This window comes from Eulemur rufifrons, chromosome 16, assembly GCF_041146395.1.
Source record: "Eulemur rufifrons isolate Redbay chromosome 16, OSU_ERuf_1, whole genome shotgun sequence".
Lineage (NCBI taxonomy): Eukaryota > Metazoa > Chordata > Mammalia > Primates > Lemuridae > Eulemur > Eulemur rufifrons.
Window position 1 is genome coordinate 87,093,212 of NC_090998.1, and position 64,495 is coordinate 87,157,706.

A 64,495-nucleotide genomic window follows, 5' to 3' on the forward strand; every position below is an offset into this window, starting at 1 on the left:
TGGCCTCTCTGAGCCTCTCCCTTGTAATAGCTACTGTGGAAGGTCGTGGTCCCGTCACCAGACTCAGCAATGAACAAGGCAGTCAGGGTCCCTGCCCTCATGGAGCTTAATGTCCTGGGGGACATGGTGTCCCTTATGACAAGGTCATGGCAGACACAAAAGACACAGAGCTTGACACGGGAGGGAGGGTGCCGGTGGGGCAGGGGTAGAAGTTCATTTAGACCCGTGGTGCAGTAGGCCCCGAGCAGGGGCAGCCTTTCACTTATGTGGGGAAGGTGGCAGGCGTGACCTGCATTCATGGGCATGGAAGGACTTTGTGAGCTCTCAAGGGCCGTGTACCTGGAGGGAGGAGCTGCTATTATTAGCTCACCCTGTCAAGTCGGGAGGAGCCAGGATGTGGCCCCGAGCTGCCCTGCATCCCTTTCCCGCCACTTCCCCCCAGAGGATGCCAGGCTAACCGGCTGGCCAACACGTGCGGGCCCTTGACCTACAAAGGCTGTTCACTCTGGCCCAACTTGTTTTTGCCTTTGATCCTCCCAAGAGCTGTGAGGTACGGCAGCCGGCAGGGCTTATTATCATATATACCCATTTGATGGACGGGGAAACTGAGGTGTGGGGGGCAGGCTAGGCGGTGGCTCACTGAGCTCACTGCACTGATTAATGGGAAAGCTGAGCCGCGCAACCAAGTAGCCAAGTTCCCAGACTGATCCATTCACCCCGAGGTGGCCCCTTGGGTACCCAGCCTTGACCTCCCAAAAAACACTTCCTGCCTCACCCCAGCCCCTCTCCCAGCACACACAAGCCAGATGAGCTCCTCTCCAGCACACAGACTCCACCAGAGGTGCCAGCCACCCCTCAGGCTCCAGCAGGAGAAAGAAGAATGTGGCCTGACCCTCCCCGTGGGAGCCGTGGCCCGCAGGCCTTGGCAGAAGAAAGGCCGGCTGAGTCAACAAGAGGCTGGCAGGGGCTCAAGCTGCCCACCGTCGGGGAGTCAGAGACCTAGAGGGGCCTGCCCCCTCCCCAACCCCACTCTCCAGGAGACCCTCCCTCCTGCTTGTCTGGGCACCAGCCCGCCCAGTTAACCCCTGCAGGCCCAATCCAGGGAAAGGCCTGGTGAAAATCAAATCGTTTATCCCCCTGCAGAAAGGAGCTGTCAGACCTCAGGTAAGTCGCTTCACCCCTCTGGGCCTGTTTCCGCCTCTGGGAGAGTCCCTGCTTCTCAATGAGGATATCACTGGGGTCTTTATGAATTAATAAAGGTTACTCTGCACATAAAACTGTGCAAACCATTGCATCCTGTCTCTGCAAACTGGGGGCGAGAATTTCTGCCTTCAAAGGCAATGGCTGTGCCCTGTTGCCAGGTGGTGAGCTGGAGCCTAGCGAGTGTTTGCTGTGATGTGCCAGTTGAGTCCATGAAACAAAGGAGAAAAATACAAGAAGCCTGAGCCTCTGCGGTAATTATGACACACCCCAACCTATGTCTGTAAAGCTCCTCTCCCTCTCTTTGATCGCAGGCATTACTAGTCCCATTTTACAGATGAGAAAACTGAGGCCCAGGGAGGCTAAGGAACTTGCCCAAGATCCACAGCTGGGCCTAGTTGGAGCCAGCTCTTCTGCTGACGTTGGCAAGAAGGAGCATCTGGGAGCACCTCTGTGACCCGGGAGGTGGAAGGAGGAGCTGGAGCAGAGGGAGGTTATGGGGAGTTGATTTCTGCTCCATTTCAGGGGGGAAAAATCTTGGCTGGCAGAAGGGTCCTCTTGGGGAAGTCGTGAGCTCCCGATCACCAAAGGGATGTAAGTAGAGGCAACACCCGTCAGTCGGGGATATTTCTGAGCAGTTCCTGTCCCCGGAGGATGTGTGTACAGCCCGTGACTTTCCTTCCCGCACGTGGGGAAGGCCAGGGGAGAGCAGCATCCCTCAAGGCAGCAGGCCACGGTGGATGCCACAGACAGACCTGGACTCCAACCCAGCGTGGTCCCTTCGAGGCCGTCAGAGGCTGAGGAAGTTACTGTACCTCCTTGGCCTCGGTTTCCTCATCTGCACAACGGCGTTGCTAGGGTCAGAGCAAATGCAAATGAGACACAGGGCTCCCGCGTCTGGCACTCAGGAGGGCTCACTTAGTTCTCCCCCCACTTGTGATGATCTTCCTCCTATCGTGAGTCCAGGAAAAGGAGGAGGACATCGGGAGCTAAGGCCGGTGTGGCGAGGAGGGGCGGGGGTGTCACCAGCTGAACACAGGACTCGCACCAGGAGCACGAGGTCCGCTTCGCAGCTCCATGGTGAGCAGGCATGGGCACGGTACTGTCCCCTCTCCGTCTCTGTCTCCCCCACACAAAGGACGTGATGGTCACGGAAGCGCTTCACTGGCGGAAGGAGACGACTTTAGTTAGAAGGAAACAGACAGAGCCATGTGTCAGGAATGAGCACGTGGTCGCAGGGGTGCAGGGGTGAGGAAGGAGCCCCGCAGCCCACCCGGGCAGGGCCACGTGAAGCCCCAGGGCTGGCTGCTGCCCACCGGCCTATCTCTCAGGCCAGGCTGGACCACGGAGAATAGGCCATTGTTTCTGCTCCTCAAACGTTTTTCCTGTCCCCCCAGCCCCTCCTCTCTCCACGCCACCCCCCTCACGTTGAGAACAAAGGTCTCCTGGAGGACCCCTCCCCACCACCGTCCATCCAGGCCCCAAACCGCCTGGCCCAGTGCAGGAGAGCCCAGTCCCATGAGCCAGGGGACCACGGGGTCACCCAGCCCTGCCCCCTCCTGCCACCCCTCTGTCCATTCCTCTGTCTGTCCTCCTCAGGGTGGGGCCGGAGGAACTGACCCACGTCCTTCCTCAGCCCCCGTCCAGCTTCTTGTTCTCCAGGAGAAAGGGAGCTGGCGGGGTGGGGGCCCTTCCCCGCCCCGTTTCCCTGCGGACCAGTGGACAAGAAACCAGAGCTGGGTCGGCCTGGAAGACTCCGCCACAGGCCCGCCCTTTTCCCAGAGCCTGGAATTCCAGAGGCGTTTTCCGGCCCTGACAGCTGTCTCCCAGAGACAGTCTCCCTGTGGGCCTCGTGGCTACACCCTCCAAAATACCCCTGGGATTAACTCCCACCCTGACCCTACTGCTCCCAAGAACCCATTCACACCCAGACACCACCTTGAGGAAACAACTGGGCGAGACTGACAGGGACTCATCTGCCATCACCCGGCCCCCAGGCCACCCCCTAGTCCCAGGCCAGGCCCTGACTCCTGCCATCTCAGCCATCGCTCTGGCTGACACCCAGCGGCCCCACGCATCTGTACCAGGCACACACAAGTAGTGCGCCCAGCCTGGCTCTCACGCACTCTGGCTTGCACACAGCCTCTCACAGCTGCACAGAGCCTCACTCGTCCCACCTCCTCCGGGCAGCCTTCCTGGAAGCCCTGCCAAGTTGGTGCTGAGCCTTAACTGTCTGCGAGCCCGTTTTGTCCTGTTAGGCTGGGGGCTGGCACACAGTAGGCATGCAGCAGGTGCTCACCCATACTGAAAGCAGCCCCGGACTCCACAGCAGCCTCGCTGTGCAACCCTGGCACGTCCTGTCCTCTCTGGACCTCAGTGTCCCCAGGAGCCTTCTGAGGATCCTGAAACCCCCCACCAACTGTAGACGCTTGGGGATCTGGTCCAGGAGGAAGGAACCAAAGGGCTGAAGGTTCCTTCCAGGAGGATCTCCATCTCTTGGCTCCCTCAGAACGTGCTCCTGTCCTCAAGGTCCACAAGGGAAAAACAAAAACAAAACATGGGGCATGGCTGCTGCCCTAACCAGGAAACCCCATGGAGGATCCTGAGCCACCTCAGGGGCTGTGATCCCTGAGGGCAGCTATCGCTGGGGCGGGGCAGTGGCCCAGCCTAGCATCTGCCACAGAGGGTCCTCCCACTCCCCTCCCTCCCTAAGCACGGCATTCAATGCCTCTGTCCCACCTACAGCTCCACAGTAGACCCTTCCCAACTAATCTCCCATAGAGCCTTCTGGCACCAGGTCAGGAACTAGCCTCAGGTGTGCCACTTCCCACCTCCACCTCTTTGCCAAGGCCTGTTCTGTCCCCAGCTCCACCTATGGGCAATCTTACCCCACACACAAGGCCCATCCCGAATGCCACCTTCTCCAAGAAGCCTCCCTGGACCTTCTCAGTCAGTCCTCTGCCTCCCTGGCCCCTTATACCACTATTTTGGCCCTTTGTGCCCACCAACCTCTGGCCCTGTTTGGCCCGTTGCCAGTCTCCCCTAGGTGTGAGGGCACCTGAGGAACTAGAGCACAACACAAGCCTCTCGAAGAGCCCAAAGCTGCCCCCTTCCCCCACGGTGCCCAGGTGTGTCTGAGCCCGGGCAGGAGTCTAGCCCATGAGTGTCCCTGGAGTGGCCCCAGGAGGAGGGTCCTGCCCTCAATGGACATCACTGTCTCACTGGAGATCTCACCAGGCAATAGACGCCAGTATGGAGGATGGACCAGGTGCGGGAGGCTCACTTTGAAGGAGTTCGTCCAGGAGGAGGTGACATTTCAAAGCAGGCTTCAAGGATGTTTTGCTTTCGGGTAACCCACTGATGAGGTGAGGGAGCTGTGTGAGTGCGCGTGTGTGTGTATGTGTGTGTGTGTGTGTGTGTGTGTGTAAGATAAGGACATGCTCAGAGACCTGTGCTGGTCAGCAGAGGCCAGGTGTGAGTCAATGGGAGGGCACCAGAGGATGGAAAGGGAAAGGGGCGGACGGATGGACAGGTGGGAGGGTAGATGGCTACAGGTGTGGCCGGTGGATCAAGGGATGCTGAATGGATGGGGGCGGTGTATCAGTGGGTCAATGAATGGAGCAGATGGATGGGTGGCTGGCTGGATGCATGGGAAGGTAGGCAGGTGGAGTGGGTGGGTGGATGGATGGATGCACGGCAGGTAGGCAGTGGGTCAGTGGAGGGGCTGGTAAGTGGTTGGGTGACTGGGTAGCAGATCAAGAGATGGACAGGAAGCAGGTGGGTAAATGGCTGGGTGGAGGGTGGGCAGACGGATGGACGGGGAGTGGGCAGAGGGCAGAAGGGCAAATTGGCAACTGCACTGGTAGGTGGATGAGCCAGTGGACACTCAAGAGATAGAGGACGACCAATGACTGGGTCAACAAGCAGATGCATAAACTGACCAAAAGCCCAGCCAGACTCTGGGGTGCAAAGGGTACATGCTCCCTAGAGAGGGTCTGGGAGGGGCAGATAGATGTGGCCAAGCCAACTCAGCTTCAGGCTCCCACTCCCAACCTGGCTGGAATCTGGTAGGCAGCCACTGGCATCCCTGGGTCCCCGAGGGGGAAGTAATTCTCTCTGGCTATGCCTTCAGGATAGGGGAGGAGGTACTGAACTCCAGGCAGGCTGTCCCACCTAGCAGCTCCCAGACCCCAGCTGGGAGGCATTTGTTCTGCATTCTGCATGGTGATTACAGCTCTGCCAGGGTTAACCCCTGCACTCCTGGGCACCACCTCTTGAGAGGAAGGAAGTAGACTGCAGGAAAGTGGGGGAGGAGAACGGCAGAGAAAGGAGGACTGCCCCAACCCTGCAGTTTCCTCAGGGATACGGAGACCCCTCCCTTTCTCCCATTTTCCAGAGGGAAAAACTTGAGTTGGATCCTTAAATCAGAAGTGGAGCCAGAATCAGGGATGCAGCCTGCTGGAGACAGATTTCTATCTGGAGACAGTCTGCAAATGAGGGAGAGGGCTTCTCTCAGCCTCAGTTTACCCCTCTGTAAAATGGGGCAAGAATCCTTGACTCAGAGGTTGCCTCACAATGAGCTGGAGGAGACAAAGTGCCTGGCACATAGTAGGAAGATTCTCAACCACTGGTTGTTTCCTGCCTGCCCTCCCAGCCCGGGGGAAAAGAGGACGCAGTGTGTGTGCTGCAGGTTGTAACCACTTCCATTGGGACTGCTTTCTCTGCCATCTCTCTAGAGCTTGCAACACCCCTGTAAGTAGTAAATACCTTCACTGGTATTATGCCCATTTTATAGATAAGAAACCTGAGGCTCAGAGGGGCCAAGTGCTTTGCCCACGGTCACCCATTGGGCCAGCATTTGAGCTCAGGGCCTTTGACATTGCACCAAACTGCTTCCTTTGCCAGCTGTTACAAGGATCCTCTGACTAGAGTGACATGTAATTTATTGTCTAACCAGGTCACCTCTGAGAATGAAAGGAAGTACTATTAATAATTACGCTGGGACAGTAGGTGTAATCTGGGACTGTCCTGGGCAAACTGGAAAATGTGGCCGTCCTGCCAAAGTAGGGGCTTTGCACAAGTTACTTCACTTCTCTGCAACATGGACACCACAATAGCAGTATTGTCCCTATGGGGCCCCCACGGAGATTTAATGTGATAATGCGTGTAAGTGTTATAGGGCCTAGTATGCATTAGGTGCTCAATAAGTGCTGCACCTACACCACACAGGCTGTGTCAGGGACTTCTCTGTGCCATGACAGCACCCAGGTCTTTCTGCCCGTCCTCAGGAAGCTCATAGTCAGAGGGGAGTAGTCAGAGGAGGGCACAACAATATGAGGCAGGGGTCAGAGATCTCTCTCCTGTCCTTGAGGATGGCACAGGGTCCTGGGCATGGTTGACTCCCTGCTCCCCATGTGGGGAGGACTCAGTAAAGGTTTCTGAAGTGTGACCTTATTTACCTGCTCTGCAAACCTCCTAGGTGATAGAACAGAGACCGCTTAAGTAAAACATCTGACACCTGCTATTATTATCCCATTTTCCAGAAGGGGAAACTGAGGCACAGAAAGGTGACCGGTGATGGAGGCAGGAAAGGAACCCAGGCTGCCGGGCTCCAGGGTCCCCTCCCTTGACTACCACACTACACCACTCTACAAGTGGCCTGCCATGACCTGTGCCCCAGTGTGGCTAAATCTGTCCTACTGGCACCCTCAAGGCCTGTATTGGGTGGAAAGGAATGGAGGGGTTGGGAGAAAGGGCGTGGGCATTCCACGCCTGTAAAACTCAAGGTCTAAAGGCCCAGGCATTCAAGGCCTCTGAGAACGGGTTTCCTGGGTCCCCAAACTCCCCGCAGCGAGTGGCTGGAAGGCCCAGGAGCAATAGCTTATCGGTCCCAGACGCCCCAAGGCCACGCGGGGAGCTAGTGGGGGAAGGGTTGGGGAGGTCGAAGACTGGAGTCACCTCCCCCTGGCAGCCCGCACAGTCCCCTGCTCGGATCGCCCTGCCCCGGGCGGACGGAGGGCAGAGGGCTGGCCCGGCACCCCCGCCGTGCGCCCGCTGGCTCTGGCGGCCGCTCGGCGCGGCGAGGACGGTGTCGGGGAGGGGGCCGGGCCCCGCCCGCGGGCGGGAGGAGCGAGGCGGGAGGAGGGAGCGCGCCCACACCCCGCCCCCGCCCCGGAGCCAGCCCGCGGAGCCCGCGGCCAGGGCGGCGCAGACCGGCCCAGCGACTCCCCGGCTGCGAGCCGGGACGCGGGACGCGCGGCCGCCGACGAGTCTGCCCTTCCACCCGCGCCCCCGGGGCTCTCCAAGAGAAGGTAACAGCAGCGGGCGCGCGGGTCCTCCAGGCCGGGGGGCGTGACGCTGGCCCGGGACCGCGTTGCCCCCGGGGCCTCTGCACCCTCCTAGGCTCCCGGGGGCCGGCGTGGGGGAGGAGGCCCGGCCTAGGAAGTCGCGCTCGGTGCCAACGGCAAGGCCGGGCGCTGCCGCCGACCCGCGCCAGGACGCTCCAAGTTTTCGGGTTGTTTTGTCACGTTCCCGGCGGGCGGAGGGGACTGAGAATTGGAGGGGGCGAGCGGTAAAGCGTACTGCGGGGAGAGGGGCGAGCCGAGGGCCGTCTACGCCGCTTCCTGCGCCGGGGAAGGGAGGGAAGGAACGGGGCGGCGGGGGAGGGCGATGTGTCGGAATGTCTGGGCCCTCCGAGGAGGCCGCCGCGGAGAGCGGGAAGTTGGGGGGCTGGGGAGGTGGACCAGGCACCCTGCCCCCTCCCCGACCGCCACATTCCAGGCTGGAGCAGCGGATGAGGTCATCCCGTCCGGTTCTCCTCTGGGCTGGCCAAGACAGCCGGCTGTCCCCTTCCCCCGCGGAGCGACATCCACGTCCCCCCTCCCCGGAATGTTTCATGGCTGATGTCTTTCCCGGTCTTCCAGTCCCCGCTGCCCTCGGGATTGTTCTGTCCGCGCCCCACCAGCAAGACCAGCGAAATTTGAAGCCCCTTGTCTAGACCGGGAAACTGAGGCTCAGAGAGACGAAACGACTAGCTGGGAGGGAGACCACAGTGACACCAAACGTGGCGTGGGAACCCGAGACCCGGCTCGCACCGCCGCCTCTCCTAGTCGAGGGCTGGTGCGGCTCTAACTCGGGGTGGCCGGGCAAGGAGCGAGTCTCCCGTCTCATCTCCCGTCTGTCTCCCCTGCCCTTTCCCCCTGTCGCTCCCTAATGGCCCACGGTGCTCCCCTCGGAGGAGAACCGGGCCCCGCAGCGTGACTGAAGACAGCTAGTACCCCTTTGTGGCCTCAGTTTCCCCGTCCCTCCCTCTTGAAGCTACCTGACTTTCAGGGGCACGGGAAGCCAGTCGCCAGGACGTTACTCCTTATCCTAGGGCCAGGGCAAGTTTGGGGAAGCACCCTAACCAAGCCGGGGACCGCTGTCCAGCAGCGGGGGTGATGTTAGCCCGCTGGACGCCGGCAGGGAGAGCGTTGTGCACCCGAGCAGTGGCCTCCAGGATGAGACGTGGCGCCGCTTGTGCTGCCGGTACGCACAGCGACCTGCGACCAGGTGAACGCCAGGGTGCAGCCGCCCCGCCTCCGCCCTGCCCACCCGCACACCGACCCTGGCCTCCCCCAGACCATATGTGCCTCCACAGCGGCCCCTGTTGGCCTCTCCTATTGCGTGGTCCCTGTCCCGGGCCCCAAAGGTTGTCCAGGCATCCTTCCCACCATGAGTGAGCCAGTGCCATGTCCCCAGGCCCTGATTGTCCTCTACGGGGTAAATACAAGGACTCCATGGACACTGAGGCTTCACGGCCACCGTCTGGCCCAGGTCGCAGGCGCTGAGTCTGCAGAGCTGCGTCTCCTGCCTCCCCGCCCTGCCCTCTCCTGAGCTCAGCGCTGGGCGTCCAACTCCAACCACTCTTCCCCTCTTCCCCAGTCCCGGCTTCACCCAGCCCTGGGGCGTTTACTACTGATGTTGCTGAAATCCTAGGCAGGCTCCCAGGCACCCCACTTTTTTTGTTCTTTGACCTACAGCAAATTAGTCTCCTTTCTGAGCCTGTTTTTTCATCTGTAAAATGGGCATTCTGAGTATTAACAGGTAGTGTTTCTAGGCCGGCGCGGGGCGGTGAGCCTTGCCGCACCGGAGCAGTCAGTGCCAGCTGGGCACACTTGATGGCCAGCAATGCCCTGTGGTCAGGATCAAGTGCCACATGGCTGCCACCAAGCGCCCCAGAAGGAGAGACATTAGTGTAAAAGTATTGGATCTGGCCAGGCGCAGTGGCTCACGCCCGTAATCCTAGCACTCTGGGAGGCCAAGGCGGGAGGATCGTTGGAGCTCAAGAGTTCAAGACCAGCCTGAGCAAGGGCAAGACCCCGTCTCTGCTAAAAATAGAAAGAAACTAGCTGGACAACTAAAAATACATATAGAAAAAATTAGCCGGGCGTGGTGGCGCATGCCTGTAGTACCAGCTATTCAGGAGGCTGAGGCAGAAGGATTGCTTGAGCGCAGGAGTTTGGGGTTGCTGTGAGCTAGGCTGATGCCACGGCACAGCCTGAGCAACAGAGCGAGACTCTGTCTCAAAAGAAAAGTACTGGATTTGAACCCTGGGCTGCCCTGCTCCGGTAGTTTAATTACCACATCTTCGAATCTTCACCTTCACAGCTCCCTTGGGAGGGACCTGCCTGGGATGCTGTGGGAAGACAGTGCCCTGCCCTGAGCCCCACGGTGTGGCAGGGTCTCTCTATTGCAGGAGGGAGGGGGTGGGGGGCTACTATTTGGAGGTGCCCAGAAGCATTTGGGAGGTTGGATCATCCCAGGGTTGGGGAGAAAGCTGATCTCCCAAGTCAAGGTGGCCATGGGGGTTGGCAGGAGCCCCTTTTGATGGGAGAGGAGGGGCTGCCTCAAGAAGTCAGGGAGGCCGGGCGAGATGGCTCACACCTGTAATCCTAGCACTCTGGGAGGCCGAGCGGGTGGATTGTTTGAGCTCAGGAGTTCGAGACCAGCCTGAGCAAAAGCGAGACCCCGTCTCTACTAAAAAAATAGAAAGAAATTATATGGACAACTAAAATTATATAGAGAAAATTAGCAGGGCATGATGACGCATGCTTGTGGTCCCAGCTACTCGGGAGGCTGAGGCAGGAGGATTGCTTGAGCCCAGGAGTTTGAGGTTGTTGTGAGCCATGGCACTCTACTCAGGGAAACAAAGCGAGACTCTGTCTCAAAAAAAAAAAAAAGAAGTCAGGGAGTTGGAGGTGAGAGTGAGGTGTCTGTGGCCACGTGGCAGACACAGTTGACCCCTCTACATGACATTTCACAGAGTGACACCCACCTCCCCCCCAGTGCCTTCCCCCAGAGACTCATCTTTAATTTCTGCTGATCAGGGAAACCTGGTCCTGGCCATGTATCTGCCAGTAACCTTGGACAGGTCCCTTCCCTCTGAACCTCGCTCTGCTTGTAAGACGGCTAACCCTCCAGCTTTGCGAAGTTGTTGGAGACTCAGATGACATCATGTAATGGCTGGCCAACTGCAGAGCCCTTCGTAACTTCAGCAAACATTCCACGAGGACGTCTCAGTGCTGGTGCTGGGGGTGCCAGGGAAAGGGATGATTCAGAACTCCCCCCAGGGGGAGGAGTTAGGGTTGGGGGAGGATCAGATGGTGGGAAGGGAGGGGAATGTAGCCAGAAAACAAAGCAAGCTTTGTCCTATTGCCGTCTTTGTTTTTATCTTGTTATTTAACCTATTTTGAATTTCAAATAACATTAGAAGGGCAGTATTGAGATTGGAGGTGGCAGCAATGGTTTAAAGAAAAAAAAAGGTTGAGACTTAAATCTTTCTTGTTAAGAATCATTATCAACTCTTATCACCTGAGGTCTCAGGCCTGTGAAGGTAAATGACCTGCCCAGGGTCACACAATGAGGACACTGAGTCCCCAGCCTCCCCGCACCGCTCTCAGGAGGGGTCAGGGGTGATCCTGTGGCATGGAGGTTGTCACAGAGAGCTCCTGTGATTACACCGGCATTGATTTGGCACCTGCCGAGTGCAGAGCGCAAGCTGGGTGCTGGAGGGAGGAAGGCAGGAAGATCCGGGGAGCTGCCCCACCCTCAAAATATGTTCCCAACCTGAGGAGACAAGACTGGGCTCCGCGAGCCAGTCAAGGGCTTGTGTGAGTCAGCGGCTCTGAGTTCAAGTCTCAACTGGCTCTCTCAGTCTGACCTTGAGCAAGCTTGCCCTCTCTGGGCCGCAGGAACACCAGAGGTCGGACCACAGGATCACAGGTGCTCTCTAGCCTGGGCTTTCTGATACTAGAAGGGAGGGGGTCAGACCAAGAGATGCTTACAGAAGAAGCTTGGGGCTGGGGAGGGCGTGGGCGGAGATCAGGAAGGCAGAGAGTGGACGAGGAATAGCTAGCTTTTGGCACCAGCTGAGCTTTTTTCCAAAACTTGTTCCCTGACAAGGGTGGTACATCAATTTGACAGAGGATGATGAAGCCCTTTCCTGCGGGCCTTCTCAGACCCTTGAATATGCTCACACATATGGAGGAGGCAGCTTGGAGAAGCCACTTCTGATCACAGGATCCCTTTTCCTGGAGCCGGAGGGTTCTGAGGAACCTCTGCTCTGGCTGTTTACACAGCAGTTCACACAGCCTTGGCAGGCACCTCCTCCTCCCTCCTGGCTTCCCCGGGTGGAAGAGATTTTAGCCCACAGAGAAGGGGCTTGCTCAGCTCGCCAGCAGGAGGCAGTACGGCCTGGGGCTCAGGGGCTCTGGGATTTGGGGCTCGGTTTCACCATTTCCTTCTCTGTAGCCTCAGCAAGTCGTTTACTTCTTTGTGCCTCAGTTTCCCCTCTACTACCATGCCTCCCTCAGGGCTGTTGTGTGGGTTTAAATGACGATGCAGGTGAGGCACTGGCACTGTAAGGGGCCCTGTAGAATGATCTTTGCTATTTTTTACCACTCCATGAGTGTGTGGTGCCCCACTCAGGCAGCACCTGCTCAGAGGCAACCACAGTTGTGATTTCTATTGCCATGGATTGGATTCTCCTGTTCTTGAACTTTCCATACATGCGCTGAAACATGGCTTCCACTCAGCTTTGGTCAGTGCTCTCCGTCTGTGTTGTCGGGGGGGGGGGGGGGGGACGCGTCTGTCCTCTTTAGCTGCTGGTGTTTAGACTCAGGATCTCCTTCGCTGCACGAGGCTGGCCTGCCGTCCGTCACTGTCCTCTGTCTTCCTTCCAGGTCCCCACCGTTGGGCAGGAGAGGAGCCGACCCGACCACCTTGGACGCACATCTCATGCTGCTTCTGCTCTCGGATAGAACATCTACAGCTGCTTCCACAGGGCTGGGCGCCGGGCCTCAAGAAGAGACAAGCATGGACACCCCCCGGTCCCAGCATTCGGGGGCAGCCCCTTAGGAGAGCCTCGATCCACCGCCTTCCACGTGGGCGGGGGCGGAAGGAGCTGACAAGTGGGCCCTGAGCCCAGCCCCCTCCCTCCCTGGCCCCGGTGGGCATGGACCAGCAGTTTTGAGCAGCCAGAGCTGATGCCTGGCCCCCAGGGGGCCGGAGGAGCCCCCACCATGAGCCTGGGCAAGCTCTCGCCCGTGGGCTGGGTGTCCAGTTCGCAGGGAAAGAGGCGGCTGACTGCAGACATGATCAGCCCCCCTCTGGGGGACTTCCGCCACACCATGCACGTAGGCCGTGGTGGGGACGTCTTTGGTGACACCTCCTTCCTCAGCAACCATGGTGGCAGCTCCAGGGGCACCCATCGCTCACCCCGCAGCTTCCTGGCCAAGAAGCTCCAGCTGGTGCGGAGGGTGGGGGCGTCACCCCGGCGGATGGCTTCTCCACCCACGCCTTCACCCGCTCCACCCGCCATCTCCCCCATCATCAAGAACGCCATCTCCCTGCCCCAGCTCAACCAGGCCGCCTACGACAGCCTCCTGGTGGGCAAGCTCAGCTTCGATGGCAGCCCTGCCGGCTCCGTGGACGGCCGCTCTGCTTATGGTGAGGGCCTGGGTTATTTGCCCATTTTTCAGATGCTGAGGCTGAGGCCCAGAGGGGCTCAGGTGGCTCTACCAAGCCTCCAAGTGAGCTCTTTTCCCCATAGTCGCTTGGTCTCGCCATGGAGGTCAGGCCCAATCCCAAGACCGTGGAGGGGAGGGTGTAGAGAGGTGGGAACCAGCGCACTCCCCAAAGCACGGGAGGTTGGGAGTGAGGAGATGGGGTTTGAGTTCCAACTGCTGCCCCAAACTTGCTGTGTGAGCTGGGCAAGTGCTTCCCCTGTCTGGGACCTCAGCTGGGCCAACCCCCCCGCCCTTTTGCCCCCTCAGCAAAAGCAGCCCCTCAGGTCAGAATGATATCATAGGGAGGTTGCCAGGCTGGGCTCTGGATTCCAGCACTGGTTCTGCCTGATTTCCAGCAAGCAACTGATCTCTGCAAGTTCAAGTCCTCGCCCACATAATGAGTCCCTCAGGGTCTTGCTAAGATTCCAGTAGATTGTACATGTACCAGGTGAGGCCCGAAGGTTGGTACATAGTAAGTGCCCAGGACACTTGGGCTGTAGTTGTTATTTGAACAAAGCTTCCTGTAACTTGACAAATTTGGCAAACCACTTACAGGGACACAAGCTGGTGGCCCTTCCTGCCCTGCCAGAAGTGCCACCTCGGCTAAGCAGGAGCAGCTCACCTGGGAACCGTGGGACCCTGCTGCCACCTGGTGGCCATTCCCTGCCTTGCGGCTTCACCCCCACCACTGGGCAAGTGCTCCTGCCGCAGGGGGCTGACGAGAACCCCACGGAGGCCTGGTCCACAGCGACGCCGTTATGTCTCAGGCCAGGTAGTCCTGAAAGCAGGGGCTGGAGCAGATGACCTTTGGAAGGCATGTGCCTGTCCTTGGAGTCTGATTTCTGTGCAGTCAGACCCCAGCTGCTGGTTTGATCCACAAACCAGCCCGCATGCTATGGGTCCACCTGCAGCTGGCGGTCAGCACCAGGACAGAGACCAGGGCCAAGTTCACAGTTGGGACTGAAAGGACATTTGCATTCCAGATCTGGCTCTACCCCATCAAACAGTATGGCCTTCGGCTGGGCCCTTCTCTTCATCCCAAACTGACCCTCACCCTCTTCATCTGCAAAACCCAGATAAGGATTATGACAATTTTCAGCTTTCAGGGTTGACAGGAGGATCACACAAGAGACTCCCCCCACTGCCACTCTGGGTTCATTGTGTTGGAGAGATGGGAGAACAGAGAGGGGAGTGAGTTCCCAGGGGCCACACAGCAAGCCAGGGCTGGTCCTGGCTGTCCCTGCCCCAGTCCCTGGTCAGGGACCCCAGCTCCGATCCCTCTTCCTGTTTCCCTTCTAGGCCTGGACTCTGGGTTCTGCACCATCTCCCGCCTGTCCCGCCCGGAAAAGCCTCGTGATGGAGACCGGGACAGCTCCTTCCCGCCGGAGCCCGAGCTGCGCCGCTCTGACTCTCTCTTGTCCTTCCGCCTGGACCTTGACCTTGGGCCCTCTCTCCTCAGCGAGCTGCTAGGGGTCATGAGCCTCTCAGAAGCCCCAGCAACGGAGACCTCTGCCCCTGCCGCAAACCCCCCGGCTCCTGCTGCAAACCCTTCCGCCCCTGCCACAAACTCCCCAGCCCCTGCCACAAGCCCCCCGCCTCGTGGACGCTGTCCCAATGGGGTGACTGCTGGGTTGGGCCCAGTGGCTGAGGTGAGGGCCAGCCCTGTGGGTGAGGGTCCCCGCGGAGCCGCTGACCTGGGGAGCGGGCACTGGGGAGCGGGCTGGGGGGGCAGCCGCCACTACACTGAGGTGGATGCTCGGCGCGAGCTGGGGAGAGTGCTGCCCCAGGCTCGGGCCTCCTGGGAGAGTCTGGATGAAGAGTGGGCGCCCCAGGCAGGCAGCAGGGCCCCCGTGCCCAGCACAGTACAAGCAAACACCTTCGAGTTTGCTGACGCTGAGGAGGATGACGAGGTCAAGGTGTGAGTGGCTGGGGCGTGGGCTCGGGAACCCGCCCAGCCTTGGGCACCTCTCATGAAGAGCCCAGGTGCAGAGCCAGCCCCTCCTCACCTAGCGGCGCTGGGTCCTGCCAGACCAGGGAGGGGAGAAGCCAAGTTACCCACGAGCCTCTCCCCGTCTCTGCAGGACAGACATGGGGGGAGGACAGGGAAGACTGGGCTTGCGACCTGGGCCCTCCCGGTGGTCCCTGCCAGGCTGACCACCTCCCCCCACTGCCATTCCTTAGGCCCCACCCCATGCCACCCCCACTGGCTGGAGGGCCCAGCCTCACAGTGCTGCCTTTGTGCTCCACGAAGCTGTCCTTCTTGGGTGGGGGGTGGGGAGCGTACCACACAGGGCCATTGTCTCGCCTCCCAGAGGGACCGCCTGCCCCCAGCAGCTCATCCTGGAGCTGCCCCCAGAGGGTCCTCGCTGCACCCCTGAGAGCCCTGTCCCAGGCTGTTTCCCCAACATCCCCACCCCAGCCTCACACTTGTCCAGGACCCTCACGGAAAGGTCAGGTGTGACTGCACAGAGAGGACCCCACCTTCCTGGGCACCCCAGACCTGCTTTCTGGGACATGATTAAAAACGGCTTTTCTAATAAAAGGTGTCCTGTCAGATGCTTGGGGACCTGGTAGAACAGTGTCAGCTCCACCTGTTTAAATGCCCTCCCCTCGGACCCCCCTCAAGGCCCCCAGCAGGGGAGGGGGTGCACAGCCCAGGGAGGTAATAAGTAACCGGGCTGGAATGCCGCAGAGATAAGAGGCCCAGGTGGGGACCCTTATCAGCAGTTCCGGGAACAGCCCCTGGAGCTCGTGTCTGCCCGTAATCCCAGCCTGGCGTTTGCTCAGGTGATAAGGGGGCCAATAGGCAGGAGGAAGTCCTCAGAGCTGTTGGGAGCATGTCTCAGCCTTCCCACTTGGCAGTCCTGTGTCCTTGTGCCTCAGTTTCCTCCTCTGCATCATGAATATGTCAGGAGCATTAAAATGCATGGGAAGCACTAACCGCAGTTTCCTGCCACAGAAGGACTCAATAGAAGTGGATTATTTTGTTTGCTCTTGGCCTTGGGGGAGGAAAATGGGATCTGAGGGGCAGGAACTGCAGGGGGGTAGGTGGACAGACCCAGGACCCAAGAGCTGTTTGTTGATCCTGCTGTGACTCGGAAGAAGGCTCAGGACAGGGGATCCAGGCTGGGGGTCTTTTATTCCGATGAGGTGCTGCCCTCTCAGTCAAACTTGAAGGAGGAGACCTTGAACCCGCCCCTCACACTCAGGTAGCTTAGGTGGTTATGGCCCAGCCTGTTGGGAAAGGTCACCTGGTGCCCATCTGGCAGCTTCACGTTGAATTTGTCACTCTCAAAGGTTATGGTTAACTGTGGGGGAATGGGGGAGGGTGTCAGGGAGGCAAGAGGCCCTGGGAATGGGCCAGGGCAGGGCCTGATGGCCCAAACAGTGCCAGCATGCATGTCCAGGACTGCGTGCCCTACCCTTTGGGCTCTCCTCTTGACACCCTCCCCAGACCCCTTTCCCCTTTGACCGCACCTTGACCTCTGACCCTGGGCTGAAGCACAGGTGATTTTCCCGTTGCTCTTGTCCCCAGCTGCTGCCATCTCTTGTGTTGCAGACAATGGTGGATTCACTGAAGCGAGGGTTGAAATGCAGGTTCAGCTTATCAGACTTCTGGCCCAGATTAATCGCAAAGCTGCAGGGGAGGGGATAACAGGTGAGGTTTCGAGGCCAGGTTTGGGTAAAACAGCTTAGGTTAGAGGGTTTCAGTTGACCTTAGTAAGCTGGAAGAATCATCAAAGAAAGGTTGTGTTAATTAAGATCCGTGCCTTAAAACAAGGGAGGTGACAACCTGGTCAGACTTGGCACTGTGGTAGCACATTCCATTTGAAACAGGAAATGAGGCTGTTGACAGGAGGGTAACTGATAGTGAAAGCTTCTGGAATTGAGGGTGTCTGTCCTGAGACAGAGTATTGCCGACCTTAGATATCTGACGACGTATTAAATCTGGCTGCAAACAGTAGCCAACCTGAAGTGGTGAGCTCCCTGTTTCTAGAGGTATGCAATCAGGGGTTGTGTGACTTCTTGGCAAATCTCTACGGAAGCCTGGGTTAGACCATCAGGGTCCCCAAGAGCGGGACATTCTGGGTCATGGAGTGCCTTTATTCAGCGGTCTCAGAACCACGGTATCCCACGTTTTTGCAAACCTGAGGGACCCAAGTAGGAGAAAGGAGTCACTTTTCTCTTGGCTCTTACCCCATCTGCCCACCCTCTCCGGAACCAAAAGTGGATAGAGGGCCGTGCCAAGACCCGCTGGCACTGCTCTGCGCACGTGAGAGCCCGCTGAGCTGGAGCTCAGAGGTCGGAGGCGCCTCTGGTTCTAATCACGGGACGCCAGCGGGGCCACTTGGCGCCCCCTGGTGGCTGCCCTGGTTTAATGCGCATGAAAGGCCGGCCTGTGGCCGCTCAGCTGGGCGGAGGGTGGTGTCTCTGGGGGTCTGGGCTCCCAGTAGAGGCACCTGACCTGCAGGGGCCGGGCAGAGTTCCAGGGGCTTCTCCCCCTGCACCTTCAGTGGCTACTGGGGCCAAGGAACAGAGCATATGGCGTCAGCTCTGAAATTCTGTAGGTCCCCAAACCCCGCCTCGGACTGAGGCAGGTCCCCACGGCCAGGGTTGGGGAGCCGAGGGTGGGAAGGAGCAAGGACGTGGAAAAGGCCCCTTGGCCTGAAGTCGCTCTCGTCTGACCGCTTCACAGGGCTGTCCTGCCTGCCCCACCTGCCCTGCCTGCTCCAGGCCTCGGACACCACCCCTCACCCTCGCTCACCCGTTGGTGCCGTCGGTAATCCTGCCCTTGATCTTCAGGGTTGTCCCCGGCTTCATGTCCATGTTCTTAATCTCAAAATCCTCCTGGACCGACAGGGAAACATTCCACTGGAGTCCCCACCGAAACTGGTCACACGAACCCAGCACCCCTCCGCTGGTGAAGCCCATTCGTGGCATCATCCATCTCATCCCGACCGACCCCCTACCCATGTGGGGACATGTGAGGGCACTGAGCCAGGAAGGGACAGAGCCAAAGCGCTCTGATCAGGGCTCCCAGAGCCACCCCCCTTCTGCCTTGCTCTCATCCACCCCGCCCGAGGCTCGGGGCCCAGACAAGGAAGCCTCACTTTACCCATCTATTAAATGGGTAGAGTGATTCCTGCTGACTTTGAAGTTCCCCAGAGTGTTCAAGTGATGAAGTCCTGCTGCCCTTAGCAGAACCCCAGAAACAAGTTTACAATACAGAAAATGCCTGTGTCAGAAGCATGCATGCGTGCAGGTCCTGGCCCATCCAAAACTAAGAATCTATAAACTCCCTAAGTCCCGTGTCTGAACATGTCCACCAAAGTCCCTCTCCAAACCTCACTTCCCCCTTCTGAAAAATGGACTAACTTGGTTTTCCAGTGAGGACAATCACAGTCCCTCCCAAAGAAGTTCAGATGACATGCAGAGCACAGGTGTGCCCGTCACCCAGCTGGCAGTCACAGACCTGTGCCCCACTCTGCGCACACGTGTGTCTGACACCCGGCGTCAGGGGAAGGTTCCCTGTCTCCTCCCGGTAGCGTGCCCCCAACCCAGGACCCTGGGACGGTCAGGGTGGGGACGGGAGAGCCGGGACTGGGGTTGGGAAAAGTATCCCCGATCCCCTTGCAGCTGTCTGGGGGCTGCCTGGCTGAAATGCAAGAACCCAGGGCCCCCAAGGATGGGGGTGGGGCTGTTGCAGGGGCCTTCAAAAGGCCGGGGGTCAGGGGACATTAAGACAAACAGGGATGCTGAGACCTGCGGATGTGTCCAGGCCTGGGAGCCTTGTCCCCACTCAACAAGGTCTAAGGCCCGGAGAGACAGGGAGGCAGAGCTGGTGGGGGCTGGAGTGGTTCACAGACTGGGTGGGGGCTGGGGTCAGGGTGCCCAGGGCTCCTTCTGGCTCTGCCCCTAGCTGGCTGGGTGAGCCAACTGGGGCCAGCCTGGTCTCCTTCTGGGCCTTGGTTCCCCCGTCTGTAATAGAAGGGATTTGGATCAGGTGGACTGTGGAGGAGAACGAGGGAAGCAAAGGGAGGGGTGGAAGGACCAGAGGAAGGAGAAGGCCGGAAAGTCTCCAGGCCACAAAGGTCCTCCCTGAGAGGCAGGGCGAGGAGAGTATGGGACTGTCCACGCAGGACCCCCCGGCCATGTTCACATCCTGAGTCCCACCTGCACTGGCTTGAATAGTGTCCCCCCCAAAATCCATATCCACCTGGAACTTGTGAATGTCACCTATTTAAAATGGGATCTTTTGGCCGGGTGTGGTGGCACACGCCTGTAATCCTAGCACTCTGGGAGGCCAGGGTTGGAGGATCACTTGAGCTCAGGAGGTTGAGACCAGCCTGAGCAAGAGCAAGACACTGTCTCTACTAAAAATAGAAAAATTAGCGGGGTATGGCAGCGGGCACCTGTAGTCCCAGCTACTCAGGAGGCTGAGGCAGGAGGATCGCTTGAGCCTAGGAGTTTGAAGTTGCTGTGAGCTAGGCTGACGCCACGGCACTCTAGCACAGGCAACAGAGCGAGACTCTGTCTCAGAAAAAATAAATAATTAAATTAAATTAAAACAGGTTCTTTGCAGATGTAATCAAGTCAAGATAAGGTCATATTGGCTTAGGGTGGACCCTAAATCCAATATGACTGACATTCTAATAAGAGGAGGGAAATTTGGACACAGAGACGGAGACACACAGAGGAGAAGCCATGTGAAGACGGAGACAGAGATTGGACTGGCGCTGCCACCAGCCCAGAAATGCCAAGCATCGCCAGCAACCACCAGAAGCTGGGAGAGACCAGGAAGGATCCCCCCAGCGCCTTCAGAGAGAGCACAGCCCTGCCAACACCTTGATTTCACACTCCAGCCTCCAAAACTGCCAGAGAACAAATGTCTATTGTTTTAAGCCACCCATTTTGTGGTACTTCGGTTAGGCAGCCCTAGGAAATGAGTACAGCATCTCGTCCTCAGAAGACGCCGCCTGTGATCCCACTGCACAGATGCTGAGGGAGAACGAGGCTTAGAGAGGGGCAGTGACTTGTCCTAGGCCACGCAGCAAACTGTGGCAGAGTCAGGTATAGAATCAAAGAATCATTAGCCAGGCGTGGTGGTGCACACCCATGGTCCCAGCTACTCAGGAGGCTGAGCCAGGAGGATCGCTTGAGCCTAGGAGTTCAAGGCTGCAGTGAGCTACCATCGAGCCACTACGCTCCACTCCAGCCTAGGTGACACAGCATGACCCTGTCTCTAAAAAAAAAAAAATAAGTAAATAAAAATAAAGCAAAAAAAGAATCAGGGACCTCAAGGGGGATCCACTCAACCCCCTGTAATTTATAGGTTGTGACGTTGGGCAATTGAATCTCCCAGCCTCATGTTCTTCATCTTTATGAAGCTCAATAGATGTTAGCAGTTATTTTATGATTGTTATTACTATTACTACTGATGAGAAAACGGAGGCAAGAGAGGAAGGCTCGGGCTCCCTGCAGGATGGTGACAGAGGGTGCAGAGAACCCTGCTGCTAAGGGGCGGTGGAGACCATCTGTCCAACTTCCTTACTATACAGATGGGGAAACTGAGGCCCAGAGAGAGGCAGCGATGCTTTTCCCCAAACGCCTCCCACCCAGGCAAGGACACAGATGAAGCGTGGGGGAGCCAGCGTCCTCACCGACATGGTGACAGCTCTTGGCAGCAGCTCCCAGCAGCTCCTGGAGGCCTGTGCTCAGGGTCTCGCCTCATGGTCAAGCTTATATCCTAGACATATTACACATTAACTCCCCCACGGCCATAAATGAGGACTTTGGTCCCTTGTGCCCAGATGTCTGCCTGCCTGCCTCAGGCAGAAGCTTCCTCAGCCTGCCCCACCCCAGCCTGAGCATCCTGCCTCCCTGCAGCCGCCCCTCCTCCCCTCCTCCGAGCTCCCAGAGCCCCAGGGGCGGCAGCCCCAGCTCTGCCCGCACAACCCGCAATCCAGCCCCGCAATCCAGCCCCAGCTCCACGAGGCTCCCGACCTCCCTCCCTGAGTCCGGCTTCCTCGTCTGTAAAAAGAGAGACTTGCTTTGTAAAAAAAAGTCTACGATTCTAATTTTCCATGATGTTGTGATTCATTTTCGGAGTCTTATGTTTTTTCTCCCTTCACCATATTATTTTTCTCATTGTACATGTAAGTTTCAAAGGCAATACGTGGTGGATTCAAAGAAAACATCTAGAACAGTTAAAAATGGGAAAGGGAGTGGGAGGGCTGGGGTGGGGGATGCTGGGACCTTCGGTGCTTTGCTCTTCAGTTCTGTTCCTCGCACTCCGCGTGCTGCTACGGACAGTCAGAGACGGTGACAAGAGAAACAGTCACCACCGGGAGGGAACCTGCTTACTCTGTTAGCACATTTCCTTCCAGGCGGTTTTCTACAAATTTATATTACAGACGCGCCTCTGTCTAATGCAATTATTTATCTTCTTTCAGGAAACATTAAAGCCCACAAATCTGTATTTCGGAACTATATCCCAATGGCTGTGAGATATTCTACTGCTCCATGACTAAATTTATTAAACCAATTTCCTTCTGCGGAACACTTACATTAATTCTAAATTTTTCCTATTAAAAATACTGCTGCATTAAATCTATTTGCACATAAAGTTTGGCTGCATCGTGACAACTTATGTACAGCAGATTCCCAGAAGTAGGACTTCTCTAGAGCTCTGGATTTGGCAAGCCAGACCGTTTTCCATCGGAGTTGGCCGTGGCCACTCTGGGCGGGCTGTGGGGAGATAGTCCTGCTGAGGGCCCTCTGGTGCCAGGAGCCTGCGGGCTGGCCCACTGCCCGGTGCTCCCATGGGACACCACCTTCAGTCCCTGGCCAGCCCTGAGCGGGGGAGTGGTTTCCTCATTTTACCCACAAGGAAATGAATTCCTCCCAGGGGCTCGGTAAATAAAGCCCAAACAAGATAAGGAGTTCAACAGAAACTGGTCAACAGAAACTATGTCTTTTAAGGGTAGTATTTTTCTGATTAGGATAGTAATACTGGCTTACTGTAGGTTTTGGAAAGTGTACAAAGTAAAAAGAACTTAAAAGTACACTGGTTTTAAAAGGATGTTTAAAGATGGGGAACATGACCACACGTATGATCTGTGTACCTTTCTTTCTGTTTGTATGCTTTGTATCAATGAAAGATTGAGGAAAAAAGATAAGAAAAGAAACAAAATCAAAATCCCTGATAACTCCCATCTCCAATCTTGTCCTATTAACAGTGGCGACCTTCCCAAGGGCATTTTACACTTTACAAAGCACTTTCTCCAGCCCTTATCGTAATAAACTCACCATAAATTCTCAAAGGGATCTTCATTTTTCATCCCATTTTCAGATGGTGGACGAAGGGTCCCAGGACTCACAGAACTCGTAAGTAGCAGAGCTTGCTGCCCTCACTTAGCAAAAAGAATATTTGGCCTCCAGGAGTATGACCTGGAACTCGAGGTTTGGTGGCCGCTTAGGAGAAGGCTGGCAGTGACCCCAGCTCCTGGCATTCATGCCCGTGTGTAATTGGCTTCCCTTGAGCGTGGCTGGACCCAGTGCCTTACTTCTAAATAAAGCAATACTAGAATAAGGCAAAAGTGATGTGATGTCACTTCCAATGTTAGGTGACAAAAAGACGATGGCCCCCCTCTCTCTCTCTTTCTCTTTCTCTGTGCCCTTGCTCTGGGGAAGAAGAAACGAAGCCGTGTTGTGAGTAGCCCCATAGGGAGGCCTATGAGCCAAGGCACTGATGTCTCCAGCCAACCACCAGTGAAGACCCAGGCCTGCCGACAGCCCTTGAACTTGGCATTGGCTCCTATCCCACTCCAGCCTTGAGATGACTCAGCAGCCCACACCTCGACTGCAGCCTTGTGGGAGACCCTGGGCCAGAGGCACCCAGCCAAGCCCTGCCTGGATTCTGACCCAAAGAAACTGTGAGAAATCTGTTTCTTATTTTAAGTCCCTAGGTTTGGGGTTAATTTGTTACACAGTGATAGATCACTACTGTGCTTTGCCAAGCAATTGTCATTGAAAGGTTGGTGGAAGAAATAACATTCACGAAGCTCTCCTGACTATAGAATCTGCAGTCCATACATGTCCACAGATAATGCATTATATCAATCTTTTTTTCCCTTCCTTTTTTTTTTTTTTTTTTTGAGACAGGATCTTGCTCTGTTGCCCTGGCTGGAGTGCCGTGGCATCAGCCTAGCTCACAGCAACCTCAAACTCCTGGGCCCAAGCGATCCTCCTGCCTCAGCCTTTTTTTCTAGCTTCTTGAGTTCACTAATTTTTCATCTTTTCTGTTTATTAATAAATGCATTTAAGGCTATTTGTAAGTTTTCCTCTGACTACCACTTTGGCCACTTCTCAGGTTTTGAGATGTTCTGCTCAATATTCTAAATGGGCCAGGCATGGTGGCTGACACCTGTAATCCTAGCACTCTAGGAGGCCAAGGTTGGAGGATTGCTTGAGCTCAGGAGTTCCAGACCAGCCTGAACAAGAGCGAGACCCTGTCTCTACTAAAAATAGAAAAATTAGCAGGGCATCGTGGTGTACACCTGTAGTCTCAGCTACTCAGGAGGCTGAGGCAGGAGGATCGCTTGAGTCCAGGAGTTGGAGGTTGCTGTGAGCTAGGCTGATGCCATGGCACTCTAGCCCAGGCAACAGAGAGAGACTCTGTCTCAAAAAAAAAAAAAAAAAAGAAAGAAAGAAAAAAAAAAGAAAAATCAGCTGGGTATGGTGGCACATGCCTGTAGTCCCAGCTACTTGTGAGGCTGAGGTAGGAGGATCTCTTGAGCCTGGAAGTTTGAGGTTACAATAAGCAATGACGATGTCACTGCACTGTAGCCCAGGTGACAGAGAGAGGCGCTGTCTCAAATAAAAAAAAATTCTAAATGTTATCCTTGAATTAAGCCAGGTGGTCAGCAAATTGTTCTGAGCACTTACTAAGTACTTAATAAATATTTATTGACTGATTAACTGAATAGCAAAAATAAAATAATAATCACTGGGGAGAAGTTAGAATGTGAAACATCAGTAATACAGGATTGGCTAAGTAAATGATGCTACAAAAATATAGAGGAACTAAAGTGTTATGTAGGCAACAAAAATCACAGTCTTTGGAGACCCTCTATGGCCACGGTTCCTTGTTCATGGTACAGTGTCAAGTGCGCAAACAGCCACAGAAGCAGGGTCGCAGGGCTGCCCTCCCCGACCCGCACACACGAGGGTACCTGCCCGTGCTAACAGGCAGCCGCCAGGAACAGCCCAAACAAAGCAGCGGTGTGGGCACCCCCCGGGGTGCCAGGGAGGACATCGCCCAGCTGGCCTCCAAGGGTCTCCCTAAGGTAAACACAGCAGGTAGGACTTAATTCAAATGTGCAGGACCGAGGGCCTCCGTAGAAGAAAAGTACAAACTATAACGGGGTCGTCAAGAGACCAAGTCTAGGTGGGGAGATAAGCTTGGGCAGAGGAAACAACTAGAAAGTGATTAATCGCACCCCCCCCCCCCCCCCCCCCCCCCCCCCGTGGAAGGCTTCAAAAATTTCCAGGGTTCTTGGGCAGGAAGGAGTCCTCGAATGTCACGTGGGGATGGATGGTACGGACGCACCTCTTGGTTCTACCACGTCCTAGCGGTGTGGCCTGGGGCCAAGTTACATAACCCCTGGAGGTTCAGCTTCCTCCTGTAAGATGAGAACAGCAAGTGTGGGAGGACTGGGGAGGGGAGGCCGGGCACTTCATGAATACTTGGTAGCGGCTATTTATTGTCATTACCAGGAGCCCAGTGCCCTCCTGTGTCAGTCGCGGAGGCCGCTCACCTCCCCCTGGCAGCTGTGTCCAGGCCTCCGGGCCCAGGGCCTGCGGGAATGTTCTCCCAACCACCCCCCCGGGGCCCATTGTGGCTTCATGTGCCTGAGCCACTCCTGCCTCCTCGGCCCCTTCCCACACGCATACACACATAAATACATACGCGCATATATAGAATTCTATTTTACAACTTTATTGAATGGATATGTCGATATTGTATATTAAAACATTTTCTTCTACATGAAAGTTCATTTTTCTATTGTGATTTTACAGGAAATTAAAACATTTTGTATCATGGCCCGAGGCATCATGTCTGCTGAGCCTAACGGAAAGGTTGGCTTCTGGTGACTGTGTCCCACCAGGGTCCTGCTGTTGGGGGACTTTGTTCCTGAGGTCCCTGAGATCCCTGCCTATCTCCTTTCCCGTCCTTTTCTTCCCAAGGAACAAACAGATCAACCCCTCAGTGACATCCCTCCCGCTTCCCTCCCCCCCCACCCTCCCCAGTAGCATCCTTCTTGGGAGAGGACAGAGGGAACGGAGAGACCAGGAGGTGCTGGCGGGCGCACGGGAAGCATAGAGCTTTGGGCATCAAATGGGTAACTGTCCAGTCCCAACTTTGTCACCTACAACTTCAGTCCTCAACCCCGGGCCTCAGACCAGTACCGGTCAGTGGCCTGTTGGGAACCGGGCTGCCCAGCAGGAGGTGAGCAGAGGGCCAGCAGCAGCCGAACCCTGCTGTAAACTGCGCATGCGAGGGATCTGGGTTGCGGCTCCTTATGAGAATCTAATGCCTGATGATCTGAGGTGGAGCTGAGGCGGTGATGCGAGCGCTGGGGAGCGGCTGCAAATACAGGTTATCATCAGCAGAGAGGTTTGACTGCACAGTAAATGTAATGCACTTGAATCACCCTGAAAACATCCTCCCCCCACCCCCACTGGTCCGTGGAAAAATCGTCTTCCATGAAACCAGTCCCTGGTGCCAAAAAGGTTGGAGACCGGTGACCTATAAGCTGAGTGGCCATGACAGGTCACTCCGAGCCTCTGTTTCTTCATCCGTGAAAGGGAGTTAATAGCACTTTTTCCTGGGGTGATTGTGAGAATTTTCTTTTAATTTAAAAAGTTAACCTATGTAGCATGTGGGACATAGAGAAGACGCTAAAAAAAAAAAAAAAAAAAAAAAGAAAGAAAGAAATGTATCTATGCCGCCCTCCCAGGAGGAATTCACCTGAGATGAGCCAGGAGTCCAGCAGAGCAGCAGAGAAGGCCGAGCTGGGACTCTGGCTGGGGAGCACATTCCTTCCCCTCCCTGGAAGACAGGTCTCCTTGGGAAGCCAGTGTCCCTCCTCCAGAGGGACCAGAGAACGGGCAATGAGAAGAAAGGTGCAGGTGGCTGGCGCGAGGGAACTGTGACAGCCAGATGTACCATCTATGCTCTCGCTGGCAGGTTAGGGACCCTGTCTCCCCTGGACAGAGCTGGGCCTCTGACCTGTGTGCTGCAGTCTCCACGCAAATCAAACACCCTTCTAGACCAGGCGCAGTGGCTCACGCCTGTAATCCCAGCACTCTGGGAGGCCCAGACAGGAGGATCGCTTGAGCTCAGGAGTTCAAGACCAGCCCGAGCAAGAGCAAGACCCCGACTCTAAAAAAAATTTTTTTTAAATAAAATAAAATTTTAAAAAAGAAAAAAAAAAAAAAACCTTCTATTCCCATGGTCTTTCTTCAGGAGTGTGAGCCGCAAGCACAGGGAAGCCTTTCTACAGCCTTGTGATCTTGGGCACGTCACTTCAAGTCCCTTGGCCTCAGTTTATCCACCTGTAAACGGGGAACTGGAACTGCCACTCTTCATAGGATCGTCGGGGCCTTCAGGGAGAAGGTGTGCGAAGTGCTAAGCACAGTGCCAACTAATGTTGGGTGCTGAATAAATGTTTGCTGGAATAAACATGATTATCAGGCGTTCTGGGATGTTCAAACTGCCTGAGCAGACTCCAGTCCTTCAGGAAACATCCACAGAGCCCTTGTCTCACCCTGCCCTGGGAGCGTCCTGTTCAACCTGATTGCCAGGTCCTGTGGCCCCTCTCTGAAGCTCAGCTGCCACCCCCTAGCTGGTGTCCCTTCAGGACTGCCTCTGTCCCCTGGAGCTTTCCGCCTCTCGGGGAATCAGGGCAGGGCCTTGAAGCGGAAGGAGTTTGGAGAGGGAGGAGGAGAGGGTGGGCCGCAGTCCCCTAGTTGTCTCCCCTTCCCCATCCGACCCCACGGTCCTTCTACCAGGCACTGGGTTCTTTGTAAAACGTAAATGACAACATCTCTCCTGCTTTAAACCCTCCAGGCTTCTCCTTGCATTTACAACAGAATCCAGACGCCCCTCCTGGCCGCCAGCCCCATGCAGTCTGGTCTTGTTCACCTCATCTCACCCTCGTGCCCCCTGGCCAGGCTGGCACCTCTGTCCTCGAATTCACCAAGCTCTTTCTAGTCTCCGGCCTTTGTCCTTATTCCCTCCACTGGGAGCTCTTCCCCAGCTCTGGGATGTGGGAGTCTTCCATGCTTTCTTTAATCACCCAGTCACAGCTGTCAGAGGGGGCGGATACCCTGGGGAGGGGTGGAAACAACAGGAGCAACATCTGGATTACAACCTCACCCCTGCATTCCCACCCCATCCCCAGCATCAGGTAAACCCAAGGGCAAGACTATATCCCTCTCGGGGAGACGGGCAATCTTTGCACCCCTGAAGTGATGAGCAACCAGAGGAGGTGGCAGCCAAGTGCAGCCCTGGTCCCAGGACGCTCACACCCCCAAGGCCTCTGCTCTGCCTTGAGCCCCCAGGGCCACTGGGAACTGCTCTGCCCTCAGCCAGACAGAACCTGCTGCACAGCTGCTCTTACAGTGTTTGTAGTCTGGGCACCGTCTGGGCTCCTGTGCTCCCCCCGCCCACAAGCCTTCTTTACTCCAGAGGAAAAACCTAGCCACCCCCAGGGCCTCACATCCCAGAACCAGAATCTGCAGGATTCGGGGTGTGGTGGGGGCTGAGGTCAATGGGTGCAGGCCTTCTGGGAAATGTGCATTTCAGAGACCGACCTTCCCTTTTCAGCACGGTGGGCACCACCTGGGCCTCACAGTACCCTTGCAGGTCAAGTGTACAACCTCAGACACCGACCTAGCAGAGCAGTAATGGACCCTCATCCAACTCCCAGCAGCCCCTGCGGAGACCAGACAGAACCGTGGCTTAGTCAGAGCCACTGCCTGCTCTGGGGCCTTCATGGAATGACATTGACCTAAAGTCTTGACTCTGCCTCTTACTGTCTGTGTGACCTTGGGCACACCAGGTAGCCTGGATTTCCTCACCTGGAAGGTAATTTTGAGGATTTCTACTTCACAGGATTGCTACAGGGTTCCGTGGGAGGACGTCTGTGATGCGCTTGGCATACAGGATCTGGCACACGGCGGGTACACAACTATTAGTGCTCTGCATGTAATAGCCAGATGGCTGGCGTTCGCTGAATGTTTCCCATGCATTGGGCCATCTCGGACAGTCATCCTCGCCGCTGGACACGGGACAGCCCCAACCCTCGGTCTCCCCAGCTGTAGCAGAAGAGGTTGGACATGATGACCTTCCAGCTCAATGTCTGGGGATCCCTGCATGTCAGTTTCCCCCTCTGCCACCTCCTCCAACCCCCACCATCTGCCTCACGGCTGGGGGTTTCACTGGCTTGCCCTTGTCCCCTGAAGAATTCTAGAGCCCCCCCAGCCCCTCCTTCCCCAGTCTTCCTGCTCTGTGTCCTCGGCACAGCCCACAGGAGCTGATTTTGCCAAGAGGAAGAGAGACCTCACTGTCAGTTCCCCAGAGTCCATCCATTTCCTGGCAAGCAACTGACACTTGTTTGGTTGTTAAAATCAAGCTTTCAATGTTCCTATATTGCTGGTGGGAATGTAAAATTGTGCAGCTGCTATGGAAAACAGTTTGAAAGTTCCTCAAAAAGCTAGACATATTATAGACTCATCGGATGATCTAGCAATTCTGCTCTTAAGTGTGTGTATATATACTCAAAGGAATTGCAAGCAGGGACTTGAACTGATGCTTGTAAATCAATATTCATAGCAATTCTTCTTCTTCTCTCTTTTTTTTTTTTTTTTTTGAGACAGAGTCTCACTCTGTTGCTCAGGCTAGAGTGTAGCGGCATTAGCCTCGCTCACAGCAACCTCAAACTCAAGCAATCCTCCTGCCTCAGCCTCCCAGAGTGCTAGGATTACGGGCGTGAGCCACCGCACCCGGCCATAGCAATTCTTATATATATATATATATATATATATTTTTTTTTTTTTTTAATTTTGTTTAAAGAAAAAAAGCACAGTTGGGAATTTTTTCTTTTCTTTTTCTTTCTTTCTTTCTTTTCTTTTTTTTTTTTTTTGTTGAGATAGAGTCTCACTCTGTTGCCCAGGCTAGAGTGCTGTGGCGTCAGCCTAGCTCACAGCAACCTCAAACTCCTGGGCTCAAGTGATCCTCCTGCCTCAGCCCCCCAGGTAGCTGGGACTACAGCCACCACACCCAGCTTGCTTTTCTCTTTAAGGACCCAACTTTTAAGGTTGAGCTCCCCATCCCTGCCTCCGGGTTCAGCCACCACTTCTTTAGGCGGTTTGCCTCCTCCTGCTGGCCACTAAGAGAACAATCTAAACTAGGAAGAAAAATAGTTGGTCAATTGCTAAACATCGACCTCAAAAAAAAAGACAAATTTCGACATGCATATGGGTGGTGAAAAAATGCTTCACACTGCTCAAAAGGGTTTCACAGGGAAAAGGAAGTCTCCCTCTTCCCCCAGTCCCCACACACCCTCCTCATGAGTCCTTTCAGGGATATTTCACCCGTGCAGGCGAGAGCATGCCAGACACACTGTTCCGTGCCTTGGTTTTATTCTCTTAATATTGTAGCTTAGAAATTGTTCCATGTCAGTAAAACCCTTTTCTCTATAATGGCTGGGATGTATTCTACCTTCAGCATTTTCAGCCAGTCCCCTACTGGCGGATGCTTAGGTTGTTTCTAATCTTTGGTTCTCCCTCTCCTCCTCTTCCTCCTCCTCCTTTTAAACCACAGGCTGGAGTGCAGTGGCGAGATCATAGCCCACTGCAGCCTCAAACTCCTAGGCTCAAGCAATCCGCCCTCCTCACCCGGGTGCTAATCTTTGGCCTTTACAAACAAAATCCAATGACCACCCTTGAATGTGGTCCCTTGCAAAAGCGGGTCATGATTTCTGGGAATAACTCAGCACTGATTTTGCACATACACTATCACTTTAACCAAACGGCAGCTCCTGAAGAAGATATTAAGATCTCCATTTGACAGAACAAACCAAGACTCCAAGAAGTTAGGTAGCTCACCTGTTTGCCCAAGAAATAAGAACCCGAGGGCAGGGTTGGAAGCCCATCAGCACCTTTGTGCGAATTAGAAAAAGACACAACCCCACCCCAGGGTGAGGGGCTTGGCAGATGGGCGTGGGCTAGATTTCAGGACCTGCTTGAACTTGGCCAGGTGCTATGTGCAGTGTACAACCTGCCCAATCCTTCACAGTGGCCTCGTGGGGCTCCTGCGTTATCACCTGACGGTGAATTGTGTGTTCAGGTCTAGGAGATCGGGGAGAAAGCGACGAATATGAATGAGATAAGGACCAAGTGTTTGCTTTCATTCATTCCATTCAATCGACCACCATCTGCTGAGTCACAGCTGTGAGCAGGGCCCAGGGATACACTGAGAAGCAAGTAAACAGGGCCCCTGACCTAACCCGACTAACATCCCAGAAGAAAAATAGACCCACAGCAAAAGGCAGCCCAAAGGGAAAGGTGTTTCATGGAGACAGAGGAGAGGACCACAGACTGGGAGGCAAGTGACAAAGTTCTGGGGCAACACTGGTTCCGAGACTTTGGGCAAGTTTCTGCTCCACTCTGGGCCCAAGTTAGACTTGAACCAGCACTTTCTCGCAACTGCAGGCTGCAAAACAGAACAGAACAGAAAATGTCAGTGTGCCTGTCATGTAGTAAGGGCATTGCCGCATGAGACTTGATTTATGCTGACATATGTATATATGTGCGTGGGTCTCAGTCAAAGGTGGATTTACCATGAAGCTAACAAAGCTTAAATTCCAGGGCTGCTCGCTTGTCTTAGGAAGGGCCCTAGCAATGTGTTCATGTGGTCTTACATTACGCAATTTGCAAAAGTAAGAGATTTAGGCTGGGTATGGTGGGCCATGCCTGTAATCCCAGAAATTTGGGAGGCTGAGGTGGGAGGATCACTTGACGCCAGGAGTGCCAGACCAGCCTGGACAACAAAGCAAGACTCCATCTCTGCCAAAAAAAAAGGAAAGGAAGAAAAGTAAGAGATTTAAATCACAGTCAGTTAGAGCTGCTGCTGTCTCTTTCCACTGACTTGCTCTCTGTCACACTTCCCCTTGTGAAGGGGATACTGGGGTGGCCATAAGAATTTTTGAGAGCCAACTAACAAGAGGCTGAGTTGGATGTACATTTAGTTGGAATTCAGTGAGTTATGGTTATAAGCTTCTCAGTCACTTCTGTGAATAGTTAGCGTGATTGCTAGCAGTCTAGCAATCCTAGTATAAGAATGGCTTCCAGAAATATTCCTGCCGTCTGACTCACCCGGTATCCTGGCAGAGAGGTGTAGGGAGGGACAGGGGTCACAATATGACCACAAAATACATTCTAGACACCTGTCACAGGAAGAATGCAGTCAGTGGAGGAGAAACAAGGTCTGCATTGTATGGAACCAGAAGCTAGACTGTGGAAAATTCTTCCAATTATCAGAGGTGTTAAATTAGAAATGGAAGATTCAGTTCCCGTTGATACATAGTTACAGCAGAACTCCACGCTTACTGGGAATATGGTTAATAACACAGCATATATGGTTACAAACGCACCACACAAGATTGTATTTTTTGTTAGAAATCATATGCAATGGAATTTGTCGGACTCCTCTGTTGTAGAGCGCAAACCTGCAGCAGTACTGCAAACAGCGAATGTTTTACATACCATGTTTTACACATGACACATGGAGCTGTGTCTCAGCACATGACACATTACCAATAACAGATTATGAAGCTGAGAAAAACTTTCCCAAAATAAAAAAGTAAAAAACATTTTTAACCATGCCACGAGGCTGACTTGTCTTTCTCTTTATAGAAAATGTAAGAAAATCATTGCTATATCACAAGCCGATAGCCCGAAATTGTAGAAAAAAATGTAGTTTCATGGCATGTCAGTACTTAACTTAAAATATTTTATTGTTCTGATTTAACGATTATGGTATTTGTCAGCTTTTTAAAGTTTTAATTTGTGAGAATTTATTTCTCTCTCTAAATAAACACATAATTTTGCATCAGTAATTTTATATTCTTTTTTTACGAGCTCCCCAAATTTCTTACAAATTTCAGGCTCCACAAAACCTGAGATCACTCAGTCCTGATGTAAAATGTATTTCTTACATTGGGTATCTGTCAAAAAATATTGAAAAGTTCTGGACTAAATAGATGATCTCAAAGATTCTCCAGAATTCTCTCTGTGGGAACTGCATTCTGTTCCCCCTCCCCCCAGCAGCTGACAGTATAACAGAAAGACAAGGAAGTCCTTTCTTGGAGCTCATCCAAGTCTTTCCTGCTGTCCTTGAAGTCCTTGTCCTGCAGGGAGGCAGGGAGACAAAGTGCCAGTGTGCAGAGTTGGGTTGGGGGGCAGGGACAGGTGAAGATAGGTGCTTTGAAGGTATATATTTTGGGGGAAGAGAAGGGAACAGGGTAGGACCAAAGCCCTAAAGCTAGAGAATGGAATTCAGGGCTTCTCCCAAGATAACAAGCGTAGTCACCATTTGGAGATTTCTTTTTTTTTTTTTTTTTTTTTTTTTGAGACAGAGTCTCACTCTGTTGTCCAGGCTAGAGTGAGTGCCATGGCGTCAGCCTAGCTCACAGCAACCTCAAACTCCTGGGCTCAAGCGATCCTCCTGTCTCAGCCTCCCGAGTAGCTGGGACTACAGGCATGCACCACCATGCCCGGCTAATTTTTTTTGTATATATTTTTAGCTGTCCATATAATTTCTTTCTATTTTTAGTAGAGATGGGGTCTCGCTCTTGCTCAGGCTGGTCTCGAACTCCTGAGCTCAAACGATCCGCCCACCTCGGCCTCCCAGAGAGCTAGGATTACAGGCGTGAGCCACCGCGCCCGGCCGAGATTTCTTTATTTATAATTTATCAGTGCCTACTGCATGCGAGATGACCTACATGTCACTTGTTTTTATTATTATTATTATTATTTTTGAGACAGGGTCTATCTCTGTCACCCAGGCTAGAGTGCAGTGGCACGATCATAGCTCCCTGCAGACTTGAACTCCTGGACTCAAGTGATCCTCCCGCCTCAGTTTCCCAAAGTGCTGGGAATTACAGGCATGGGCCACCACGACCAGCCTCTACGTGTTATTAACATGTCTAATCCTCCAGGAACCAAGGCTGGAGAGATGAAGTGACTTGCCTCATCCTTCCCTCCAGCCTGTCATGCTTCCCGGGTTCCTAAAAAATTTTACTTAACACAAACCATCTCCCTCCACCCACCCCTGGAGAGGAAATTCCTCCTCATTCTTCAGTTTCCAGCGCACAGGCAGCTCCTGTCTCTCACCCCTCAGGATAATTGGTCTGGCTCTCCTCCGCAGCACCTTGAATAAACACATACAGGGCTTGCCACAGCTCTGCGGGTTTACAGCTCGCTGGTTGGTGGCCTTCCTGGCACCACCCGATCTGAAATTATGTTGTTCATTGATGTGCATATCAGTTTAGTAGGATGTAAATTCTACCAGGGCGGTGCCTTGCCTCCCCCCCCCCCCCCGGCCCCCAACACACACCTGCCTCAGGACTTGGCACAACATGGGCCCTCAATAATTATTTGTTTTCATGTCTGACCTCTACCTCAAAGTTAAGCTATAACTTTAAGTCTCAGAGCGCAGGGATGAAGGGCAACCATCTGCCCCGCAGCCAATCAATGGGGCAATATTTGCATACTGCCTTCCCATTGGTGAAATCCGGGGTCTCTAGTTTCCTTCTTGCCCGTGAGGTGAGAGTCAGTATCGGCCTCTGTTTACACCCTTGTCATTCATATCTTCCTACCGGATGAAAAGGGATGCGAGTGCGGGAAAGGGGGTCACTCGAACTCTTCACTCTCCAGATCCTGTGTCCCTGACCTGAATTGGTACACAATTCAGCCACCAGCAAATGCCACCCCACCTGTTACATCTGAGCACCCAGAGTTGGGAAAGGCTGATGTTATGAAAAGCTGGGGCAGAGGAGGCCAGGACCAGGGTCCCACTAGGCTGCAGAGACCACCATCCACACTATGTAGTCAGACCTTGTGGTGAGTCTGTGTCACCCTAGACAGCTCATCTAAGATCCAAGGTCCTTGGGGAGCCAGGGCAGGGCTTGGGAGCAGCTGGGGAGACGGAGCACCAGGCAAGGCTCTCTAACTTTGGGTGGCACATTCCTGGGCCACACCTCCAAGAGTCTTTTGAGAGGATTCTTCTGGTTTTTGGTTTTTTTTGAGACAGGGTCTTGCTCTGTTGTCCAGGCTAGAGTGCAGTGGTGGCATTATAGCTCACTGCAACCTCCCACTCCTGGCCTCAAGCAATCTTCCTGCCTCAGCCTTCCAGAATGGTAGGATTACAGGCCGTGAGCCACCACTGAGCCTACATTCTTAACTAGCTCCCCAGGGGATTCTGACACAGGTGGTCACCTCAGGGAAAACCAGGAGGGTAGACCCAGCAGCATCTTGGAAATCAAGCAGAACTTGGTCCCAGCTCCCCACATGTGGCCTCAGGAAAGGTTTTCTGTAACCTGTGGCCCTCAATTTCCTCCTCTGTAACATGGGGAGTCATACTACCTCAGAGGACTGATGTGGTATATATGAGAAAGTCATGGCTCATAGCAGAGGAGTCGATAAATGGCAGCAAATGATCTCTGTTATGAAATCAGAGCAAAGGCAGTGAAATGAACTGTCACAGGGAGATTCTCACCTACCCCCCCCCCCCAGCTCCCCAGGACATGGAAAAGGCCAATGAACAAGCCTATTATTTCTCTAGTGGCCAACCCACCCACCCAAGAAATGGCTCAGTTTCCTTTGGAGAAAATCTTATTTTTGTTGTCCCATTATTTCAGGCAATCCAGATTTTCTGGGAAAGGTATAATTGCAAACAACCAATTATATCATTTTCTGTAACACAGGCATTTATATTTGCACTGAATTTATATTTCCTTCCATCTAAAGTCATTCTTTTCCATAAAGATAATTTATTAAATGTACAAGGAAACAGAGTTGAATTTTAATATTTTGTGAGCCTTTTATTGTGTAAATTCATAAACTATGGCAATGATCTTGCTTACATCATGTGGCCTAATTCTGATTCAGAAAATATGAGCCCTCTTCCTGTCCCCTGCACACCTACATAAGGACTTGAAGGCATACGATTCATGGGCTCTCCCATCTTTCTGCCGTCTGCTCTCTCCTCAGTCAGCAGCGGCACCTGGAACCCTGGTTCCTGGGTCAAGTGTGGACTTTGTATACAGAGACTCAAGCTTGAGTTCGGATTCTGCTTCTGGTCTTTGTAGCTGTGTGATCTCAGGACCTTTGCACTCTCTACTTGGACACCCTTTTGGTTTCTTTTTAGCCTAAATGTCAACTCCGCAAAAAGGCCTGCATAGGCCACTTTCCAAACGTCCTCCACTCTCATATTAGCCCATTTGGGTTCCTTGGTATTAATAATGATCTCAATGTGTTTTGTTTGCCTTTGTGTTTTCCATCCTTTGAAAGCAGGGACTTAGGAGAGCTCTTGTGATGGAGGCTTGTGGGGACCCTGGCCAACCCCATCCTCACTCAGGGCCTCAGATTTCTCATCTGTAAAACTGGAAGAATAATACTCAACTCTGAGGTCCGTGTCAAGATTAAAGGGGACAATGACAACGATGGTCCTCTGAGCCCCCACCCTCAGAGATATGTCTGGAAGGGACATGTGAGCCAGGATCTGGCTGGGCTCACAGGGCTGGAGTTGGAGCCACACCTCAGCTTGTTCCCTGGACCTTCTACAATTCCTCCCAAGAAAGGGCTGCATGCCTTCTCCATCTCTCTCCTCCAAGTTTTGAGGGAGCCCATCTCCCCGGGTCCTCTTTCCTTGTCACCATCCCATCCTCACCAGCATTTCCAATGTTGGTGGGGTTTTCCCGGGGAGGGGCTGAGTTGGTAAACCCTTGGAGGTCAGCATGAGTTGATTATAGCTGCTTCAAGCTTTACTTGTCCCTCCCAGGGGCTCCCAAAGTCTCTCAGAGCAACACATTTGCAAACGGTGGGGAATGAGTGGGAACAGCTGCCAGAGGCCAAATTCCTGCATTTCTAGCTTCCAAAGTTGGGCCTCCTTCCTTTCACTCTCCTCCCCTTCTTCACTACCTTCAGATGCCTCCTACAACACCGCCTACCCTGACCCCCCAGTTTGGGACAGGCATTACCCGCATAGTCACAGCTCCTGACTGTCCCTCACCAAGCCTTGCTCCCCAGAACTCTCTGGGGGGACAGCCTAGAGCCTTTGTTACTAGCATAGCCTGGCTCACCCCTCCCCGAGCCCAACTTGGGGTACACTGTTGGGCACATTCGTTAATTTATTCAATGCTTATTTATTTAGCCTGGGCCAGAGTGCAGTGGCATCATTGTAGCTCACTGCAACCTCAAACTCCTGGGCTCAAGTGATCTTCCTGCCTCAACCTCCCAAGTAGCTGGGACTACAGGTGCATGCCACAGCACCTACCTAATTTTTCTATTTTTTGGAGAGATGGGGTCTCACTGTGTCACTCAGGCATCAATGCATATTTATTGAAGGACCATTATGTGCCAGTTACTGCTTTAAGGGCTTGGGGATATTATCAGTGATCTAAATAAATAAGATTCCTTGCCCTCCTGGAGCTCACACTCTGATGGGAGAGAGAGACAAAAAATGCTATGAAGAAAGGAAATATATAGAGGAGATAAGCGCTAAGGAGAAAAGTTCAGCAGAGAAGGTGGGTAGGGAGTTTGTGTCAGGGAATTCACTTTGCAGACATACTTTCACTGAATCCTCACAATCCTGTTTCATGTTTCAGATGAGAAGCCTGAGATCTAGAGAGGCTAAGTAACTTGCCCAAGAGCATACAGTTTAGAAAGCAGTGAAGTCAGAATTTGCACCCAAGTCAAATTTATACTGTCTTAAAAAGTGACTCCTCACACAATGGATATGCTCCTAAATCAATACAGTAAATGCGGTGTGCGTTTTATTTCAGTAACAATTCATTTCAATAATACAAGAAACAAACAAAAAAACCTATAAGTACATATTATGTTTTTTTTTATCGTGGAATTGCAATAAACATACATATCATTTTCCTATATCATCTTAACGGCCTGCTGGAGAGAATTTAGAAAAGCGTCCAGGTCTGTGGAATAGTTGAGTTTATGGGGAAAACTGACCCAGCACAACCACCCCCACATCTCCCGATGAGGTCACCGCGGTACTCCAAGGTGAAAGGCAGTCACTAGCCAAGGCGACAGCTGAGCAGAACCGGATTCGCCAGATTCCCTGGGCTCAGACGCGCTTTAACCCTCTCAGACCCGGGGCTGCAGGAGAGGGCGCCACGGGTCGGTTCCCCCTCGCGCCGCCAGGGGACGACGGAGTGCAATGGACCTAGAGCAGCCTGGAACTGGGGCTCCACCTGAGCATGACGTCATCAGGCGGTCAGGGTGGGAAAGGCAGGTGAGGGAGGTCTTTGATGGAGGGAGAAACCGCAGGAGAAAAGGCGCCGAACTTAGGAATTCTGTTCATTCTGTCCTTCCGATTTCAGTCTGGCCCCCACCGCTATCTTCTTCCCACTCTTGTCGCCTGGACTTCCCTAAAACAAAAGCCAGTCCGTCGCGACACTGCCAACATTGCGCACAGAAAAGAAGCTAAACACGGGACCTGCGTGATCCTGCCCAGCCGAATTCCAGGCCATCTTCCGCGAACACCCGGTGGGAGCCCTACTGAAATACTTTCAATTCCCTGAACTCATCTTACTCTTTCTCTCTGAATGTCTTTTCGCATCAGCTCTACATGGAGAACTCCGACTGTCTTCCAGCCAGATCCAGTATCACTTTCCCTGTGAAACCTCCCCCGAAAAGACCACCCCCGCACCCTTCCCAGTGTGCGGTGTGGTCACGGTGTTGCCACTACCCCGTGGGCTTCCCGTCACGTGTAATAAATGTCTAGCCGTGTCCTTCTCCTCCAGAGCCCATCACAGAACAAAACAAATGAGAAAAGTTTATTTCACGTTTGTAGGGTGAACGCAGGAGACAGCGCAGAGCTCAGGCTCCGCCCCCGCGCGGCCTCAGGCCGCCTCACTACCTGGCTCACGGATTTGTTGTTAAGGAGTAAATGGATTAATGCATAAAGAGTGCTTAGAACAATGTCTGGTACGCACTTAACAAATTTTTTGTTCCTTTGGGGTTTGTTTGTTTGTTTTTTGAGACGGAGTCTCACTCTGTTGCCCGGACTAGAGTGCCATGGCGTCAGCCTAGCTCACAGCAACCTCAAACTCCTGGGCTCAAGCAATCCTCCTGTCTCAGCCTCCCAAGTAGCTGGGACTACAGGCATGCACCACCATGCCCGGCTAACTTTTTCTATATATATTTTTAGCTGTCCATATAATTTCTTTCAATTTTTAGTAAAGACAGGGGTCTCGCTCTTGCTCAGGCTGGTCTCGAACTCCTGAGCTCAAACAATCCGCCCGCCACGGCCTCCCAGAGTGCTAGGATTACAGGCGTGAGCCACCGCGCCTAGCCTGTTCCTTTGTTTTTTAACATGCTTCAGAGAAAGGTGCACGCAACAAACTTTGACTTAATCTTCGTCATCATTTTCATAGCAGCCAAAGGACGTCATTGCCCTTTTAAGGGACCCTCCCGCGTTTGTCTCTGAGCGGAAGTAACCACTCAGGGCTCCGGAAGTGACCTCAGAGCCCATCAGAAACATGGCCGCCAAGTGTTTTTCCGGAAGCGGTCACGGGCATCTCCGTGACGCAGAGCGAGTTAGAGCGTCCCGTGGGGTTTCTATGGTGTTGCTCTCAGCCCCCAGTCTCCCCGCTTCCTCTCCCGTCTGAGCACCGGGAACGGGAAGGTGGGCGGCGGGTCCTATCAGCGATGTAGACGCCGCTTGGGGGAGGGGTTAGGCGAGTAGGTGACGCTCTAGGCGAGCTCGTTTGCGTCTCTATGGTGCCGAGCGCTCCTGTGCGCTGCTCCCGCGCGTCGGGGCGGGCGTTGCCCCTTTAATCGGCGAAGGGCGGTGCCGAGGAGGTCCCGCGAGAGCTGCAGGGGGCGGGGGGCGGTGCCGAGGCTGGGGGTCCAAGGCGGATGGAGCCCGCGATGGAGCCGGAGACTCTGGAGGCGCGAATCAGTGAGTGTTCGGGAGGGGCGCGGGCCGGACCGGAACCGGAACCGGGGGCACGAGGCGGGCCCCTTCGCGACGAGGGCGGGGTACGAGGCGCCCCCTCCTCACGCCCCGCCCCCAGCTCGGCAGGGGCGGTGTCCGGAATCTGCCCCTCCGACCCTGGGGTGAAGGAAGACTACCCGCTGCGCAGCCCCGCAGAGGGATTGGGCGCCGCCCACCGATCCGATCTCTGGGCCGCGACCCCCGGGGGCAGTGAGCTGCGCCCAAAACCCCCGTAACGAAGAGAACAGTCTCCAACCCCCTGAGGCCCAGACTGCTCTACCGAGGAGCCCTCCAACTCATTCCCTTGGTCCCAGAGAAGGAGCAAGCAAGCAACCCCCAGGGCTACATCTCATACCCAGGAGGGAGGGACCCTACTTTCCTCAAGCCCCTAATCCTCCACTCTCTGGCCCTGCATGGTTTCCTTGAGCCTGCAACAACTCTGAGATTTGCTCATTCCCCTGTCCAGGAAGGAGGACCCACTGGCCCATTCTGATTCCTTCCGCCGCCCCTAATCTCTGGCCACACAGTGAGAAACCCCCAAATTTTACAAGCTTAGTAGGGTCCAGTCTCAGACCCCAAGTTCCCTGTCGCTGTCCTCAGCCCAGCCCTTCAGACCCCACACCTCCATCAAGGCTCCTTTCCCAGCTCTTCCTGAGCTTCCTCTAGAGACCTCTGCACCCCTTTTTCCTGTCTCTCCTCAGACACAGCTTCCTACAGCTCAGGCTTCCCAGCCTCCAAATCCTGCACCTGAGTTCCCTACCCCACAATGCTGATGATCCGCAGCTCTCACAACCTCACTCCAGGACTAGGCCCCTGAAAGCCTTGGCTGGCTTCTCTCTGGTCTAGTGACAGCTCTTTCCCAAGGCCTTAACTCCTCTTGCTGCTCTGTCTGTGCCAGGGCCTCCCGAGCAAGCTTTTGAGTCTCAGCCCTTTGAACCTGGGCACAACAGGCAGCTAGCTGTGCAGGGTGGTTTGAGGTCATAGCCAGCCCCTTTAAAGCCAGTCTTGAGCAGAGTTGGCCCCAGAACCACACTACTTCCATGGATGTTTCAGAGTTAGTCTGGCCAGCAGAGGCGGAGGGGTGGAAAGGAGGCACTCAGCAGCTATTGACTGTTTTTGACTGCCACAAGTGTCCAGGTCTCAGCAGCAACTTGGGGGGATGGGCAGGACCCTGGCTGAGTGATCTCAGACTGGCTGCAGGACTTAAGCTCTGGGTCATACAAAACAATCTCAGGTTTAGCAACAATGTGGATTTTCTGAGAGTCCAGAGAGTCCACAAACAGGCAGAAGTCTGGAACACCTGGGTTTGGCTGGCCCCTGATACCTTGGAGCTGAGCCTGGCTTCTCGTTTTCTTCTTCTTTGTATCTTAGCAAAATGGTAAGATCTTCCCTTGTAGAGGTTGGAGATAAAGAATAGCTTCTGGTAAGGTAAATTATAATATTGTCACCCTGTGGAGTGAGAGGGTGGAGTGACACCCTGTCATGAAACACCTCCCTGTGTCCCTGAGTGTTCTCCCCTGCTGTCTGCCAGGGAAAGTACTCCCCCCAGGCCTGGGGGTCAGGGGCCAGGGAGGTCAGTCAGTTCTTGGACCCAGAGGCCCTGCTTTAAGTCAGATGCAAGAGAGAATGCTGATGTCGCATGACACCAGTGCTTCCTCCTTGCTGGCTTCTGACTCGAGCAGTCTCTAGAATCAGTGTCTCTGCCCTCAGTCCAACTCATGTGTCTTTGACACTGTAAGGGACTTCCTGTTTTAGGGTCCCCCAACTGGGTGTCATTGAGTGGGCATTGATAGTCTCTTTCTATCTCCAGACTGGTGTTCCCTAGCCTTTGGCCATGTTGGAGGACTGGGAGGTAGTGCAAACAGTTACTCCTAGAGTGTGTGGGGGCGGGGGGCATATTCCCGGTATCCCCAGGTGGTCAACAGGGACTTCATTTCTCTAAGGGACTAGAGAGTCCTTGGGGCTCCTGGCACAAAGATTTGTACCCAGAGAGAAAATGCTTAATTCAGATCTCTGCTCAGCCATATCTCCTCAGAGAGTCCTCCCAGAGAGCAACCCCCTGCCCAACACTTTCTATACTTTCCCCCTGCACTGCTTTCCTTTATAGCATCTCACATCAGCGTGCAGTGTTCTGTGTGTGTTAATCTGAGTATTCACTGTTTCTCTTGCTGAGCCGTGAGCTTCAGCAGGGCAGGGATTTTATCTTGTTCACTGCTAGAGCCCCAGCACCCAGAATATTTATTGAATAAATATGAATTGAATGAATGGCTGCCAGGCACTGTGATCCCATGGCTTCGGGGTCCTGCCACAGCATCAGGCCCCAACTGGGCAGATACCAATGCCGGGTTCTCAGCCTCCTGTCCACAGATCCTTCTCTCTTCCACGCCTTGACTGGGAAAGGAGGAAGTTTAGTGACAGGCTGTGGAGTGAAAACGCAGTTCCAGCTACCCCTGTGGCCTCACCATGCATAATGTATTTTGTAGTCCAAAATCAGTCCATGTTTCACTCCACCTTTACAAGTAGGGAAATGGAGGTTCGGGTAAGGATGTGATCTACTTGACTGTTGTTTAACCAACATTGGGGATCACGGAGCCTCGTTTACCATCCTTCCCCTGTAGACTGTCTGCCCTTTCCTGGCGACCACCCATTCTAGATTCAGACTTCCCCAGAACCTCACCCTGCCTGCCCACAGCTGACCCCTCTTTCATTCATTCATTTGCCAAGGGGAGATGGGCATGGACATGAGTGCCTGGGATAGCAGGCTTGGGGACACAGAAGAGAGAACTGACTCAGCACTGCCACCTGGGGCAGGAGTGGAGAGTTAGGGAAGACTGCCTGGAGGAGGTGTTACGTGAGCTATTCCTAAGGAGAGAAGGACTTTCAGAACCCAGCATGATCCACACTCCCTACCTAGGCCCTTCATGCCCTGCCTGTGCTGTTATCCACCTCTTCTCTTCACACAGCCCTTGAGCTGCTCAGAGGCGAGCCCTCCCTGGCCTGGTTACCTCCTACCAGTCCCTGCTTGAGTGTTGACTCTTCTAGGAGCCTCCCCTTGGCCCCAGGCTGAACTGAGTCTCCTCCTCTGGGTTCCTGCAGCTCCTTTGCCTCCCTCTGTCACACTTTATTGAGAACCTAGCTTCCCTTGGCCTACTTCCCAGCTACACAGCTCCTTGAGCGTGGGACCATGGCTTTTTTCCCTTACCTCTGGATCTTCTCTGAGCATAAATCCCGTGAGAATTGTGGGGACGCTGTTCTCAGGAGCAGAATCGGAAGACATGCATGACAGGCGTACTTTGCTGCAGGGGAGGGGGGATGGGGAGGGGTGGAAGGACCCCTGAGCACAGTCTCTCAAAGTGAGGCCCCTCGGTGTTAAGCTGTGTGGGGAACCAGTGGACACGTGCTCATCTGTCCCTTTACTGTCCCTTTATGCGCTTGGAACGTCAGCACTCAGGCCTTGAGGCTGTCTGGGCAGGAGGTCGTGGCGGGGTGGTTTCCACATGCTCATTCACACACCTTTTCCCCCACTGACCAAACCACTGCCAAGGTGGGGAGTGGGAGAGCAGGGATCCCTCTGCCAGGCCACGCTGACCCATCTCCTCCTACAGACAGAGCCACGAACCCCCTGAACAAGGAGCTGAACTGGGCCAGCATCAATGGCTTCTGTGAGCAGCTCAACGAGGACTTTGAGGGGTAGGTGACCACCTCGTCTTGCTCACATACTCAACAGGACCCTCTGTGCACCTGTCATGCACAGCCCAGACCCTGGCCTCGGGCAGACTGAGACCCAGTTTTCATTCTTAATGCATTCACAAATTAATGATGATAGTGGGCACTTGGTACCCAGCGCCACTTTTGTGTTACCCTCTGAGGTGGGCCTTGCCAGATCCATTTTACAGGTGAAGAAATCAAGGCTTCAGGGGACTGAGCAGTTTGCCCCAGGATCTCAGAGAGAAAATGACAGTCCTGAGCTAATCACACCCCGGCCTGCCTGACCCACAGCTGGCACTTTGTCCAATTTGTTGGGAAGGGCCTCCCAGAGGGAGAGCTGCATGTTCCCAGCAGGGAGGAGGCCAGCAGGCCCTGTGCTCAAGGAAGAGCCGGCACTACCTACACTAGAATCAGATCACCTGGAGTGCTCGTCAAAGATGCACGTTCTTGAGTTATGTCCAAAAACGCAGACTTGACTCTCAGGCGGGGAGTGGACATTCCTAGCAGGCTCCCCAGCTGATGCCGAACTTTGGTGACTGCAGCTCTGAGTGCTCCGTCTCCACGCCCCCGCTGTCAGCGCAGGCGCTCCACTCGGGAGGCCTTGCAGGATGTGTGTGCTCTGGAGTCAGGTTGCTTGGGCATGAATCCCATCCCCTCTTTACCTGAGTGACCTGGGGCGAGTGACCGATTGCCTCTGAGCCTCAGTTTCTTCAGCTGTGGAGTGGGATCAATGGTGCTGCTCACCTCAGAGGTCAGGAGGGTTTCCTTGTCTACTTCACAAAGGTTAGGCAGGCAAATGCATGTGTGGCACCTCGCACATCGTCAGCGCTCGGTACCTATTAACTGTTACTGTCACTAGTGACGGGTCTTTTATAATCTGGTAGATGATGTCACCAACTCCACCATGATGCTGCTCTGACTTCCCCCAGCAGGACGTCCTTTGCCACCTTGAGTTCCCAGGGAACTGTCTGCCCATCTCTGTGCCACATCATCATGTTCTGCTCCCAGGCTGGCTCCTTCAAGGTTGTGGTCATCTCTCCATCCTTGTCCCAATGGCAAGCTGAGGACACGGCATGTCATAGTTCTTATTAAAGCCAGCCAAGGGGCCGAGGTCATGCCTTTTGAAGATCTCTGCTCTTCCACAATGCCAGGCCCATCCAATCCAGAGAGGGAGCTGGGCCTTTGTATATGCCCTGTGCCCTGCAAAAGCCTTGGAGGGCTGAAGTCCCAATGGGCTAGTATAGTGACCCACCCTAAAGTGACTAGGGCTCTGTGGCAATTCTGGCTCTGTTGTTCCTCCCACCTAGGCCTCCACTTGCCACCCGGCTGCTGGCCCACAAGATCCAGTCCCCGCAGGAGTGGGAGGCGATCCAGGCCCTGACGGTGAGAAGAAGGGGAGAGAGGGTGCCCTCTGTCCAGTGATCACATGATTGGCACCAGGGGAGGCCAAGAATGAAGTTCTTGGGGTTCTATAAGGCTCTTCTTTTTTTTTTTTTGAGACAGAGTCTCACTCTGTTGCCCGGGCTAGAGTGAGTGCCGTGGCGTCAGCCTAGCTCACAGCAACCTGAAACTCCTGGGCTCAAGCGATCCTCCTGCCTCAGCCTCCCGAGTAGCTGGGACTACAGGCATGCACCACCATGCCCGGCTAATTTTTTGTATATATATATATTTTAGTTGTCCATATAATTTCTTTCTATTTTTAGTAGAGACGGGGTCTCACTCTTGCTCAGGCTGGTCTCGAACTCCTGACCTCGAGCGATCCACCCGTCTCGGCCTCCCAGAGTGCTAGGATTACAGGCGTGAGCCACCGCGCCCGGCCAAGGCTCGTCTTTAGAGCCCAAGGGAGTTGTGCCATGGTGGCCCAGGATGGAGGTCTGAGCCAGCCCCTGACAGTCGCACAGCAGCCAGTGGGCTGGCCTCCCACCCCAGCCTCTGTACACTTAGGGCTCTTGTTGTGGGGTGGCCCCCTAGGGTCATCTGGTCCAGGGGTTCCCCGCTCCAGCCACACATCAGATGCCTGTCCAGGGGGCATGTTTAACATACTGAATCAGGGTACCACCCAGACCTGCTAAATCCAAACTCCTGGGAATCTGCATGTTTGTGAACTCCCTAGGTGTCCTACAGGAGCCAGCCCTGCCCTCCGTGGTCTCGGGACACAGGACAGCACCGTCCTTCCCATGGGGGTGTGAGGGGCGACTCCTGGGCTCAGGCCTGAGGTTTTGCATCTGTGTTGGCAGAAGAGGAGGGGTTCACTGCCTACAGTCTCTATTTTCTAAAAATAGAAAAAATTAGCCGGGTGTGGTGGAGTGCACCTGTAGTCCCAGCTACTCGGGAGGCTGAGGCAGGAAGATTGCTTGAGCCCAGGAGTTTGAGGTTGCTGTGAGCTACAGTGATGTCACTGCACTCTAGCCGGGGCAACAGGGTGAGACTCTGTCTCCAAAAAAAAATGAAAGTAAGAAAACAATGTACAAATGGTACTCTGTGGCCCAGGCCATGGAGGGGCTCCAGCATTGCCACAGCTTGGGCATGGCTGGGCACTGTAAGTTGTCCGAGTCTGCTCTGGGGGCTGATGGCCAGTTTCAGAGGCCTCGGTGAACCTCAGAATCTTCCGTCCTCGCAGGTCATTCCCTCCCTTCACAACGCCCACCGTTGGGCTTCTGGGCTCTGGCCAAGGTATGGGAGGGAGGCCGTCGCCTCTGATCCTCCCTAGGGGTTCCCCTCACAGTCCCACCTCCCTGCTCCAGGTGCTGGAAACATGCATGAAGAGCTGTGGCAAGAGGTTCCACGACGAGGTGGGCAAGTTCCGCTTTCTCAACGAGCTCATCAAGGTCGTGTCTCCCAAGGTGGGTGCTCCTAGCCCAAGCTCACACCTGCTCTTTTGGACATGGGTCAAGGAAAGAGGACCCTCAGATGGTGGAGTGACTCACTGCCCCTTTTCCTGGGGGCATCCTACTGGGGTGCCACCTCAGACCCAGTACAAACACAGGTCTCTGCTCACAGTCCCCTTCAGAGCTGATTCCAGGAAGCAAGTACTTCCCTGGGGTTTTGGGGAAGAGCGCGTCTAGGCTGACCGGTACCGGGACAGCCCTGGAGCTGCTGGGTACAAGGGAGAAATGGTTTCGGGGATACATACAGCTGGCCAGCTGCTTTCCCAGCACAAGCTGCTCTGGCCCTGAGGTCGCTCCCTGTGGACCTGGCTGCAGTGTCCCGCCTGGTCTCTGGCAGAAGGTCTCTTTGTCCCTACCACACAAGAGTGGCCTCCTTAGGTCTTATATCCAAAGCTGCAGACCTGAGTGATGGAGCCTGCCAACTCCAGATGGGCCACGTCCCTGGCATCTGGCCTGTGGTCTGAGGAATCCTACCACAGGCCATGAACAGTTCTTTCTTGAGACAGGGTCTTGCTATGTTGCCCATGCTGGAGCACAGTAGCTGTTCACAGGTGTGATCATGGTGTACTGCAGCCTTGAATTCTTGGGCTCACGTGATCCTCCCATTTCAGCCTCCCAAGTAGCTGGGACTACAAGCACGCACCCCTACACCCAGCACCAGTTTTTGGTGTTTCTTGGGTGAGAGCCTATCCCCTTGGCCCTTCCTTGCTCAGACTCATCCTCTGAGCAGAGCTGCTGAAGGACCCATCTGGCCCCCCATCCTCTCAGGAGTGGACTCTGGTGTGAGAGCCACTCCCCCAGCCCAGTTTGCTGCTGGGAGATTATGGGTGGGGGCCAGGGCCTCAGTTCCATGCTTGCCTCTTTCCTGGTCGGCCTGGGGGCCTCTGGCTCCTTCTTCCTGAGCTCTCAAGGTTAAGTATTCCATGAGCTGGCCACAAGCAGGTGCTGCGCTCTGGGCCTCTCCTGTGTCAGTTCTGTGTCCTCACATGGTGCCACTTAACAGGTGGGGAAACTGAGGCACAAAGGGCTGACATAGCTAGTGAGTAGCAAAGCTAGCAGGTGAACTCAGTCTACACCAGGCTGGTTGGGTGGGGATATGAGGACCCTGTAGGCCAGAGGGCTTCACAGGGGGTCCTGGGGAGGCAGCCAGGGTTGGGCTGGGCTTGGGGCTGGAGTGGCTGGGGCCAGGCAACGTCAAAGGCCTCCCCTTCGCTGCATCCCTGAAGTACCTGGGCTCGCGGACGTCGGAGAAGGTAAAGAACAAAATCCTGGAGCTGCTCTACAGCTGGACGGTCGGCCTGCCTGAGGAGGTGAAGATCGGGGAGGCCTACCAGATGCTAAAGAAACAAGGTGAGGCGCCCAGAGCGTGGGTGTGACCGGCGTCTCCCTCCTCTGCTCCCTGAGCTGGGCTCAACAGCTTCAGGGGCTTCTGGGCCAGCAAGGTCATGAGTATATCCTTTAACCTCTTGTGACCATATGGCCAGTGGGGCCTTTTCGTGGCTCCGCCTGAGGCTAGCTTGGGTGAAAAGAAGATGTGTCTGGCCAAGTTTCCTCACAGAGAATAGCCTCAAATATGGGTGCCCATACCCCTCCCCCATACAATCTGGCATGGCAGGTCGGGAGCAGGCCTGGCCCGCCGGAGCCCAGAGCCAGCGGGCTGGAGAAAGACTGGCCTCCCCTTCTGTCCTACCCTTGCCCGCGCCCTGTCCCTGTCTCATCCCCTGCCCCTGGGCCTGGAACCTGTTGACAGCCTTCCTGACACCCGTCTACCCCAGGAATTGTGAAGTCCGACCCCAAGCTTCCAGATGACGCCACCTTTCCCCTTCCTCCTCCACGGCCCAAGAATGTGATCTTTGAAGATGAGGAGAAATCCAAGGTGAGACTCCAAGGAGACACAGATGGGGACTCCAGGGCCCACCTAGCGCTCAGTGGATTCTGGCCCCTGGCTGCCCTGTCCTCAGCCTTTGGAGCAGAAGCTCAAGCTGAGCACGGCCTCTGTTCATTGAGCAGTTACTACATGCTCGGTATGTCCCGTACAGCGTTGCTGCATTTAATTAACACTGGAGTGGTGTGAGTGTGCCTGGGGTCCCTAGCGTTGGTTTCAGGGCATTTCATAGGTTGAGCAAGAGTTTATATATCTTTATGTCTTTGACCCGTTCGATAATATATTAGCTTTTTGTTGAAGCACATGCTCATGGGTAAGAAGTTAAACAGCACAGGAGGAGGTAAGATTAAAATAAGGATTAGAACAAGGAGGTAAAAGTGAAAGCTCCTCTTCCCAGTTCCAGCCCCAGAGGGTAGCCACTGCTAAGAATCTCAGATTGTCCCATGGCCACCTTATCAGGCGGCAGTAAGTTCTCACCATTTCACAGAGAGCTTAAGTAACTCAGGTCCCACAGCTAGGAAATAGGGAGCCAGAGTGTGACCCCAGGCTTCTGCCCCTGGTCCAGGTGCTGTCTTCACAGCCACACCCTTCTGTCTCTGCAGATGCTGGCCCGCCTGCTCAAGAGCTCCCACCCCGAGGACCTCCGCGCGGCCAATAAGCTCATCAAAGAGATGGTGCAGGAGGTAAGAGCCGAGCTGGGAGCCCAGGGAGCAGCAGTATGGGGAGATTGAGCAGGGCCACCAAGGCGGGCTGTGTGTGTCTGTGCATGCAAGGAGCCCTATAGTGACACAGCTGAAGGGCTGTCACAGCAGGGAAAGCTGACTGATGCTGGGGGACCAATGTGTGGAGGGAGGAATTTCCCAGCAGCCCTGGATGGGCTTCTGTGAGGCCGGCTGCCTCTTCCACAAAGATAACAAGTGAATTAGGCCTTGGTATGTGTTTTTAAAATATATTCGTAAGTATGTATGCATGTACATAAAGAGAGGGAATAGATGTTTAATGTGTAAGTAAACACGTGTTGTGGGTGCCTGTTGAATTTATCGATAATGGTAAGTCATCAGAAAAGGTTGTAGGTCAGTAGTGAATAGCACAGATGAGGCGCTATAAAACATTCCGGCTTGACGCTCCCAGACTTGGGGTTAACAACAGGAGAATAAATTCAGATGGCAGCCACCACGAGGGCAAGGGCTGCCAAGCAGACACCCTGGAGCAGGAGGCAGCCCCCGGCTCACCTGTCTGAGATACCCCCCCAGCCGCAGCCCAGTGTAGCTTGATTGTCAGATATTTTTTTCTTTGAAGATGATCCAGAAATCTGGATATTTGCATGAAATCTCCCAATTCACTAATGACAGCAGCCACTTCAAACTTTTTTAAAATGCTTAAGTGGGACTGGGTGCAGTGGCTCACACCTATCATCCTAGCACTCAGGGAGGCCAAGGCAGCAGGATCACTTGAAGTCAGCAGTTCAAGACCAACCTGAGCAAGAGTGAGACCCTGTCTCTACTAAAAATAGAAAAAATTAGTCAGGCATGTTGGCACTTGCACGTAGTCCCAGCTACTTGGGAGGCTGAGGCAGAAGGATCGCTTGAGCCCAGGAGTTTGAGGTTATAGTAAGCTATGATGACGCCAGTACACTTCAGCCTGGGTGACAGAGCGAGACTCTGTCTCAAAAAAAAAAAAAGTGTGAGTGGGCCCAAAAGAACCTGCCTGCTCATTCACGGTAGGAGATGAGTCTGGTTGGTGGGCAGGTTGGCACAGGGATAAGCGTGGGTCCCACACTGACTGTGCCAAGCGCTCCTCTGGGGTCTCCTGCAGCAGGCTTTGCAGAGGGCATGCCCAGCGCACACATGAAGGTGGTGTTTCTGCCAGAGGGTCAGGGGGCAGAAGTTCGAGGTTGTCTTGAAGGGCCAAGCTGCACGCTCTTGATAGCCAAGGGGAGGGAGGCATAGTCCCTTTCAAGGAGGGTGATTCTGTCAGGTGGCATAGCACGTGCCCACCTTTCACTCTGCAAGGGAGGGGCATGCACAGTGAGAGGAGGGAGCAAGGGGTGGTGGGGTCACTTCCTACAGCAGCCTTTAAAGGCATGGGCTCCCTCCGTCTCCCAGGCACTGACAGACACTGCGAGGGTCCCTGCACTCATTTCTAGGTTGTACTTGGTGACCATGAAGGTCCCCTTTCACTGTAAAGTACAGGAACCTCCTTTCAAGAGACAAATGCAAGGGATTGGGCGTGGTGGCTCACGCCTGTAGTCCCAGCACTTTGGAAGGCTGAGGACAGAGGACTGCTTGAGGCCAGGAGTTTTGAGGTTACAGTGAGCTATGATCAGGCCACTGCACTCCAGCCTGGGTGTGACAGAGGGAGACCCTGTCTCTTTAAAAAAAGAATGGACCAAAAAAAAAAAAAAAAAAAGGACAAACACAGGGAGGGCAAGAGTCACTTAAAACCTAAAAGGTGTAGGTCTAGGGCCCTTGTCTGTCAGAAGCACCTGGTTAGAGTGTTGGAAACCCAGATTCCCAGGCCATCCCTGGAGATTCTCATGGGCTTGTGCAGAGGCCTGGGTCCAGAGGGCACTGGCAGGAGGAAGAGGAAGTGACCATAGGGTTGGCAGAGGGCTTCTTGGACCGGAGTGCCCTATTCTCGGCATGGGGGGCTCTAAGCAGGACATGAAGAGCCGCACCCCAGAGTCTAATCTCACAGCCAGCCAGCCCTCCCCCGGACCCCCAGCATACACTCCCCAGAGTGGTGGGGACAGTGCCTGGCTCCAGCCCGATGCAGGTTCTCGGGCCATTGGCCAACGTGTCCCCAGGACCAGAAGCGGATGGAGAAGATCTCAAAGCGGGTGAATGCCATCGAGGAGGTGAACAACAATGTGAAACTGCTGACGGAGATGGTGATGGGCCACAGCCAGGGCAGCGCAGCTTCGAGCAGCAGCGAGGACCTCATGAAGGTGCGCCTGCCTCTTCCCCACTGCTTGCCACTGCAGAGCCCCCGACCCTGACCTGCCACCCTGCTGCCCCCAGGAACTGTACCAGCGCTGTGAGCGGATGCGGCCCACGCTCTTCCGACTGGCCAGCGACACAGAGGACAATGACGAGGCCTTAGGTGAGCCCAGGGCAGACTCCGGCCCAGGTCCAGCCCCATCAGCCCACCTCCCCCATTTCCCGCTCAGTAACTGCAGTTGGAAGCAGCCACCACCAGGGGGCCCCCTTCTCCAGCACTGACCTTGGGTTTCTCCATGTTGAGGATGGAGAGATCAGGGGTGACTGCGCCCTTGAGAGACGCCGTGGGCCAAGCCCCTTCACAGGCATCTCATTCACTGCCCACAAGCTGCACAGGAGGGAGGATCGTCCCCATTTCTCATCTGGGGCTCAGGGAGGGAAGTGACTTGCCCAGATCCCAGAGCAGATCAGTGGCACAGCCAGGGTAGACTGCGGGCCCTCCGCCTCCAGACACCCCCCTGGTAAAGGTGAGCAGTTCCAGAGCTGAGCCTGATGGCTTCTGCCAGGGCCACGTGCCAAGTTCTTTTCCTTGCTCTCTGCCTGGGCAGCAGCTGGGCCATCTGCTCCCCTTGTTCAGCAGGAGCTCCCCCCACACCCCCCATGTGCCAAGTACCTGGGCCCCACCCAGGAGGCTCTGCCCAGATTACCCTGAGCCCTGGCACCCAAGGAGGCAAGGCTGGTGAGGGCCCAGGTGGTGCCAGGCACTGTTCTAGGCCCTCGGGGATGTGGCAGTGATCAAAGTTGACAGAAACCTTCTCGTGGAGCTTGTAACTTTGTCAGAGGGTGGGAAGTGGCATAGCGGAAAACAAGCAGGGTGGGGATGAGGTGGCACAGGGGTGGAGTTAGGGAAGGCGACTGAGGTGACTCTTGGGAGAAGACCTGAGTCTGAAGGTGGTAAGGGATAAAGCCAAGCGGAGATCCAGGGGCAGCCAGACAGCAGAGCTGGTCAGAGCCCTGGAGGCGGAGTGTGCCCGGTGTGTTCTGGGACAGCCTAGGCGGTGTGGCAGGGAGTGCACGAGGGGCGGGTGGGAGGTAGCAGAGGGCTGGAGTCTGAGCAGCCAAGATGGGGTGGTCCCCTGCCCCTCCCCTTACACACAGGCTGGGATGGATGTGGGGTGCTCATCTCCCCGATGACCACGGGCTCCCCATTCCTCAGCCTGGCTTCTCCCTTCCTTACTGTTCCAGCGGAGATCCTGCAGGCCAATGACAACCTCACCCAGGTGATCAACCTGTACAAGCAGCTGGTGCAGGGCGAGGAGGTCAATGGTGATGCCGCAGCCAGCTCCATCCCTGGTGAGGGTGGCAGGAGAGTACGGGCAGAGTGCTCCCAGGGCTGGTGGGTGACTGCAGGGTGACCCTGGCCCCTTAAGATGGGGACGGGCCCGGGGAGGGAGCTGGGGGTGAAGTCTGTGCCAGGCCTGCAGCTGTAGGGGAGGAAGTCTGCATGTGGGATGGAGGAGAGGGCGCCAGGGATTTGGCAGGGCCTGCAGAAGAAGGAAGGCTTTTCTTTCATTTGACAAATCTGGCACCTGTTGTGTGGGGCTAGATGACACCCCCCAGGCTGATTTAATTATGGGAAAGACTTGGCTCTAATAAGGGTAAATGACAGCCCTGGGGGATCACAGAAGAGGTTAGATTTGGCTCTGTTAGGGAGAGGGGGGGTGGCGCTACACAGCAGTGGCGGAGTGTAAGCAGGGCCTTACAGGGTAGGTAGCAGTTTGCCATGTAGAGATAAGAAGGAAATACTCTGGACAGAAATACCACCCTGTACCAAAGAAAGGGCCTGGTGAGCGGATTCCAGGCAAGGGCTGGTGTGGCCGGGAAAGGGGCGCAGGAGGCCAGATGTGAAGGGGAGGGGACAGGTGTTGCTGCCTCGCAACCTCTGTGGACTCCAGGAGCCAGTGTCCTCTGCTTGGGGCTTGCCAGACGCTTCTTTCCCACCCCAGGGAGCACCTCGGCCCTGCTGGACCTCTCAGGCCTGGACCTCCCTCCTACGGGCACCACCTACCCAGCCATGCCTACCCGCCCTGGCGAGCACGTGAGCCCTGAGCAGCCCAGCGCCTCAGTTTCCCTGCTTGACGATGAGCTCATGTCTCTGGGTGAGAAAGGGGCCAGGCCCAGAGGAGGGTGGGCTCAGTGGCAGGTGGGGTGTGACGCCCACAGCATACCTTGCAGCTTCCAGAGCACCAGTGTCACGTACTCCACATGTGACTCCCGTGGAGGACGTGGGATGGGCATGAGGACCCTTTCACAGCGAGGGAAGCCGAGGCTCAGGGGAGTCAAGGAGCTTGTCTGAGGTCAGACAGTCGAAGGGCAAGGCTGGCCAGCCTCTAAACCAGCCTCTGGCAAGCCAGCCACACTCAGGCTCCGGCAGCCCGAGGGCAAAGCAGGGCATTTCCCTCTCACAGGTTAGAGCCTAGCATTGGGAGCTGTCCAGGCAAAAGTGCAGCTATTTCTTCTCCCACTGAGAGGAAACAAGGGAGAGCTCTGGGCTCCGCAGGACCCAGAAGCCCCAGAGAAACCTCGGCCAGAACACAGGCCCATGTGAGCCTCGCTGGTCCGAGGCCAGGCCTGCTGTTACTCCCAGGCAGGCTCGGGGCTCCAGAGCCCAGCAGGGGACCAGGCTCACCCCCGGGAAGAAGCAAAGCAGTCCCGGCTGGCCAGAGTGCTTTCAGGTTTCCAGCTTCTCCCAGATGCAGCGGCCCCATCTGACGCTTAGGTGCAGAATAGGGTAATAGCCTCCTCATAATGGCGGCTGAAGGTACGAAAAAACGGGTGTTGGGGCCCTGTCGCGGGAATCTCGAAGGATATATGGGGGAGCTGTAACTTGGAAGCCAAGAGTCAGACCATGGTCTCCTGAGCCAGTCTGAAGTAAAAACCAAACATGAAGGCCTTGAAGAAGCACTGGGGGTCCCTGGGGTCCCGGGCAGGGTCTGCCCAGCATTCAAGGAGTGCACTGCTTCTTGTAGCAATCCTCGCAGCCACCACGGAGACAGGTGCTGCGAATAGCCCCACTTTACAGATGCGGAAATCGAGGCTTAGAAAGGCTGGGGGACTTGCACGGATAGGGCTCCAGGGTCTTTACTAAGCACTCTGATTCTGCAGCCACACTTTGAGCCCCTCTACTGCTCTGTCCCATTGTCCATAAGCAAGAAAAGGGAAACAAGGACTTGGCGGGAGGAGGGAGAGGTGAAGGGGGAAGACGGGCCAGGTTGTGAGCTCCCTTTGTGGACCCGAGAGCCAGCGCCCTACCGAAGAGGCTGGCTTATGAACCCCACTCAGCTGTCTCCTCTTCATTCAAAGCCAAGGGGTAACTAGGGAGCGGGGACCCTTACCCCATTCTACAGAGGGGTAAAGGATGGTCTGGTGACAAGAAAGCTCACACAGGGCTCACCTTCCCCCGCAGAGCCAGCCCTGTACAGCAGCTGCCAGTTGGTGGGTGGGGAGAGAATGGCAGGACCACTGGCTCTAGCACGTGGCTGTAGCAGAGCTGCCTCCGCATGACAAGTGAGGTGTGCTTTGCACTTCCTGTCCCTGAGTTGCTTCAGCAGAGCCCTGAGCCTCCAGCTTCCTTCTGGTTTGATCTCGAAGGCAGAGTGCGGGCATCAGAGCAGAGGTGCCGGGGCAGCATGCAGCCCGGCGCTGGCAGTGAGGAAGCCTGGGGCCACAGAGGGGCCTTGTCCTAACTGGTCTCCATGGCAGGAAGGGTGAGGGGTGCGGACAGGGATCCTGTCAAAGAGGGTGTTCCCGACACTGTTCAGGCGCTTCGGATGTATCTGATTTAGTACAGCCATCCTCTAACAAAGATGCTGCTGTTGTCTCCATTCTACAGATGAGGCTGAGTCACCAGCCCAAGGTCGCACAGCTGTGGCAGAGCTGTATTCAAACTCTGGCAATCAGGCCATGCTCTGCCCAAGTCTGGAGTCTGCCACTTTCCAGCTGTGTGACCTTGGGCAGGTTACTTAACCCCTCTGAGCATCCATTTCCTTGTCCCTAAAAGAGGGCTGGGAACCCCACCCCTGTCTTTTAAGGTTGCTTGAGGATTAAGCAAGACCAGCATCTGAAGGGTCTTACACATCAGGCGCATAATAAGTGTTAGCAGTTGCAACTTTGTTATCTCGTCTCAAAGAGATGCTTCTAGAAGAAGAGACCCACCTGTCACAGCTTCCTGGCGCCGTTGCCTTTGCCTGTCAGCACTTCAATTTGGATCTCGCTTATTCAGGATTTGCTAGAAACGGGATGACTTGTCTTTCTAGGTCAAATCGGGAGTGAACTTGGCTGGGGCATTCCAGGGCAGGCAGAGGTCAGGCTGGCTGGTGACCTGCTGCCTCCCGATCTGCAGGCCAGTTCGCAGGCCATCCCGAGGGTCCCCCAGCCCTCTTTGCCACCAGTCAGCCTAGCTGGCACATGCAGGGCTAACAAGGCCTCCAGACTCTGCTCCAGGCCAACATGTCATACACGTGGGGACACGGCGGCTCAGCCAGCACAGTGCCTCGGCCAGGCTTGCAGAGTTGGTCATCAGGCAGGCACAGAGCTTCTCCCTGCTCGCCTGGGTCGATGAGGAGAAGCTCTTCCTCTCCCCAGCATCCCAGCCCCAGCTGTCAGCTGCAGCTCATGAGCGAAGACTGAAGTCCTGATGTCAGTGGTGGTGTTGGCTTTTGAGTGGCCTTGCCAGGAAGAGGGAAGCATGTGCAGGGCTGGCAGAATCCTTGGTTTCTAGTTCTGCTCTGCTGCTGGTTCCCTCTGAAAGTGCGGGTTTCTCCCCTCTGAGCTGAGCCTCCCAGAAAGGGTGGAGGCAGCCAGGGAGCCCCAAGCCGGCACCCACTGCCCCTCGGCTCTCTGGCAGTGGGTCAGCCCCGCTCTCTCACCTCTGTCCTGCTTTCCCCCCAGGCCTCAGCGACCCCACACCCCCTTCAGGCCCAAGCTTGGATGGTACTGGATGGAACAGCTTCCAGGTAGGAGGGGACCAGAAACTAGCCTGGCCTGTCCCAGTCCCAGGGCAGGGCAGGTGGAACAAGCAGCCTGAGGGGAACAGTGAAGGGACAGCTGGGCTCTGTGCTGGAGGGCCCTGGGCAGGGGAGGGCCCGGGGATGGAGGCACCCACCCAGGGTAGGGGAAAGCAGGCGGTCCTCTCCTTGCCTCCAGCTGCATCTCCCCCAAGTCTCAGCCTTTGGGGTTGAGATGGGCATTCCCTCCTCCTTTCCCTTCAGAGTGACTTTTTGAGGTCCCTGGAACGTAGAACCTCCAACTAACCAGGCCTGACCACCCTGCATCATGGACAGGGATGGTCTGTGGTGCCCATCTCGGTGGCTGCTTTCCCAGACATCACCTGCAGGGCAGGGAGGGGGCCTCAGGGCAGGATCTGGTGACCCTGACACCTTCAGACAGCGCCACCCACCTGTATCCTTTGCCCACAGTCATCTGATGCTGCAGAGCTCCCAGCCCCCGCTCCGGCCCAGGCCCCCATGGACAGCCGGTCCCCAGTGCAGATGTCCCTGCCGGCCAGCAGTGGTCTGGATGACCTGGACCTCTTGGGGAAGACACTCCTGCAGCAGTCACTGCCCCCGGAGTCCCAGCAAGTGCGGTGGTGAGGGTGCCCCGGCTGGCACGGGGGGTTGGGGAGCACTCCCTGTTCCCACGAACCAGCAGCTTCTCCTGGGCATGCCCTGGCCCAGCCCCAGCAGGGAGAAGCTCATCGCTGGTTTGTTCCAGGAGCAGCAGGTGCTGAGCACTTGGCTCTGGGGACACAACGTGACCAAGGCAGGCTCAGTGCCCATCTCATAGAGCATGGGGTTTGAGAGAGAAAGGGGACCTGTGCCCACTCACATGGCTACCCCCAAGGCATTCCAGCCCCTAGAGAAAGGCCAGAGACCCAGAGGACCAGCAACAGGGAGGACACAGCCGGAGGGGCAGGTGGGGTAGGGGGTGGAGAGAGAGAGCAAGGGCTGCCTGTCCTAAAGGTGAGGAGACCCCAGGCCACAGAGACAGCCATGTGTCAGGGACAGAGCCGAGAAGCCCACCCTTTCCTATGCCCCTGATCTCTTGGCCACCAAAGAATCACTTCTTAATGCACTGTCCCCCAATAAGGGAGAAGCAGCAGCCAGCCCCCCGGCTCACACTCCGGGACCTGCAGAATAAGAGCAGCAGCTGCAGCTCCCCCAGCTCCAGTGCCACCAACCACCACACCGTGTCCCCAGAGCCCCCTGGGCCTCTGCAGCAGTCCACGCCGACTGAGCTCTCACTGGCCAATATCACTGTGCCCCTGGAGTCCATCAAGCCCAGTGAGTAGGGCTGCGGGCGGGTACAGGAGCTCGCTCTGGGAGGCAGGGGGAAAGCAGCGCTCTCCCGGCCCTGCCACTGGCCGGCTCAGTGGAGAACTCTGAGCAAGGCTCTCCCCTTCCAGGACTCAGTTTCCTCATGTACCCCAGAGTGATTGCAAGACTGTTTTATAAACTCAAGGGTTACATAGGGAAGAGGACTTCTTAGTGCTAGACCCACCCCCCTTCCCCAGGAAGGCAAGGGCCAGGACGCAGGTTTGGGTTCTCTCCAAGAATATAAAACTGAACTGTGATAAAGATCCAGGTCCCAGGCTGGGGCTGTTCCTGCCCAGGAGCAGTAGGGGACCACTGCCTAGCACGGGGCCCTGGACAGGTGAGGACTGCTGGCTTGTCCCTCTCTGTGAGCTCCCTGTGACCAGAGACATCACACCCTGTGTCCCTGGGAGGTAGAGGCGCCCTTCTTTGACCAGTAGTAGGACCCTGAGCTCAGAGAGGGGGAGTGACTGTAGCATGGTCACGCAGCAAGAGCACGACCCTCACCCACAGTCCCATACTCTGGCACTCCAGGAAGTGGCCACACAGCACTAGGGGAGCCCAGGCTGTGACCTGGCTCCAGGGTGGGTGTGCTGCCTCCATCATCAGACTGGAGGTTCACCTGCCGCCTCTGGGTGCTAGCCTGTACCCCTGACTGCACTGCTGCCCAGAGTCAAGGCGAGGCCTGAGTGAGGGCTTTGCTCAATCCCAGCGGAGGAGCCGGCGCCTGATGTGAGCTGGGGGTGGGGGCTGGGCGGATGTGTGTGGGTGCAGCTGCCCCATCGCCCTCCCACCCTTCTCCCCGCAGGCAGCATCTTGCCCGTGACCGTGTATGACCAGCATGGCTTCCGCGTCCTCTTCCACTTTGCCCGTGACCCGCTGCCTGGGCGCTCCGATGTGCTGGTGGTGGTGGTTTCCATGCTGAGCACTGCCCCCCAGCCCATCCGCAACATCGTTTTCCAGTCAGCTGTCCCCAAGGTGACATGGGCATCGTGAACAGGGCATGCCTCCGTCCTCTCAAGGCAGGGCGATTTGGGCTTGGTGGGGAGCTAGCTGGCAGGGCGCAGGATCTCCCGTCCTTGCTGGGCAGTTGGGGTAGAAGGGACCCATGGGACAGAACCCAGGACCCCTGGCGGGGAGCTGGCAGACTGGGCCTGGTTGCTCAGGGAGTGGGGAGAGCAGCCAGGGCTAGCTGTACCCCTCCTGCCCACCCCCTACAGGTCATGAAAGTGAAGCTACAGCCACCCTCAGGCACAGAGCTGCCGGCGTTTAACCCCATCGTCCACCCCTCAGCCATCACCCAGGTCCTGCTCCTTGCCAACCCCCAGAAGGTGAGGGGCCCAGCTATGACGGGGCGGTGCTGGGGTGGGGCCTCCTCTCCTGTTCTGACCCCTGTGCCTTCGCCGTCTCTGCCCCAGGAGAAGGTTCGCCTCCGCTACAAGCTCACCTTCGCCATGGGCGACCAGACCTACAACGAGATGGGGGATGTGGACCAGTTCCCCCCGCCCGAAACCTGGGGGAGCCTCTAGAATAGAGGGGCTGGGGAGAGGGGGGGGCAGAGGAACTGGACACTGTCCAGCCTGGGCGGGAGGCTGTGGTGGCCAAGGACCCTTTGCTCCTCGTGGCCATTTACCCCAGGCCTGGTGCTTCTCCCCTCGCCCCTGTGGCCCTCCTGCCTTGCCTCCTCCCTGGCTGAGCCGAACCCAGCAGGAGGCTGGGCCTGGGCCTGCACTGCTGGGGGTCTCCATCAGCAGCCAGAGCCTGGAGCAGGGAGGGGCTGTGGGGCCCTGGAAGAACTTGGGGTCGTGGGAAAGAAGCATGGCTGTGGGGGAAGGGCCAGGACCTCAGGCCCAGCCCCAACCCCAGCCTGGGCTGGGGTCTTCCCCGCCTGTCTCTTATGCCTTATGGGAAGGCCCAGCCATAACTTGGGGGCCGAGCTGGAGCTGGGGACCAGCTCGGGCCTCCTCCATAGGAACCCAGTAACTGGGGGGTGACACCTGCACCCCTAACTGTTTGCACTCTCTGGTGTGTGGTTTGACTCTCTGCTTTTCTTCCGGAGCGACCCTGTGGTCACAGTCTACAGGGAAGCCCCACCTGGCCCCCACTCCTCCTGGGGGTCTCCCTTTGCCATCAGGCCCCGAGGGTGGGGGCCCGAGGGTGATGCCAGAGGTGGGTGGCCCCAGCGGGAGGCTGCGGGGTGCCTGGAGTTCTCAGTGTGTCTCCATTCATTGGCCTCCACTGGGGCCTCCTGTGGGTGTCTCACGTCTGTCTATCCGTCTGTCCACGGTCAGAAGTGGGGTCAGTGTGTGCGTGAGAGCAGGAGTATTTATGAAAATAAAACATCCTTTTTCCTGGACCAGCTGCTCTTGTGGCCCTTCTGAGGTGGAGGGAGACAGGAGGGGTCCAGGAGTTGGGGCTCCCTGGGGCTGCCCTGTAGACCTCGCTGCTTCCATCTTTGGAGGTCAGGCCATGGTCGTCCGCCCCACCACCCCTGGGCCCTGCGCCGGAAGAGGCCCTGCTCAGGGGCCTGTGGCCAGGGCTGAGTCACCAAAGAGGGCCCTGGGCTGTGGCGGACCAGAGTCGTCCCAGCTGGAAGTGAGCAGCCGCCAGGGCCTGCCAGGAACCCCAGCTGCTGCAGACGCTGAGGAGGGGGAGTCCCCTGGCTGCTCACAACTTCCTCCTGCTGCGCTCAGCCTCAAAACACAACCACGATGCTGCACCACCCCAAGGTCTGTGCTCAGCTTCTCCCTTTCCCCAGGGGCTGCTCGCAGGAAGCAGGGCACCAATTGCAGCTTGTTCCAGAACAGGCCCCTCGACCCTGAGCTGGGCCCCTGCCACTCCCAGCTGCAGCTCAGTCGCTCCTCGTGTATCAGGGTCTTCTCTAACTGGGGGCTAGGGTCCAGGCTCGGGGCATGGCTTAGAGGCCACCCAGCTGGGAGAGTCCACCAGCGTGGAGCAGAGCAAGGGGGAGTCGGTGGGGGATGGTCCGTGTTGTGTGGAAGCCCAGCCCTGCACCTGCTCAGGTGAGCTGGGGGAAGGCTTCCACCATTTCTCCTCCTGAGCAGATGAACCCATTAAAGACCCTGGGAAGTCCCGCCTTTAAGAAACCATTTTCACTTTGTGTAATCTAGTGTTTCCCAATCTGAACTTGGCCGCTGATCCCCTTTCCATAGCTACCGTGGAGACATGCTGGAGGAAGCCGGCTTGCCCGCCTCCCCAGCCTGTGTGCTCTGTAACGTTCATCAGCAAATGAGGGGCCCCTATGCAGGCCCACTGTGGGAGTACAGGCTGACAGGTTCTCCTTGTTGGCCATATTGCCAAGGGGACAAGAGGCATTGGCAGTGCCCTGTGGGACCCCCCGTCAAGGCCTGGCCCTTGGGCTTCCCGACACCTCATCCTCCCAGCCCTGTGGCCTATTCCTGTTGCCCTTCCTGACAGGACTCCTGCCTCAGCACTTACCATGTCTCCCAAAGTCTCTAGTTGGAAGGTCCTTCTAAATGAAAAGAAGCTATATTGCTTGCCACGTCCACCTGGGGTGTTGGAATCACACCTAGGCACGATCTCATTAGTGGCCATTGAAGGGGGTCCAGGTTGGTGTGGGGAACACATGGGACTGGGAGGCAGGAGTCTAGGCACTGGGTCACTGGCTTGCTGTGTGACTTTGAGCAAGGTGCTTCCCTTTCTGGCTTTTAGGTTCCCTGTTTGACAAGGCGAGAGGGACCCAGTGAGCTATAAATCACCTCTGAGGAGTCCTTGGACAAAAGGGTCCAGGCTGTCACCTTTGGAGTGTGACCCAGGATGTTCCAGGGACACTTGCTTCTAGCCCACCATGCCAATGCTGCTTGAGCAGTCCCTGGGCCAGGTGAGGTCCTGTCCTCACAGCTCACAGGCTTAGGGACTTGTGAGCCAGGAGCTCAGTGTGGCACCCTGAGAGCTGGGACAGGAGGCACCACAGGAGCCCCGCATCTGTCTGAGAGTCTGGGGTGGAGTCTAACCAGACAAGGGGACCCTTGGCCTCTGCTACCTGGAGGAGTCATTCCCCAAATACTGTGCGTTGATGCAGAGGTGGGGACCACTGCACAGGAGTCCCAGAGCCTCTGAAGTTCTCAGGAGCTGAGAAGGGGTGCACTGGGGAGACATGGCCTCTGGTTCTTGAAGGGTGGCCTCCACCATCATGCCAGGAGCAGCAGGACTGCCCAGACTTCGAAGCCATACTTCCCTTTCTATTCATTTGGTCAGAGGCAGCAGTTAATTTTGGTTTTTAGTAACCGCAGCACACTGTGCTCATCTGTTCCTGGCGGCCATGAGAAACGGAGAGGCTGCTGCTCACCCAGGGAGCCCACCCCGCCTGGTCTCCTGACACCGCCTCCCCCAGTCTCTCCGGGCCTGTCGAGGAGGACATAGTCCCAGCAAGGCAGCTAAGAGGAGCCAGCCCTAGGCCGGGCACTGTGCTTGACCTGATCCCTGCAGCCTGCTCTTAGCTGCCCTGGGAAAATGGGAAGTGAGGCTCAGGGCAGTCACATTAGGAGTGGAGTCTGGACCAGAAGTCACGAGAAGAGGTGTCTGCCATGGTGGCACATTGCCCCCCACCTTCTGGCGCCTCCCCCCCCCCAGCCTTCTGTTGGGCTCCTGTCCTCTGGGCCTGGAGTTAAGGGTACATGCCCCCCCAGGACTATCAGGATTATGATGGAGTCCTCAGGCCTCAGCCCCACCCCAAGGTTTCCTGAAAAGTCCTTTTGGTTTGGGGAGAGGGGGGAAGGAGGTCTTCAGAGCCCCAGAAATCACACCATGCACCCAGCTGCCGGGGGCGGAAGCCTCCACTCGGAGGGCAGCAGCGTGCGATATGGCCACAAACAAGCAATTTGTCAAAGTGTCTAAAGTGGGATGTTTTTGCTCCTGCGGCTCCACGGCTGACCCCTGCCCACATCCTGTTCAAGCTTCACCAGCACATGCTACCCAGACTGTCACAGGCTTTTGCAGGCAAATCTGTAGAGGCTGCCGGGCCCCTTGAAGCAGCCCCAGGGGTTAAGGCAGAGGCCAGGGCTCAGAGCAAGTGTAGCTTCGGAGCCTGTCAGATCTGCTTTCTGACTTGGCCCCTACCACTTACCCAGCTGCGGACCTTGGGCCAGGAGCCTCTGCTGCTCACCTGTAAGATGGGGACAATGATACTAACCTCACTGGAGGAGGTGCTAAAGCACATGACGATAAGTCCCATTGTCCCAAGGCTGCTGAACATATTCAGGGGGTAATTGAGGCAGGAGTGGAGATAAAGGGTCTTTCCATTCCTGACTTTTGGCAGGATGGATGATAATAACTAGAGACAGACAATTTTCTAAGCATTTTACATTAATTCATTTAATCCCAACAACCTATGAGGTAGGTACTATTATTCTTTCCATTTTACTGAGAAGGACACTGAGGCTCAGAGAGGTAAACTGTCCCACCCAAGGTCACCCAGCTAGTAAGAGCCTGAGCCCGGCCAGCTGGCCCCATCCACACCCTTAAGCTCTGTTCTCACTGTTTTGGGGGTTGTAGATAAGTGTCCACTGATGCGATGTCTTCACTTGCCCTTCACATCAGCTGTGGTTATTGAGCCCCTGGGGCTGGTACACTGCTGGGCCCCAGGGGATCCTGCAGGAGCCAGAGGAGACCCAGCCTGGTGGAGAACCACCCAAGTCAACAGGCCTCTTGATTGCGGAAGGGTCCCAGGAGGGGTTGACTGGCAACCTCTAATGTCCCCCTTTTGTGTCCACAGTTCAAAAAAGCCATGATGCCAACATTCACTGATTGAAACTTCTGAGTCCATAAGTCTCTGATTACAACATCCTTCAAAGGAACAGCCTATGACACAACCTTTGGAGCTTTCAGCCTTCTGAGTCAACATCCAAGTGTGACAAGGGAGGACCCTAAAATACACCTACTGCCCAGCCAAGAGGCACAGCCGTCCCACCTGGATCAGCCCTCTGGGTCTGGCTGGAGGGGCGCCTGGGGCCCGGGGTGGGGAGCTCAGGAGCCTGATAATATATGGCTTCGGTGGTTTCCACTGCAGCTGCTGCCAAAGGCCACGTGGACTGACCCCTCACCAGGTCAGAGCTGGGGCTCAGGCCTGGGCAAGCCTAGGATGGACAGAGATACAAGCCAGCGATACTAGTTCCCCCTCAGGGACCTTCAGAGCAGCTGGGGAACTGGACAAGCCCAGGTCCAGTGTGCTCCAGGCCAGAGGCTGGGCTAAAATAGAGCAGGGGCACCACCCGAAGGGGCGGGAAAGGTGGCACCTGGGGTTCCCTTGCCACGCCACCCCAATCACTGGCCAGCAGCCTTCTTGTTGGGAAAAGGGGGTTGGGGGCAGGAACCTTGCTTAGCATCTCCTCATCCTGGCCTGAGCCTTTGATTCTGGAAGTCTCCCAACTTCCATCCAGGATTCCACGCTCAGGTGGGCTCCCAGCTGGGAGACTCTGGGTCTAGCAGCAGAGGCCGGTGGGATCCCTTCTCAGCAGCTCCCATCCTCAATGGAGCCTGTCAGACTCTCCCTTTAGAGAATGGGGGGCAGCCACTGTCCAGCAAGAGTGCCCACTATGTGCCGGGCCCTGCGCTAGGCACTAATATGGAGATGTCTGGGGCCAAGGTCCTGCCTTTGAGAAGTGCCTGGTCTGTCCACCCACACACAGTAGGTGCTCAAGTAGTGGGGAGATGTGGAGAACAGGGTGTCAGGGAACTGCTGGGGGAGGTGGGGGTTCCTGGTGGCTGGAAGGTCACATGCAACCCCCTTAAAGGGAACAGGAGATCAGAGGCTAGAGGAGCAGTTAGGGGTCTCTTGCCTACTCTGCAGTGTGGGCAGGCCCAGGACAGCTGGCCCATCAGGCCACTAGAGACAGCGAGTCCTGAGTTCCAGGGACTTGTCCAAGGGTACACAGCAGCCAGTGGCCAGCCAGTGGCCTCAGGAAGCCAAAGCTCCCGGCCAGGCATCCAGCAGGAGTGGCCTTTAGCTCCGGACGGCCAGAGGTCCTCTGGGGAGGGAGTCCAGGGCAGCGTCCCTCCGCAGGCCCAGATGGGCCCGGCCTTGGCCTATCCCTCCGAAGCGGGGAACTCTCTTTCCCCTTTAAGAGGGGCGGGAAGGTTATTTCTACCCAGAACCTGCAGGCGGGC

The 64,495-nt window shown here is 55.6% G+C and overlaps 3 protein-coding genes across 10 annotated transcripts; 2 read left to right on the forward strand and 1 right to left on the reverse strand.

Moving 5' to 3' along the window:
• Positions 1 to 7,378: 7,378 nt before the first annotated feature.
• Positions 7,379 to 15,792, forward strand: CDC42EP1 (CDC42 effector protein 1). Of its 4 annotated transcripts, none has more exons than XM_069490122.1 (3): positions 7,379 to 7,511; positions 12,423 to 13,188; positions 14,547 to 15,792. In XM_069490122.1, the coding sequence occupies exons 2-3, from the start codon at positions 12,726 to 12,728 to the stop codon at positions 15,167 to 15,169; spliced, it is 1,086 nt and encodes a 361-aa protein (XP_069346223.1). In that variant the 5' UTR covers positions 7,379 to 7,511; positions 12,423 to 12,725; the 3' UTR covers positions 15,170 to 15,792. The 4 variants fall into 4 exon arrangements, with proteins under 4 accessions (XP_069346223.1, XP_069346225.1, XP_069346226.1 ...); XM_069490124.1 differs by lacking the exon at positions 7,379 to 7,511 and adding an exon at positions 10,992 to 11,463; XM_069490125.1 differs by lacking the exon at positions 7,379 to 7,511 and adding an exon at positions 10,992 to 11,443.
• Positions 15,793 to 16,203: 411 nt separating this feature from the next.
• On the reverse strand, positions 16,204 to 21,074 carry LGALS2 (galectin 2). Its single transcript, XM_069490126.1, has 4 exons — positions 20,909 to 21,074; positions 18,013 to 18,095; positions 16,725 to 16,884; positions 16,204 to 16,555 (listed from the first exon to the last, which is right to left on the reverse strand). The coding sequence occupies exons 1-4, from the start codon at positions 20,912 to 20,914 to the stop codon at positions 16,409 to 16,411; spliced, it is 396 nt and encodes a 131-aa protein (XP_069346227.1). The 5' UTR covers positions 20,915 to 21,074; the 3' UTR covers positions 16,204 to 16,408.
• An 18,054-nt stretch (positions 21,075 to 39,128) lies between these two features.
• GGA1 (golgi associated, gamma adaptin ear containing, ARF binding protein 1) lies at positions 39,129 to 59,705 on the forward strand. 5 transcript variants are annotated; one of them, XM_069489408.1, is made up of 17 exons: positions 39,129 to 39,522; positions 43,164 to 43,248; positions 44,574 to 44,684; positions 45,992 to 46,109; positions 47,381 to 47,504; positions 47,930 to 48,030; positions 48,642 to 48,722; positions 50,846 to 50,986; positions 51,060 to 51,141; positions 52,224 to 52,331; positions 52,985 to 53,137; positions 55,929 to 55,993; positions 56,456 to 56,625; positions 57,126 to 57,319; positions 58,158 to 58,327; positions 58,570 to 58,680; positions 58,768 to 59,705. In XM_069489408.1, exons 1-17 carry the CDS (start codon positions 39,480 to 39,482, stop codon positions 58,876 to 58,878), a joined length of 1,968 nt encoding a protein of 655 aa, XP_069345509.1. In that variant the 5' UTR covers positions 39,129 to 39,479; the 3' UTR covers positions 58,879 to 59,705. The 5 variants fall into 5 exon arrangements, with proteins under 5 accessions (XP_069345509.1, XP_069345510.1, XP_069345513.1 ...); XM_069489409.1 differs by having other exon boundaries at positions 44,574 to 44,649; positions 46,011 to 46,109; XM_069489412.1 differs by having other exon boundaries at positions 44,574 to 44,649; positions 46,011 to 46,109; positions 56,456 to 56,617; positions 57,130 to 57,319.
• The last annotated feature ends 4,790 nt before the right edge of the window (positions 59,706 to 64,495 follow it).

Bases quoted from the DNA above. Each gene is read 5' to 3' on its own strand.
- LGALS2 (XM_069490126.1), bottom strand. The intron at 16,885-18,012 runs GTGAGCGAGGGT...CCTCCCCTGCAG, and splicing joins ATTACCGACGGCACCAACGG to CTTTGCGATTAATCTGGGCC. The intron at 16,556-16,724 runs GTGCGGTCAAAG...ATTCCCCCACAG, and splicing joins GCCCAGGGTCAGAGGTCAAG to TTAACCATAACCTTTGAGAG.
- GGA1 (XM_069489408.1), top strand. From the start codon at position 39,480: ATGGAGCCCGCGATGGAGCCGGAGACTCTGGAGGCGCGAATCA. The intron at 47,505-47,929 runs GTGAGGCGCCCA...CGTCTACCCCAG, and splicing joins CCAGATGCTAAAGAAACAAG to GAATTGTGAAGTCCGACCCC. The intron at 58,681-58,767 runs GTGAGGGGCCCA...TCTCTGCCCCAG, and splicing joins TCCTTGCCAACCCCCAGAAG to GAGAAGGTTCGCCTCCGCTA.
- CDC42EP1 (XM_069490122.1), top strand. From the start codon at position 12,726: ATGCCTGGCCCCCAGGGGGCCGGAGGAGCCCCCACCATGAGCCTGGGC. The intron at 13,189-14,546 runs GTGAGGGCCTGG...TTTCCCTTCTAG, and splicing joins GGACGGCCGCTCTGCTTATG to GCCTGGACTCTGGGTTCTGC.